The sequence below is a fragment of the Aspergillus foveolatus genome (assembly GCF_047715535.1).
Source record: "Aspergillus foveolatus strain CBS 279.81 unplaced genomic scaffold BDW70scaffold_27, whole genome shotgun sequence".
Taxonomy (NCBI): Eukaryota; Fungi; Ascomycota; class Eurotiomycetes; order Eurotiales; family Aspergillaceae; genus Aspergillus; species Aspergillus foveolatus.
Genome location: NW_027396091.1, coordinates 262,910 through 324,578, shown reverse-complemented (window position 1 = coordinate 324,578; position 61,669 = coordinate 262,910). Strand labels below are relative to the sequence as shown.

The window sequence follows — 61,669 nt, the reverse complement described above, 5'->3', positions numbered from 1 at the left end:
AAAAGAAGCGATGGATGGCTTGGTGGACAATGGAGGCGACGGTAGATTAGCTAAACGGTCCCTAAGTGCATTTGGATCCGGACTGGCATTCGAAACATCGGCAACAGAAGGCGACTGTAAGGGAGACTGGATCACGGAGACGGAGTTTTCGAGATCGTCACCCATAAGCGGCGGGAGCAGAGGTGTGGTGGCCTGCGGAGCGCACTCGTCCTGGTCTTGCTGGTTTGCCTTAGAGATGTCTATTGGCTGCGCTCCTGACTCGCTGAGGCGCTCCTCAAAAATTGTTCTCGCGGGAGAAGGAGGAATTTGGGCCGACTCAACCCAGCTCATAGGGGCTGCTGTAGTTGGGCTGGCAGCAAATACAGATGCGGAAGAGTTCGTTCGAGACCGCACCTGCGGTGAGAATGATTCTCCATCTGCGCCGTCGGATCCTCGTTTGGACTTCCAACGGTTGGAGATAGTGGATATTCGCGATCCAATGCGGGAAAGACCATTGGCAGAAGCATTGTCGGAGCGTCTCTTCTTGGGAGAATGCACCATATCCATACCGGTATCAGTGAAACTATAACCGTCGCAAGTACTGACTGTGGATAGGTATGAATCTTCAGCGCCGGATAGTCCTTGATCGAAATGCTCTGCGAGTCCAGCGTTAGTTGGAATATTCTTTTTCTTTCCAAGTTCAAAATACCATGACAATAAACCAAAACAGAACGAGGCCGGGGGCGAGGGTTGCATACGGAAATATTCTTCTTCGAGATCCCTCGCTTGCGGCCCGTAGGGCTCTTCTTCTTTCACACCTGTCAAGGGATTCCGACAACTGATATCCATTGAGTTGCCATGACCGGGAGATGAGACGAGCGATGACGCGGAGCTGGAGAAACGTGTGTGGCCCTTGGCGGAAAACAAAGAAACCGCGGGTGAGACTGGAGTAGACGCGGTTAAGGGAGACTGGGGAGGCTGGCGAGAAAGAGGCGAGGGATCGCCCATAGTGTCGTTGCTCTCACGCCGTTTGGCTTCGAGAAGCTGTGAAAGCTTCAGCATTGCAGGGTATGGATGTATAGTATCTGCGTCCCTTCCAGTCGATCAGGATCTGGATCTTGATGCAGGCGTATTTTTGGTTCAAATGGCCGATCAGCAGAGCGGTGCTCACGAGCGGCAGCTGTAGAGAAATCAAGACAAGATTCAAGGAAGCAAAGGCATGTCGAGGATGCGAAAACGAGGCAATGAGTTAGGTGAGTTAGGATGAAATAAGTTTTACGGAGGGGAATGGAGTTGTAACTCTTCACGCGCGAGTGGCAGTAGAAAGACGTGGCGGTCTAAAAGGCAACGAGCGGGTGGAAGAAGAAACTGCGGAAGCTGCGGGCAGGAAGCGGCAGGCGCAGAAATATGGGCAATTATTATTGCCTGGAGAAGAAACTGCCCGTGCTTAGGTCCTCAGGAAGCAATCAGATTCAGTTTATAGGGCAGCAGTGGGCAGTGGGCAGCAGACACCGGGAAAACGTGGAGCGCGTTGGTCGTTGGCAGACAGCGACAGCTGGCGGGCAGTGACAGCGCAGACAGTAGTCTCTTAATGCTTGCTCTTGCTGGGGTTTGATCCCTGAACGATCAAGGGTAGAATCCTTCCTGGCTCTGCGATGTGATACACAAATGAATAATATTCTTGTCAGAGAGAAATCTCAGCGAGAGCGATAATAATAGAATATTAATCGAATGGATCAGGGCAAGGCAGACAGAGCCCACCGTCCAGTCGCGACCGTCCCAGGGTTCCGTTGGAAGAAGTTCTTTTTGTTGCCACAACTGGTCGGCTCTTCAGGTTGGTTACGCAGGGTCACAGGAAGCTTAAGCTGATTGTATACGACAGCTACGGTACTTTGTCCCTGCCGTGAATGAACCTACTCCTCCTCTACCTTATTTGAAGCCCCAGAAAAAAATGACAATGACGCTGTACATCTCAAGAACTAACACTTCTAGAAACTTGACCGATCAGCGCCCAGGCTAAATCCACTCCCCCAGCAAGAGAATCTGACACTAAAATCGTCTAGACTCTGACCGACTCGACTGGTCCAACTCGTCGGGTTCCTTCTCGGCGCCGTGCGACCCATCAAGACGAGATGATCAACTTGGAAAAGAGCATGAGCTATCAGGTCGACCACAGGCAGGCGAGAGTCTGAGACAGCGGACGTCTTGCGCGGTGCATATATGTCCGAAGGGACTGGTCGAATCTTCAATTGACCTCACAGCGATGAGCGTAAGCAGAACCCTGGCCATGTTGGAGCTCGAACGGCTGGGAAAGTCAAGGGCTTGGGGGAGAACATGGATTGCTCCCGGCGCCAGGGACTGGCTTTTTTTCCTCGTCCTGGTAGGTCAACGCCGTTTTTCATTGTGAATTATTAATTCGGATCCAAGGTCCAATCCCGATGGGCGCAGCACGGCAATTCCAGAATGCTGGTGCCGACGTCAAACCCACATGGCGAGCGAAACGGCAACTGTGGTTCGCCTCATGCTTGCACTCAAACTCTTCGAACCAAGAATCTGATGGAACTCTGATGGCGAGGCCCTGACAGCCACAACAACGGCCGGAAGATCCTGCTTCCATAATCGTCGGTCCGGCTCCTGTGGGTGAATGAAGCCAAGCAAAGAGGCGTTAGGAGGCGTGCCCGCGTTGATGCTCTTTTCAGGGTCGGCCCAGTAGTGGCTCTTTGGCCTTTTTACCGTCCGACTCCGCATGTAGTCTCTTTCAATCCCGGCTAATAGTCTGCAGACTGACCATACCGGACCTCACGGTTGTGAGACTGCCGCTCTGCTCTCGACTGGCCGGGGAACTGAGCACAAAGATAGCTGTGCGTCAGAATCTCCAGCTCGGTTAGGGTAAGTTGTCCAATCGAAGATGATGTTATAGATACGCAACATAGGGACGATGACGACGCTGGAGCCTCGGGGAGAATCGTTCTGTCGGGAACCTCTTCCGACATCCGTGCGTCATTTTCGTGCTGCACTATAGGTTTCTCCAGGTCGCCGTAGCTCCCACAGGCGGTGTAATTCTGCTGGATTTTATGCTGGCGGTAGCCATGAATGACATAAAGTGCTCTTTGAAGAGCAGAGCGGATTACGATTCATGGTGGAAAGCAGGTTCATTATTCTTGTTGAAAAGATGGTCGCTTGTTAACTGAGATCTCCATACTTTATTCTATTTCCAGAGTGTTGAGCTTCGGACGGCCGTTGGCTACCTACCCTGGCCTTGTGGGATCCTCCCCGCATCACGACATCACGGTTGTACTACTCCCAACTTCACCTCCACCTCCAGACCGAGCTCTTGACCACCAATTGACCCAAAGAATGCCCATCCCGTAAAAGCAGCAATGAAGCTTTCCATCCTCGCCGCGCTGGCCCTCGTCAGCTTCAGCACTGCATCCACAGAGCAACAATCCCCGCTCTTCTCACATGCAGACAGGTCACCAAAATCCATCATTGACGCCTCACCCTTCCTCTCCCTCCACAGAGACCTCGTCTCAATCCCCTCCGTTTCCGGAAACGAGTCCGCTGTCGGCGAATTCCTAGCAACCTTCCTCGAATCTCACAATTTCAATGTAATAAAGCAGCCAGTCGAAGGGCGCACGTCTCGGTTCAATGTCTTCGCTTACCCGTCCTCTGCTCCATCCAAACCGTCCATCCTTCTGACAAGCCACATCGATACTGTTCCCCCCTTTATCCCATACTCCGTACAATACAGCGATAATGATAGCGATATCGTCATCAGTGGCCGGGGTTGTGACGACGCGAAAGGCAGCGTTGCTGCGCAGGTCGTCGCAGCTCTTGAAACGCTCGCTGAGAATCCCTCTGCGCCCTTAGCTCTCCTGTTCGTTGTTAGTGAGGAGGTCAGTGGCGCAGGAATGCGCGCCTTTTCCTCGAACACAACCCTCAACCCATCCCCGGACTCGCCCTCGTCCCTCGTTGATGGCTACAAGACGATCATTTTCGGCGAACCAACAGACCTTGCCCTTGTCTCCGGGCATAAAGGCATGCTATTATTCCACGTGCACGTCACTGGCAAGTCTTCGCACTCTGGATACCCGTGGCTAGGGGAAAGCGCTTTGAGCACTATCCTCCCTGCGCTTTCGGTCATAGATAAACTCGGCGATATCCCCGTCGAAAAGGGTGGGCTTCCTTCAAGCGATAAATACGGCCGCACAACGGTGAACATCGGCCGGGTCGAAGCCGGTGTAGCGGCCAACGTTGTCCCCGCGGCAGCGGACGCGGATGTCGCTGTTCGTCTTGCTGCCGGGACTCCAGAGGAGGCGATGGATATTGTGCTCGCGGCTGTTGCTAACGCAACGGGGGACAACCCTCATGTTGTTGTGAAATTTGCAGAGGGGCCGAATGGTGGTGTTGGTGGGTATGCGCCTCAGGATCTGGATACGGACGTGCCTGGGTTTGAGATTACCACTGTGAATTACGGCACTGATGTGCCTAATCTGAAGGTCTATGAGGAGAATGATGTGAAGAGGTACCTTTACGGACCAGGGAGTATTCATGTTGCCCATGGAGATCATGAATCGATTACGGTTGCGCAGTTGGAGGAGGCTGTTAAGGGATACAAAAAGTTGATCACTGCTGCATTGGAGCGGCTTTACTGAATTTTCCTTGATCCCTTATGACATATATATATATATATTGACGCGCCGAGTTATGTTTACCTCAGACCTGACTGTTGCACCGTTCAGGTATTCAATTTATTGTTTATACAGCCAGTCTAGAACATATCTGGAAGCAAGCGACGAATCCCAACCCCAAAATGCATTCCAGTCTACGAAAACGACGGCAGCAGCCACATCCGTACATAGAAAACAAGAAAAAAAAAAAAGAAAAAAAAAATGAACTCTAAACTTATACAGGTACAGACTTAGGCACCCTCTCACTCCTGACCCAGCCCGTTCTCAACTCCCCTGTAGGCTTGAACCTGGGCATTGGATGAGCCTCGGTATTAAATACGTTCTCTTCAAGCGAGATGAAGTCGCGGTCTGAAAAGAGCAGGTAGAAATACTTCAGCGTCTCAGCCATCCAAAAGCTTTCCATATTATCGCGCTGCATAGGCGGCTCGGAGTTCACATTGGAGAGGGAGGTGAAGCCGACAATGCGGTATGTCGTTGCGTCTCCGGACTCGGTCTCATAATGAGACGACTTCTCGATGACGGCGGTATGCTTGATGAAGGACTTGAACATTTCCCATCCCCAGTGGCGGTATGTTTCGTCTCCCGTGATGCGGTACATGTAGAAGAGGGATTCGATGGTTTCCGGCCGCTGGAGATTATGTCTATCCTGAGGCTGGATGATGATGTCGCGACGCCAGGAGTTAGGGTCTGATTTGGAGTCTGCGAGAGGGTACAGCGCTTGGGATTTCAGCGGTAGATCTTTGTCCGCGGGCTTCTTGTCCGCCTTGCCTGTGACGAGCGTGGAGTCGGGATACCGCTCTAGCTCGGAGACGTGCGGGGTGTCAATGTCGAAGTAGGTGATTTCGGGGGCGAGGCCGGTGCTGGTGGCCAGATAGGTTGCCCAGCATGTTTTCATAAGTTCTTTGGCGAGGAGGATTTCTTCGTCCTTACGGCGGGTCCATGCGGCGGACTTTTTGGCTTCAGAGAGAGGGATTCCTTCTGTAGCCCCGAGGGCAACTGTTCCAGGAAGGAAGCAGGCGAGGTGGTCCATTTTCGGAGTTAGAGGGCCGTCAAGACCGGCCTGCCGCTCGCCCAGGACAGTCAACTTGGCGTTCTTGGAAAATGTGATGAGGTGTTTGCGAATTCCGATGAGGGCCTCGTCCCACATGTCCTTGTATATTTCTTCTGACGTCTGAAGGTATTGCTTAACAAGATACTCTGAATGTTATTAGCACCGATCTGCTTCACTGGTTTGACATCACTGGTTTGACATCGCGTACCGTAATAAGAGTCGCCTCTGCTACCGAGGCGAATGTTCGCTCCCCTGAACGTTCCCGTATCTGGATAGATATAGATCGGGAGAAGGCCATCAGGGGCTTGATTGGCGTCAACCACTTGCATTACCTTCTCCACGACGCGCCAGTACTCAGCCTCGCCCGTCAGTTTGGCTAGGTACTTGAATTCCAGCTGTACGGAGGTGGCCTCGGCCGTAGACGAGGCGCCGCGGTCTGAATGCGACGGGATACCTGTCGACGTATTGAGGTTCACACTGGCATACGGAATACCTGTTTCCGATTCGAAAGCCCCGAGTAGTCTTTCCGCAAGGTCGGTTGCCTTTTCAATATAGAGATCCTCTCCCGGGGAACCAATGTCATCGTCGGGAATGGGGGCAAGATTGGAATACTCCGTGGAGAGATAATGAGCAGAGAGCAGACCACCGAGCATGCGTATTGTCGTTTCAAAAGTGCTCACATCGTGGTCCTGGTCATATTGTAACGAGTTATGAATCCATGTGCGCGCATGTTGTACACGAGATGTCAAGTTCATGATCATCAACGTGTCCAGTGCATCCACGATTTGCCAGCCCATTCCACCCTCGATCATCTGTTTGCCCTTCTTGGTGACCGGATGGTACTCGTCAAAGCCTTCCAGTGGTAAATGTCAGTAAACAATGCTCTCCAGGCAGGCACGTAGAGACATACCCCAGGCATACTGCTCGTAACCATCCCAGCTGACAATGAAAGCATCCCGGACCTTCTCTCGTCGCGCTGCCCAGTCAATGCCCTTCAGCGGAGTACCGTCATAGGGCTGCTCTGAGTCCAAGCGCTGCACCCACCTCCATAACTCCTCCCCCTTAACTGTATCAGGAGTCCAGGGAGACCGGTAGGTATCACTAGACCCAGTAACAATATACCACAAACTAAATAGACCAAACAGAAGGATTATGCCTTGGAGAACCCTCCTCCGCCTGAGCCTAGGGCCAGTACGCCGCGGCGCAAAGTATGGTTTGTCCTTGTACATGGGCAGAGTGCGGTCACCGGAGAAGAAATTGTTGAGGTTGTTCGTGACACCGGCTGATTGGGAGAAACCGTAACCCCCTAGACCGTTGGCCCCCGGGCTGCGACTGGCCTGCCAGTATTTTTCTGAAGGGGACCGTGAGGTAGGGTATGCGGGACTGCCGTGAGTATTTGGAAAAGACATGGCCGTCCCGTCCACTCAAGCGCTAAGAGGCCTCGCAAAGACCGCGGATATGATCGATGCTCCAGCTAGGCGGTCGTCATAGATGATAACGGTTCAGGCGCTCGGTCGGTGTGCTATCGTCGCTCTTCGTTTTTCACGTTCTGAGTATAATAATTGCAGCTAACGCCGGCATGGATAAATCCTAGGGATGTTAGCATCTGCTACGACGTTGTTGGAATGTCGCCTGTGAAGGACGCGAGGCCTGAGCTATAGCAGCACGAACCTGTACGACTGTAAAACAGACCGCGGCCTACTTGTTTGGCAGACTTACAAGCACGCTCAAATGGAGCAATTTGCCAGCAGTAAACATATATTTGTTCTGTGGTAATTTGTTTTGGGTTGATGGTATCGTGGAAGTGGCCAATTGTCGTGGCTTTAAGTCCGCACCCGCGCAGGATTAGCGCGAGCAACCGCATTGGTTGGAATTGTGTACCAGTTCAAGCCAGACCGTGTGAGAACAGATACAAAACTACAGTTAAGTCTATAACAAGCGCTCACTTTAACATGGCTCATTGCCCCCGGGGATCTGTAAATGACGTGCTATCTGCGCGGCTAATCTACAACTTCTGGTATTCGAGCTTGCCTTCCAGTTTCTTAGCTTCTGCTACCTTGCGGACGGCCCTGTTGAAGTCGTCCTGATTGATCGCATCTCGATAGTCCTTGATAGCAAATAGACCGCTTTTTCAACGTTAGCAATGACCAAGTACAGAACAAGGGTATGACATACGCTTCTGTCACAACATTACGGAGATCAGCACCGTTTAGTCCATCGCTCATTTTCACAACACTCTCAAAATCAATGTCGCCCTCCATTTGCACAGTACTGGAGTGAATCTTCAGGATCTCAAGACGGCCGACCTCGTTAGGCAAGGGAATTTCGATCTTCCGGTCTAGACGACCTGCACGCAGCAAAGCCGGGTCGAGTGTGTCCGGTCGATTTGTAGCCATTATAATCTTTGTCTTCCCCAGATAGTCAAAACCATCCAGCTGGTTGAGTAGCTCCATCAACGTTCGCTGGATTTCTCGGTCCGCCGAGGTACCTTCTGAAAATCGTCGGCCACCTATAGCATCGATTTCGTCCATGAAGATGATACAAGGTTCGTGTTCCTTGGCGTAGCCAAACATTTCTCTGATTAACCGTGCAGATTCACCGATATATTTGTCGACGATAGCGGACGAGACAACTAAACCGTGTTAGCGGAACGCTAGACCTAACGCTGGCAATCAGCTCACCCTTCAAGAAGTTGGTCTCCATAGAACTTGCGACGGCACGTGCCAGGAGCGTCTTTCCGGTACCTGGAGGTCCGTAAAGCAGTACGCCCTTGGGCGGTTTGATACCCACCCGCTGGAATAGCTCAGGGTTCTTCAGCGGCAACTCAATCACTTCACGTAGTTCACGAATCTGGTCATTCAGACCGCCGATACCGGCAAAGTTGATCTGCCCGGGGTCTTCCAACGACATGTTGTAGACTAATGGGTCAACTTCCCTAGGCAGCATTCGCATTATGGTAAGAGTCGTCATATCGAGGGCAACACGGGTACCCTGCTTCAACTTCGATCTGTCGACTTTCGAACGGCAGCCGACGACATATCTGGGTCCAGAGGAAGCCTTGACAATGACTACCTAAGATCAGCTGCTATCGCGTGAAACATAATAAAAGAATCTATTGTCGCAGAAGAACGTACATCGCTCCTCATCGAGCTGCTTCAGCACCTCTCCAATAATCTGACCAACACTTTGCAGAGCCTTGATGTTTTCTTCCGAAATATCGAACTCTCTTTGCAAGTCCTTGATACCCATACGAAGCGCTTTGAGCTTAGCCTCCCATTCCCGGAGATCCAGTAGGCTCCGCTTGTACTCCTCCAGTGCTTGCTCCCTTTCGGGATCAACAGCACCGTTCATCGTAAAAAGAAGGTTAACAGCAATGCTGGATCAAACGAGTTGGAGTGACCACAGTATAGTCGTTTTAAGAGACTGCTTGCCGGTGCGAGAGGAATGAAGCGATGACGGAGATGCTGATAAAAGGGTATCTGGACTTAGCTTGAGAGCTCGCCTGAGCTACCACCACGCACACGGTCACATGACTATACTTATGCCATTAAATTCAGGCCAAATTCAGGCCAAATTCAGGCCAAATTCAAGCCGGGCGTGACGTAGTAACTATTATCCGGTAGCTGTCAGGCATTAAGGTATCCACGTTTGATCCGACTCTATTTCGCCCTCATTACGCAACGAAGTTGCCGAATTGCGGGCTGCGTGATATTATGGCAAAGCTCTGAGAATAGTTGCTCTTGCATGGCTAGATAGCATTCGTTGTAGATTGACCTCAATTCGCATATGAACCACCAGGTTACAGCACGTCTTTTTGCCAGCTGCGTCACGAAATGAAGATCCTACGGCATCGTAGCGCTTTTAAGAGGCGTCGGCGAAGTATAGAACAAAGTCACGATCACGCCGGCGCCTACTCTGAGTGATTACCTCAAAAATGGTGGATTGGTTCTCGCGAGCATCCTGTCACCCGCCTTGCGCCGAGGGTGTACGGGAGATCTCGCTGTAGAGCGTCAGTAAGCCTCCTGAGCCAACAAACAGGCAGTGGCTGCCCCACCATCAACTTGGAAAGACTCGGAGCCAGACAATTTACGTAGAAATACAAGAACCAGCTGCTTTCCATCGAATTCTTGCTCCCCTATAGTCCAAATTGCTGTTGTTGTTTTACTACTCTCGCCGTCCGTCCAAAGTCTGGTAAGTGCCGTCTCTTTGCATCCGCCTCCTAGGTATACACTACTTCAACCCCACCATCCCACCAGCTTAAGCTTGACCTCTCCCCATCATCAGGCAACATAGCATCATCATCACAGCTACACCAGCATTGACCTGTCGGTATGCCTCCTCCACATTGTGGTCTTCCTAAGGATGAGTCCAGGCGGTCTCGATCCATCAGCGATTGACCGGAAGGCTCCATCGCTCACCTGCTGGCATCATTCTTTTTGGGCCATCGGTGAACGACATCCCCGCCTGCTAAACCACTCCCAGCAACTCTTCGCCTCCCCATTCTGTTATATTTGTTAACTTCTCCGTCTTCCAAAAATTTTCCCCTTTCCTCCTTTCTGACTCTATCCTTCTAGTTCATCAAAATGCCTATCTCCAAGATCCACGCCCGCTCAGTCTACGACTCTCGTGGTAACCCCACCGTTGAGGTGGACGTTGTCACCGAGACCGGTCTTCACCGTGCTATTGTTCCTTCTGGAGCTTCTACCGGTGTGTAACTTATTGAGCATGCGTCGATTGATAAAGAACCAACGTTGCTAACTTCAATTGCAGGTCAGCACGAGGCTCACGAGCTCCGTGATGGCGACAAGTCCAAGTGGCTCGGAAAGGGTACGTTTGCAACCACTCCCATAAAAATGATACGAGATGGGGTCCTCTAACAATGGTTTTCAAATAGGTGTTCTAACTGCCGTCAAGAACGTTAATGAGACCATTGGCCCCGCCGTCATTAAGGAGAACCTCGACGTCAAGGAGCAGTCCAAGGTTGACGAGTTCCTCAACAAGCTTGACGGAACTCCCAACAAGAGCAATCTTGGTGCCAACGCCATCCTCGGTGTCAGTCTGGCTATCGCTAAGGCTGGTGCCGCTGAGAAGGGTGTCCCCCTCTACGCTCACATCTCCGACTTGGCTGGAACCAAGAAGCCCTACGTCCTCCCCGTCCCCTTCCAGAACGTCCTCAACGGTGGTTCCCACGCCGGTGGTCGCCTGGCTTTCCAGGAGTTCATGATTGTACCTGAGTGAGTTTCTTGCGGGCCGTTCGCTATCGTTCAAGTATACTGACATGTGGAAAGCACTGCTTCCTCTTTCTCCGAGGGTCTCCGCCAGGGTGCTGAGGTTTACCACAAGCTCAAGGCTCTTGCTAAGAAGAAGTACGGCCAGTCTGCTGGCAACGTCGGTGACGAGGGCGGTGTTGCTCCCGATATCCAGACCGCTGAAGAAGCTCTCGACCTCATCACCGAAGCCATTGAGCAGGCCGGCTACACCGGCAAGATTCACATTGCCATGGACGTTGCCTCTAGCGAGTTCTACAAGCCCGAGGAGAAGAAATACGACCTCGACTTCAAGAACCCCGACAGCGACCCCTCCAAGTGGCTCACCTACGAGCAGCTTGCCGACCTCTACAAGTCCCTTGCTGCCAAGTACCCCATTGTCAGTATCGAGGATCCCTTCGCTGAGGATGACTGGGAGGCCTGGAGCTACTTCTACAAGACCTCTGACTTCCAGATTGTCGGGTATGTATTCCAGTCCGCTTTTTCCTGGTAACTGATCTAACTAGTCAATAGTGATGATCTGACTGTCACCAACCCTCTCCGTATCAAGAAGGCCATTGAGCTCAAGTCCTGCAACGCTCTTCTTCTCAAGGTCAACCAGATTGGTACCCTGACTGAGTCTATCCAGGCCGCCAAGGACTCCTACGCCGATGGCTGGGGTGTCATGGTCTCTCACCGTTCCGGTGAGACTGAGGATGTCACTATTGCCGACATCTCTGTCGGTCTCCGCTCCGGACAGATCAAGACTGGTGCTCCCGCCCGGTCGGAGCGTCTAGCCAAACTGAACCAGATCCTCCGTATTGAGGAGGAGCTCGGCGAGAACGCCGTCTACGCCGGCCAGAACTTCCGCAAGTCTGTTAACTTGTAAACGCCGCTATGAAAACAAAATTGCCCAATCAAACCTGCAACGTCAGGGATTTATTGGGGTTAAATTCCTGAACTGGCACGACTCAAGTTTAGGGTGCTGCTCACCCGATTGAGCAGCATAACCTAGCTGTATCAACGACGAGTGACCGGGAAGGACAGTTATGATGACGAATCTACCAGCCAGTTACATATACAGTGGCCTAATGAAAAATTTCTGAAATCAAATAAGTTCAAAATATAGTATCGTAGTTTGATTTTCAAGACGAATATTGTCTATAGCCAGCATCAATGTCTCATGCAACGAAGCCTGAGAATTTCCATCATCGGGCGCCCGGCACGTGACTTGTCACAAGCCCCACTAAGCTCATTCATTAGGGATGCGGGCAAAAGAAAGGACTTTTGCCCACTTCAGACGAGTGTCTTGTGTCCGCCACTGACCTTTCCTGCGCACTCCCACTTCGCTACGCAAACGAGTTTAAAGATTAAAGAAACACCCTGCGCATTTCTCGCCTTCACATCGCAGTCTAACCACCATGCCGCCATCCAAGTGGGGTTAGTTCAAAATTTCTTCCATTCTGTCCCGCGGAGGACTAACTCGTTTGCAGACGAAGAAGAGGAAGAGGGCGTTTCCCCTCCACCCGTTGCTGCTCGCCGTCGGTTTGATGATGAAGAGGAAGAAGATGTATGTACGCTTCCTCATTCAACCTGACTGATCTAACCGCACATGTCCCTCAAATTAGGTCCTTGACTCCTGGGACGCCGCCGAAGACAGCGAAGTAGAGCGTGAGAAGGCCGCGAAGGCCGCCGAAGCCAAAGCCAAAGCTGAAGCTGAAGCTGCCGCCAACAAGAAGAGCAAAGCAGAGCGGATAGCAGAGCACAAATCACGCCGCAAAGCCGCCGAGGATGAAGAGGACGACGAGAGTGACGAGGACGAGGCCGAGAAGCGCGCCCGCTTGCGCCGCACGGAGAAGGACTCCGACCTCAAGCACGCGGAGGATCTCTTTGGCGACATTGACCTTAACCGCAACCGGGGCAAGAACAAGACAATTGTTGTGCATGACGCCTCGGGCGATCCGACGCAGGCTGTAGATCTTTCCGCAATGCCCGTGTTCAAGCCGGCGACTAAGGAGCAATTTACCACGTTGACGAACACGCTTGTACCGCTTTTGACCGCGCAGAGCAAGAAGCCGCAGTATGCGCTCTGGCTGCCGGAGTTCGCCAAGCAGCTGGCTAAGGAGTTGCCTAGTGGAGATATTAAGAAGGTGGCTAGTGCGTTGACGACGCTGAGCAATGAGAAGATGAAGGAGGAGAGGGCGGCTGATAAGGGAAGCAAGAAGACTAAGGCGGCTAAGACAAAGGTGTCGCTAGTTGCGTCGAGGAGTGACAAAATTGAGACGACCGCTTATGATGATGATGGTTTGGATGACGATGACTTTATGTGATTATGTGATTTTCTTTTCTTGCCTTGCACTTCTTTGCCCTGCGCCTACCTACTTCGCTCAGTTGAAAGTCCAGGTTATAGATCGACAATCTTCGTGTCTATTTTTGTATATCCTCTTCCGTTTGGACATATTCCTTGTTTAGTACTTGCACTTAGCACTGCTCGGTTCGATGGAGTTGTATACCGGCTCCTGAAAAATTCTTGCTTTTGTGCTTTCGCCCTTTCGCTCATCAGTATATAGAATCATTTCCTAGTTCAATCCACGTTATTGGTGATCATGGCAATGGGAAACCATATATCCAACTTTTACGTTGCCTATGTGCGTAGCAAGCCCTAGCAGTTGTGAATACAGTATTACACTGTCCAAGACTTGCGCAAGCATTTACTACGAAGGAACAAGATATAGATTCTTCATTTGTGATGAGTGAAGATTGGCTACTTTTATTGAACCGCCATTAAAACATGTGCTTGGGCAGAGAGTCAGTCGGCTGACAGACTACACTTGCTCATGACTACAAACAATATCAACTACTTCGGTTCAGATATTGAAGCTATGGCCTCTGATTGTATGGGAAACGACAAGGAGGAAAAGGGCAAGGGGTCAACGGTGGAAGGCGATTAAGTGAGAAAACGTGGACTAACACATTGTATCTTGCTGGGGTGGGAATAAAAAAGAGAGAATAAAAGAGAGATAGATAACGTCCACTTCGCCCCTTTCCTCCGCTCTCCGAATGTCAAACTCCGCTGGCCGACCCAGATAATCCCGAACAAGTGGAAGATAAGTGCCGGTCCAAACCTGTCACGCAGCTTAAAAAAGACCTTTGCAAAACACTTCCAGGGGTGTATTCGCACGTCCAGCAAAGACGCCGAGCACTTAACGCGGTTTTTGATACAACAAAGCAGTAAAACGGAAACACCGCCCTTACGACTCAGGAGCCTTGGCTTCCTCGGGCTTCTCCTCGGGAGCAGCAGCTTCCTCCTCAGGCTTCTCCTCCTTGGGGGCAGACACGTTCTCGGGTTCGTTGCCGTCGGATGAAGTCCACAGAGTAAGGTTATCACGCAGCAACTGCATGATGAGAGTGCTATCACGGTAGCTTTCCTCGGAAAGGGAGTCCAGCTCCGCGATAGCGTCATCGAAAGCCTGCTTGGCAAGGTGGCAGGCACGGTCAGGCGAGTTCAGGATCTCGTAGTAAAACACGGAGAAGTTCAGGGCAAGTCCCAGGCGGATGGGGTGCGTGGGGGTAAGCTCAGTCTGAGCGACGTCGGTTGCGTTCTATTGTGTGTATTTAGCTCATGCTCTGATAACAGATACACGAGTTATAAAGTCTAATCATACCTTGTAGGCCTCGTGGGCAGCGGTAGCGGCAACCTTGCGCTTGTTGCCAGACGCGAATTCAGCAAGGTAGCGGTGGTAGTCACCCTTCCTATTTATCACATCAGACACTGCATTCAAATGCTGAACATGACTGAACACACATCTTGTAGTAGAACACCTTAGACTCGCCTGTCTCAGCCTTAGGGATGAGGGACTCGTCCAGTACATCGAGAACGTCTTGGCAGACCTTCTCAAGCTCGGTCTCGATCTTTTGACGGTATTCGCGGATAATGCTGACGTGCTGCTCAGAGCCCTTAGATTCCTCCTTCTGTTCGATGGAGGAGATAATACGCCACGAGGCACGTCGAGTACCGACGACGTTCTTGTAGGCGACAGAGAGAAGGTTACGTTCGTCAACTGTAAGTTCGCCGCCAATCTGGAACGGTGTTAGTCATTTCGAAGGCGGCTGGGCCGAAAAGGAGAAAGGGTATTTTGAGTCTCGAGACGCGGGAATTCATACGTTGGCGACTTCCTAAACATCAAGTCAGCGGTGACGCTCGAAATAAAACATTTCTTCGCGGGCGCTTAGCGACTCACCTTCATATACGTGACCATCTCTATGCGGGGCAGACCATACGTTAGCACTCAAGACAAAAATTCAGACTCCGGAAGTCTAAGCGTCTTACCATCGTAACGCTCGGCCTGCTCGCAAAGGCGGGCGAGGAATGTTTTGCTGAAGGAGGAGGGGTGTTAGTTTGGTTCTTATCTGGGGCTACCAGAAAGTCTAGACCCTTACTTCTCACGCTGTAAAGAACAGAAGATCATTAGTAAAGTATAGGCAGGGTGGACAAGAAGCCTTCATAATAAGAAAGACAGGGATGAGAGATACAAGACAAAGTCAAAAACGACAATCTCATGATGCTCGTGCTGAATTGATAACACCAGATGGAGGGGTTGGGCCAAGAACAACATACCTCAGAAGTCATGGTCGACGGTTAGGTTAGGTCGGGAAAGATAAGAGGTAAGGGGTGGGATCGAGAGGTTATAAGTTAGACTAAGGAAGCGAAGGACGTGGAAGGGGAGAGCCAGAAGCACAGACGCAACGAAGATCGGGGGGAGTTTGAATGCGATCACAGCAACCAGGAAGCGATGGAACAACGGTGAGGTGACGACCACTCTGGCTTAGCGAGAAAGCGGCAGCCAGTGTTTGTGTTTGTTTTGTTTGTCCAGGTGGTCACCGCTTCGGCGGAATGTCGAGCACATGACCTGCCGCTAGATGCCAAGCCAGTACATCACATGACACGCTGTTCTGAGTATATCTGATCTCAAGCCAACAGCCACTGTGAACCATCCAGGTATTCTCTTACCTCAGAGTATATGCAAGGGAGGAAGAGGCAGGACCTATAACAAAGTAGGTTAGCGAGCAGGTTGAATGGAATAGACATTGACATTGGAGAGGAAAGGTCGCTCCCATCAGAACTGCCTTGAAGCCTACTTCAAAAGCACGGTCTCCTACAGCCCTACGGTGTACAGCTACTGATTTATGACACACTTTTGTTGGCATAGCATCATATAGGGCCAGCAGAAGCCCACAAGCTCATCAAAATGACCCGTCAAAAAGCGCTAACTGGCTCATAACTTTACTGAGAACCACCTGGGTTTCATTGGTTGTGGATCTGGTACAGGCATCAGCATTTCTCGCAGCATTTGCAGGGAATATGTGTAATGGTATAGTAACCACTTGGTTACGGCGAGAAGTAATTGAGGCATGGAAATCAATCCGATATCTGATAGAGGCGATGTCTCTGAGTCTTACGGCAGCTTCAAGTAGACCGCTAGATAGTGCGATCAGAAATATCGCGGCGATTGAGAGCATTTGGCACTCTGTCGAGAGTCGCAGCGAATGAGATAGGTGACAAACTATGTATGGAAGCGTTCAGCCCTGTTGTTTGGTACCGGCAGTCATCCGCTGAAAGAACACGTTGAATGCCTGTCCCAGCCTCTCGAACTAGATAGAAACGATATCTATGCTTATTTTTGTCGAGAATTTCTGAATTTTGCGGGTTGTAAGCTTAGAATTAGAGGATCATTTTCCCTCAGAAAAATAAATAAAATAGCATATCACGTCGAAAGGTCGATAGTAAGAAAGTTATCGTGCCCTGGATCATTTACTATGCAATCATGCATCCAGTTTGCCTTCAGGATCCATTTTGTTTTCTAGATCTTTCCCGACTGGGCTTCTCCAACCGCCCTCCGCTCACTACTAATTACGGCTCCGTTCGGCCACCTGTCCTAGCTTTAATGCCTTGATTGCCTGGGCCAGCATTCTCTCTACTCGCAAACTCTCTCCGCTCTTTTTCTTCTTCTTGCTCCCCGGTCCTGGTCAACTATCCGATTATATAGTCGGCCATGGAGCAATCCTATATTCTCGCGCCGGCGGAAGTGCTGAAGCATTTCGACGTCACTGAACGGTCTGGTCTATCTAGCGCCCAGGTCTCTCAATCAAGACAGAAATATGGTCCAAATTGTGAGTTTTTTGCTCTCTGTGTAATGTAAGAGGCTCAGCTCCAAATGCTAACCTGTCTTTTCCGTCGCTAGCGCTCGCGGAAGAACCACCAACTCCTTTATGGGAACTTGTGCTCGAGCAGTTCAAGGACCAGCTCATTCTTATACTTCTAGGCTCAGCAGCTGTTTCATTCGTACTGGCTCTTTTCGAAGAGAGTGATGACTGGACTGTCTTCGTCGACCCTGCGGTGGTACGTACTAGGACGCAAAGAGATCATCTACTCCAGCATCCTTCTAACTTAGTTTGCGCTGTTGCAGATCTTGACTATCCTCATCCTCAATGCGATCGTCGGCGTGACCCAGGAAAGCAGTGCTGAGAAGGCAATTGCTGCTCTGCAGGAATACTCCGCGAACGAGGCCAAAGTGGTCCGGGATGGTGCGGTTCAGCGCATCAAGGCGGAGGATCTGGTACCTGGAGATATCGTTCACGTTGCGGTTGGGGACCGAGTCCCCGCTGATTGCAGACTCCTCGCCATTCACAGCAACAGCTTTCGGGTAGACCAAGCTATCCTTACGGGCGAAAGCGAGAGTGTAGCCAAAGACACTCGTGCGGTCAATGATAGGCAGGCTGTTAAGCAGGACCAAACCAACATCCTCTTCTCGGGTACCACCGTTGTTAATGGAAATGCCACAGCGGTCGTGGTTCTGACTGGTTCATCGACTGCAATTGGCGATATTCATGAGAGCATCACGTCTCAGATTTCAGAGCCGACGCCGCTGAAGCAAAAGTTGAACGACTTCGGTGACATGTTGGCTAAAGTCATTACGGTGATCTGCATTCTGGTCTGGGTCATTAATGTCGAACACTTCAACGATCCTTCTCATGGCGGTTGGGCTAAAGGCGCAATCTATTACCTCAAGATCGCAGTGTCCCTGGGAGTGGCCGCTATTCCGGAGGGTTTGGCCGTTGTCATCACCACCTGTCTGGCTCTTGGGACTCGTAAAATGGCCCAGAAGAATGCCGTGGTCCGCTCGTTGCCTTCTGTTGAAACTCTTGGAAGCTGCAGTGTGATTTGCTCTGACAAGACGGGAACTCTCACCACCAATCAGATGAGTGTCGGAAAGATCGTCTACTTGAGCCAGTTGGGAACCGGCGTTGAGGTCATCGATGTTGAAGGCACAACTTTTGCGCCTGAAGGCAGCCTTTCATACAACGGCCAGGTCGTTACGAACCTGGCGGCCTCTTCTTCGACCATACGACAGATGACTGAGGTTATGGCTCGTTGCAACGCTGCTGCGATCGCCTATGATGAGAAGACTGGTACATTTTCGTGCATTGGCGAACCCACCGAGGGAGCCTTACGTGTCCTCGTTGAGAAGATTGGCACCGATGATGCTGCTACGAATGATAAGCTTCTCAGCTTGCCCGCTTCGCAAAAGCTCCACGTTTCAAGCGCCTATTATGAATCTCGTCTGCCCCTGCAGGCTACTTATGAGTTCTCCCGCGACCGAAAAAGCATGTCCGTTTTGGTAGGTACTGGAAATAACCAGAGACTTCTTGTCAAAGGTGCTCCTGAATCTATCCTCGAGCGTTGCTCTTACGCCCTCCTTGGTGCGAACGGTGCGCGCGTGTCCCTGACTAAAGCCCACCTTGATCTTTTGTCGTCTGAGGTCGTGGAATACGCAAGCCGTGGTCTTCGTGTGATTGCCCTGGCAAGTGTCGATGACGTCGGCGCGAACCCCCTTATTCACAAGGCTAGCACGTCTGAAGAATACGCGCAGCTAGAACAGAACATGACACTCATTGGCCTTGTCGCCATGCTTGACCCGCCTCGCGTGGAGGTTGCCGATTCAATCAAGAAATGTGCAGAAGCTGGTATCCGTGTGATTGTCATTACTGGTGATAACCAGAACACTGCAGAGTCCATTTGTCGTGAGATTGGTGTTTTTGGTAAGGACGAAGATCTTAAAGGCAAGAGTTTCACAGGGAGGGAGTTCGACAGCCTCTCTCACAGTGAACAACTTGAGGCCGTCAAGAACGCATCGCTTTTTTCACGTACTGAGCCCTCTCACAAATCTAAGCTCGTTGATCTCTTGCAATCTCTTGGCCATGTGGTCGCGATGACTGGCGACGGTGTTAACGATGCCCCTGCTTTGAAGAAGTCCGATATTGGTGTCGCCATGGGTACTGGCACTGACGTGGCAAAGCTTGCGGCTGATATGGTTCTTGTGGATGACAACTTTGCGACTATCACCATTGCCGTTGAAGAGGGACGGTCGATCTACAGCAATACCCAGCAATTCATTCGATACCTTATCTCGTCCAACATCGGTGAGGTTGTGTCTATCTTCCTTACTGCCGCTCTTGGTATGCCTGAAGCTCTTGTCCCTGTGCAGCTTCTATGGGTCAACCTGGTAACCGATGGCTTGCCTGCAACTGCCCTGTCATTCAATCCCGCCGACCATGATGTGATGCGACGACCCCCGAGAAAGCGGGATGAGCCGCTTGTTGGCGGTTGGCTGCTCTTTAGATATCTGGTGATTGGTACCTATGTCGGTGCGGCTACGGTATTTGGCTACGTGTGGTGGTTCCTCTACAACCCAGAAGGCCCTCAAATTTCTTTCTGGCAATTGGTAAGCCCTAACTACGTTTTTGTTTGAGGCCTTCAGCTAACTCGGTAATAGTCTCACTTCCATAAATGTTCCACCGAGTTCCCAGAGATTGGCTGTGAGATGTTCACGAATGATATGTCGCGCTCTGCATCCACGGTCTCGCTATCGATTCTTGTTGTGATCGAGATGCTGAACGCGATGAACGCCCTCTCGTCCAGCGAATCGCTCCTCACGTTTGGTCTCTGGAACAATATGATGCTCGTTTATGCCATAATTCTCTCGATGACTCTCCACTTTGCGATTCTGTACATCCCCTTCTTGCAAGGACTCTTCGCGATCCTTCCTCTGGACTGGACAGAATGGAAAGCGGTCCTGGCAATCAGTGCCCCTGTCATGTAAGATCTCTCTCGCTCCTTGTGTCGTCCACCCTGCTAATATTATCGCGACAGCGTCATCGATGAGCTTCTGAAGGTAGTAGAGCGTCGCTTGTATAACACTACCGTCACGGCTCCTGTGAAGGAGAACGGAGCCGTATCAAAGCCGAAGAAGGCATAGAGTTGGGTTGAAGAAGTGTTGGCTTCAGTGCCAAATGCGTGTCTGATTAGATTTAGACGTTGGCCCCTGAGAAGTGGCCATTTTCACCTCTTTGGACAAGTTACGCATGTATGTATCATGGTAGATGAATATTTCGAGAAATTAATGTCTCGAATTTGGGCCAAGCACCGAGTTATAGTTTGGCCATTGGAATAGGAATCTGCTTTCGTTGCTTGTCACCTGATCTGGCGTAGTATTGGTCCTGTTTGTTTCAAGCGTCCTCTTCTACACTCTGACCTCGGCCAGCTCCGACATTTTATGCTCCAAATACGAATTATCCGACTTGGCGTAGCCACTTGCGATCCTCCGAATCTCATTCCATTGGCTTTATTTACCCGCGATGACGATCCATTGTTCGACAGCTCTAGTATTGCCGTTGTGGAAGGCAACAGGTCTGGGAGGGTGCAGAGCGAGCAACACTCCGGAAGTGTCAATCACTTGCTTTTCTGCCGCACTAATGAAATTCGATTGCCAACAGCCTCAGTGAATGGACCTGCAAGCATGAGGAACGCCCTGCGAAGCCTTTTAGGCTAGAAAACCGGCAACACACATGCTTGGAGTCGCCAGGGTGTGACCGTGCGTGAATGGTGGATTCTTACCGTGGATCTTCCCCAGACCAGAGAGTTGCCGTGCCCCAGGAGGTCTGGGGTAAAGGTTTAGAGCCAGTGATCGTCCGCTTCCACCAGTGACCGTTGCCCACCCTACCCCAGACTGTGAAGAGCGGCTCCCGAAGAAGGAAAATGAGGAGAAGATGGTGCCCGCAGAATGGCAGCACAGGGTTCTGGGCGACTTATTGGCTGCCCAAAAATGCGCTTCCTCAGTACGCTACCACGTTGAGCAGCTTCATGATGTTGCACAAGCCAAGTATATAGCCACTACATAAGGATAGTGAGCAGCTGCTTTTGGCCCGTACATCTTTCTCTGAGCGCCTGGGTTTTGCACGTTTTTATGTGTCGCTTTTTGGCACCATTACACCCTCAGTTCCCAGTGTGAATTACGAAGTCCAACTCGGCTTCGCTCCCTGCTCGACATGGGTTTCGTTCGGTTTTTGAAGACCCGGTCTGGGTTGCGGGTCGATAATACCAAGACTACATCGGCAGCAAATTTGACATTACGACAGAGTCTTTGGCCTCTGATGCTCGTCACTATACTCTTTTTTTTATGGGTAGGTATTCCGCGCCAGCAGGTCCAGGCTGGCTATGATATCTCTACCTTCGGCTCACACCACATAGGGTTTCGCATACGGGTTGCTTGATACTCTTAACAAGCATTTCCAGGTTACACTCAACATTACGCGAACACGAAGTTCGGGACTGCAGGCCGCATATTTTGGGTATGCACTTTTCAGTACTGCGCATAACATATCTTGAGTATCTTTACTGACTAGATAATCTAGTGCCTACCCTCTCGCTTCCCTAGGCTACGCAAACTGGCTCCTCCGACACTACGGATATAAGCTCGTTTTTATCTTCGGCCTGGTTCTTTATGGTATCGGAGCGCTGTGCATGTGGCCTGCTGGTCTGAACCGATCATTTGGAGGTTTCTGCGCAGCTACATTCGTCATCGGGTCAGGGCTTGGGTCGCTCGAGACAGCAGCCAACCCGTACCTTGCAGGTAATGATGCTTGGTGCACTATACTTGTTGTAACACCCGCTAACCCGCACAGTCTGTGGCCCGCCAAAGTATGCCGAAATCCGAATCAACCTAGCCCAAGCATTCAATGGAATCGGCACAGTCGTTGCGCCCGCCCTTGCCTCGTACGTGTTTTTCACCGACACGGAGGACTCCGTCGACGCTTTGAAACGCGTGCAGTGGGTGTACCTTGCTATTGGTATCTTCGTCTTCGTATTGGCAGCAGTTTTCTTCATGTCCACCATCCCCGAAGTGACGGATCAGGACATGGCATTTCAGGTCGCCACTACGCACGTCGATGAACAGGACAAGCCATTCTGGAAGCAGTATAAGCTGTTCCATGCCACTTTCGCGCAATTTACATACACTGGCGCCCAAGGTTCGCTTCCCAGCCCACCTACTGTACCAGATGGTTGAGCCCATTTACTAACTATGCCCTGTAGTCGCCATAGCCTCCTATTTTATCAACTACGCAACCGAAACCTGGCCCGCGGTCGACAACTCGACGGGCTCCAAATACCTTGCTGGCGCACAGGCAGCCTTCACAGTTGGGCGGTTCCTGGGTGCCTTCTTAATGAAATATATCCGGCCGCGATGGGTCTTCCTCGGCTACATTTCGGGCGTCGTCGCTTTCTGCGCAGCGTCTACAACACAGCGCAACGAGACCGGAGTCGCCATGCTCTTCCTAACCCTGTTCTTCGAATCAGTATGCTTCCCCACCATCGTCGCGCTGGGCATCCGCGGGCTGGGACGGCATTACAAGCGTGGGTCCGGCTTCATTGTGGGTGGTGTCAGTGGTGGTGCGGCAATCCCACCGCTGCTTGCACATGTTGCGGATTTGCGTAATGATACGGGTTTTGCGTTTATCGTGCCGACGATGTTTATGGTTCTTGCGTGGACTTATGCTGTTGCAGTGAATTTTGTTCCTGCATATAGGGATACCGTTGATAAGGTGGGGAGTAGCGACATTGGACTTACGGGGAGCGCACTTGATAATGGAGGAAAGAAGGAAGGGAAGGATGTTGAGGCTCTGGGGGTTGTTGAGAAGGGGGAGGTTGTTCATGTTTAGGAAAGGGGGTATTATCTGGGTGGTAGTTCTGCTTATTTTTGACGGCTATGAATTATGATTGCATCATACCTTCCTGGTCTATAACGTTATTCATCTAGGAGTAGTACAAAGTAGAGCCATATACGTGATTTCTGACCTTTTCCTTCTATGATATGCATTTGTGGCCGTTGTCCTAAGCAAAGGGTCTATAGCCGAGTCATACAAACACAAACAACAGGTGAGTACCATGATAGTCCTAATTTTATACATTCATATTTTATAATACAATAATCTAGAGATACACCCAGGGAAATCAAGCAGCTCGCAAACAAGACAGGAGGACAACAGGAAAGACGGCAAGAAACGAAAAGAAAGAGATCAGCTCAATCAAGCAGTCTGAGCCTCCTTAATCTTCTTAGTCTTCTTCGTCACCGAATTCTCCTTCATATACATCTCAATGAACGACAACGTCTGCTCATCCATCATTAAATTCCCATCAGCATCTCTCCTCCTTTCCAACTCCTCCTTCTTCTTCTGCTTAATCATAGCCATAAGCTCCCCCTTCGGCGTCATCAAAGACCTGCTCTGAAGATACTCCTTCTTAAGGTCCTCTAGCTTCTTCTGCTCCACAAACTCCGGGTCATGGCGCGTCCGGTACTTAGAGAACTTATTTCGCAGTTCATCAAGCACACTAGGAGGGAAGGGCGCGTAATGAAGAGATGGCACCCAGGTGGGTGTTTCAACCTCCATGCGAAGTGTGTCCCATTCCTCGTCTTTGAAGGTTGGCTTCTCGGGACGCGGCCAGGGTATCTCGATGTCCTCTCCAGCAATGTAGCGGGTGTGCCGAGGAGTGTCGACGCCCTGCTCACGTTCAAGGAGGGGGCCGCCACCGTAGACGTGTTCGACTAGGACATCGCGGGTGACGCCTGTGGCTGGGTCGTCGAGGGCGACGACGAGGCGGACGTCGTCAATAGAGATGGGGAGGGGCACGGTCTGGAAGGGGTTTTTGTTGCCAAATTGTTCGCTGAGCCATTCGGGAAAGTAGACGTCGGCCTGGGTGATATTAATACAACATCATACTCTCCAATCCACTTCATCTCTCGAGTAGGGGTTGGCGTGAGATACATACCACGTTACAATCCTTGACCGTCAGGGTCTCATTCTCCGGATCCACGCGAGTTACCACATTGATTTTTCCCTTATCTCTTCCCTTCATGATACATACCCGGTCACCCGGGGCAAAGTTGATATACTTTCTCCGCAGATGCTTCGGAATAGCCGGTGGCTGCATTGCTTGCGGACTCAGAGCACCAAACATTTTTCCGTCTAACCCCGCATCTCGCTGAGGTGCAAGTGGTCCTCGCATCCAGTCTTCACGACGTCGTAACCTCTCTGCGCGGATGTTGTCCAGCTGGAACCGGTTGTAGGCGAACCGCTGCCGCAGGCTGTCGTTTAGCTCTTCGTGTCGGGCATCTTTACTCGCTCGAATTGCTTTGCGCTGAGCCTGGTTTCGGGCCAAGGCTGTCCGACGTACGACCTTCTGCATTCTGAGGATGGCCCGGTCTGGCAATGGCGAGCGTGTGGTGCGGATTGCGGACCCTTCGAGTGTTTGCGTCGGAGAGGGAAAATTGCGGACCTAGGTCACGTGTACATTTTAGTGGGTGACTTGACTTCGAAGAAAGCAGTCGCTCCATGCCTATACTGCGGATTATCGCTACTTTAATTAGTATAAAAAATATCCTTCTCTCTTATAAATCAATTATCTTATTCTAAGCGATGTTGGAAACCCTATTGCTGAAGCTGCGTCACGGGTTTCTGGCAAAAGAACATAATCGATTTCGGATCGAACAACCCAGTAACAGAAAATAGTTCCATGCATTCTCTTTAACCAAGAATAATTAAAGCAAAGGAAAAAGGTGAATAGACTTTGGCGTGGAATCCGAAAGGCATAGGAATCTTCTATCAGATCACGAAATTCCAACTTGCTTGATCAAACCCTCCAGCTCGAACTGCTGAAGCGAAGACACCGTCGGTCTACACTATCCCTACTAGGTAGTGGTGCAGACCTGCTGTCAGTGAACAGAGCGTCTCTTTGCCGGAGGGAATCGAGCTGCCTCGGGGGCGCTATGGAGAACGGTTCAAGAGAAAACGAAAAGCCCACAAGGTTATGACAACGCCTCCCTAGAAAAAGAAGTCTGCAAAAGAAGAAAGTCGACCAACTGCACAGCCAGATAATTCCATGAAGCTCATGTGCCCAGTGCTTGAATATTAACCACACTCGCATCAGGCACCCTCCGGCACTTTCACCAAACCAAATCCATCTCCCCTTGTAAGATAAGAAAAACATAAACAGCCAAATATTCGAGACGCTTATCCGTTCGTATAATCTCCGCATGAAAAGACCTTTTGCGAAGGCGAGGGGAATAGACTAATTTACAGGATGCTGCACTTCTTCTTGCTCTTGTGGGTCTTGGTCAAGAGGGCAGCACGCGTGGCAGCCTCAAAGACCTCACGGACACCCTCGTTGGTTCGGGCAGAGCACTCGAGGTACTTGTAGGCGCCAATCTTCTTGCGGACTTCCTCACCCTACAAAAAAGGTCAGTTGTGTTCCAAACAATCACATTTTCCCTCGATATCCTACCTGTTCGGGGGTGACAGGCTTCTGAGAGGTCTTGTTCAGCTCCTCGATCGTCTTGGGGTCATGGCGAAGATCCTTCTTGCATCCGACGAGGATGATGGGGAGACCCTGGCAGAAGTGCAGGACTTCAGAGATCCACTTGTTCAAGGGTCAGCACAGTGTCCGCGAGTATTATTTTATCTCTAAGAAAACAAAGCTCACCTTCTCTTGAACGTTGTCAAGGGAGTCCGGTGAGTCGACAGCGAAGCAAATCAGGATGACATGCGAGTCGGGGTAGGAGAGAGGGCGGAGACGGTCGTAATCTTCTTGACCAGCCGTATCCCAGAGAGCGAGCTCGACGTGCTTGCCATCAACCTCAACATCGGCAACGTAGTTCTCAAAGACGGTGGGGACGTAGACCTGAGAGGATCGCCGTTAGTTTGCGTAAAAGAGCACACCCAGGTCATAGACAGAGTTCGACGGCGCTGGGCGGCAGCAACTGAATGTGGGAGCTAACCTCAGGGAAAGTGCCCTTAGAGAAGACGCTGCACGGGTAGAATAGAGTAAGTAAATGATGCTGAAAGGATACTTCAGATGACATTGGAGGAAGACTTACATCAACAGACAGGTCTTACCGCAGGCACCATCACCAACGATAACAAGCTTGCGGCGGATCTCAGCCATCTTGGAAGAAGAAAAATCAGCTAGCCGATCGATGATAAGTGCTTGAGACCCGAAGAGAATGAAGTCAAAAGCAAAAGGGAAGAAATAACAATGTCGTGGGCAGTGGAAGGACGGTTGTTGAATGTGGATGGTTGAGAAAGGGACAAGTCAGACGCCCGAGGGAAAAGGGTCACCACGTACGGTGTAGAAACTGGGCGCAGCAGCGCAGATTAAAATAGAAGAGTTGGCGAAAAAGACGGTTCAGAGAGTGAAATAAAAGTCTAGCGAGTAGACAGGGTCAAAAGCGAAGTTTAGCAGGTGGAAGACCCAGGGGAAGGAAGATGACGAGGACGGAGGGTGCTTGATAAATGGAAGAGCGAAGGTGAGGAGGTGGAAAGAGGCGGTTAGTGGTGAGTCTCCCTAAGCAGCGCTGTTGGTCTCCCAGCTACCACGCTTTATCGGCACTCAAGAATAATCTGGTTGGCCCCTTAAAGAGTTTAGCTACTTAGCTCTTTCATAACTTGTCCAGGAAAAAAGAAAATTATTAGTCTTAATATTGTCGCTCTGCCTCTGAAACGACACCGATACGAAGTTACCAAGGTACAAAGGTGGCTGTGCAGGTATGTGGCTATGACCGGTTGTTTGTTTTGCTCCTCGATGACGAAAATGACGATTCTGTTCCGACATTTTATCGCCCCTAAATCTTCGCTCAAGAGTCTACTTCCTGCGGGTTGGGATAGATCATTGTTGAATTATTGGCAATGCTTTTGTTCAATCGATTCAAGATAGGAGGTTCTCTCTTTCTCCTTTTTGTTGCCTGGTGCCTAGCCCATCGTCAAGCCACAGTAGCTGTAAGAATAGTAATCATATTTCAATACGGTCACGACAGCACTGGACTGGCTCCTGAGGCTGAGGCTGGTCCTTGATGAAATGAGCGGCTAGACACCTGGAGTCTCGGCTATGGGACCGCAATTTTAAACACTTTGTCGGTTTGAACTATATTCATGGCTGTAGGGCAGGGATATTCCCCAGACTCTATATCAATACTGGAAAACTCGAGAGCTTGAAAGGTGAAGCGAACCCCAAGCACCGCTACCCAAGAACGTTGCAGCTGAATCTACCCTGTCACTTGAACTTTACCAGACGGGGACCGAAAGGATCAAAGACGCACACTGCATAGCGTGACCCGGGTTCACAAAGTGTGTCGCATTGCTCTCAAAGTTCTTTCCCTATCGGACCCTTTTCAAACCAAGGTTCTTCTCTTCAGTGCCTTAGGATAAGCAATGGCAATCGTCCTGAACCGCGGCCGCCAATGCGAATAACCGCTCCTCGAAGCAGGGCCTGGAGACGGGTCGAGCTCCAGCAAGAGCAGGGCGGTGATCTGCTTCGTTCAACAATCGCATTTTCCTCATTCTTCGTCAATATCAACTCCAACCCCGCAGACTGTGCTGTCGGTTTCCCAGCCAATGATTCCAGTGCCGTTATTGTACGTATGACAGGCATCCCCAGGCCTGTCTCAATCAGCGGTCTCAGCGTCCATTTCATTGCAATACTCCGAAACGCCTATGACGAGAGAGCCAAGCTTGAGACACAGAAGCTCACTACAATACGGGCGAACCACAGCCACTAAACGATCAGGCATTCTGTCTGCCTTGCCTCCCCGTAACGCGTCCAAAATCTGTATGGGCTAGCCAACTGAAGAGCAAGCATTTTCATTTTTGTACGGACTATTTGTGGTTTTTTTGATACGAGCTATACACCTCGTGGAAATAGTATGCTGAAATACGTGGCGGTGCAATTATTCGCTGTTCCACAAAATACGGAGTATATGCACACCATGTCCTTTTTCGGTACTTGTAGTGGACGGGGCCAGCAAGAATAGTAACAAGCTAAAAGCTAATAAACCCGCATAAATTCGCGCTATCAGACAGAGGTACGTACGATATTGCGAACGCTAGCTGTCATTCACAACTTGGACTCGGGGTTATGAACTGGCGCGTATCTACTTTCCGCACGCCCGTGGATCGTCTCCAGCTGCAGCATCATCAGTTAAGTTGTCGCCTTAGGCATACTATACCAAGCATACCATCGGCCGACACGTGTACTCGACAACTAACTTTCCGTAGTAAATAATACGGCTGATGAGGCTGCAAGGCTACAACGGCAAAAATATCAGATTCAATCTAAACGGTCGGACAGGAATATTGGCCGCCGCTGTAGAAATACGTATCGAGGCTCTGCTTATGGCTGATCAACGCATATCACCAGATCTTATTTTCAGGACAAAAGCGTACTGATCTTCATGCTGATTTCACGGATCTCTGCTCCAACGAGGTTCTATCTATTCAAGCTCAGTAAATTTTCAATATATCGTCGTGCGTCAAGACCCAAGCCCTCAACAAGCTTACTCGGTGCTATATCCATCCTCACAGTTTGCGAAGATCCAGGTGACGATGCCCCACCCAGGTCCCTAAAAAACCGGGCACCGCTCCCACCACCTATACTACTAGCATTCCGAGTGTGGCCTGATAGGGCGGCATGATCGCTTGCTCGGCGGATTATAACGGCTTCCTGTTGTCTGTCCTTGCCTACACTAAGCTCCGGCGAGTCTTGTTGACTATCTGGGGAAGTGGGAACACGGACCCAAACAATCCACCACCCGCGGCTTGTCTTGCACGTCCGTTCGAGCTCAAGGGGGCGGGACCGAGTCTCTATGTATGTGGTAAGGACACGGTGATGGATGCTTATCGTTTCGACCCGGGACAGAGATGAGGTTTCAGCTATGCGTTGGTTGTGTGATGTAAGGTCTGGGATGTTGGGGATGGAGGAGCGAATAGAGAGATTGTGTGGGTCAAAGACAAGGTCATATACTGGGTTAGCTTGTTTCTGGGATTTGTTGAACTCCGGTAAGCTATTTATACGGGTTTCTGCTGTTGATGTCGAGGTAGAGGCGCTGAGTGGTTTCTGGAGAGGACCCAGCTGATGATGTATGCTGTGGTAGATGGAGGGGTCGGAGAGAGCTGATGTCGTGTTGTCGAAGAGAAAGGTGTAAATGAATGGTCGGTACTATCATAGTGAGCTCGTGTGATAATTCCACCAGGAAAGCAAAGACTTACTACGTATACGACGACCTGAAGTCGTACTGAGTCTGAACTATGAGACTTCTGTTCTTGTAGACGGGCTAGGCAATGGCTTACCTGTTTCTTTCTGCGAATCTGCCATCTGCACGTGTATTGTTCTCTTAGTGATCTTTTCAGTCGGGCTAGCAGAGGGTTCTGATAGGGCTCGCTCTTCCAGGCCTTCATCTGAGTTGGTAACCTCGTCCTGTAACCCAATAATGAACCTGCCATAATTGCCAGGTCGCGGAGGACCCTTTGAGCTCGAGAGATCCTTCGTGTCTTTTTGAGCATTTTTATTATCTGATTCACTGGCATCGTTTCTCTTAGAAACGTCAACTTGCGGCGGGCTAGATGTCCCACTGGATATCCCGGGAAGAGCCCATGACGAGCCATATCCAAGTGTGAGATACCTCACGAATGTTTCTGTTCCCGTTGTTATCCAATCACTTTCTTTATCTTCCGAGAGTTGAGAGCTCCCATTACTTGCTTGTGTCTTCGCACCCTTTTGAGGTTCTTGTGAAAACGGTCGAGGTGGCGGCGTCCCCCCAACAAGCGGCGGGGGAATACCTGGGGAAAATGAACGATCTGGGACAGCTCCCTGCGCAAAATTGGAGAGGGCTTGATTGCTTGTGACCTTCCCAGAAGATGCAGCTCGAACTCTTTTCCTCCGTCTTCGACGACGCGGGGATGTAGGATCCTCGCCGACTCCATAGGCATTTGCACCATATCTGTATATCCACTCCATCCATTGAGATATGGATACAAGTGAGCTTTTTGAGATAGCTCCAACACCTGAGAATATGACACCGTCCGACGGTCGTGGATAAACATCCAAGCCAAGCCATGCGCTCTCAGCATCGTTCTCTGACATGCTCGCTGCTTGAGAGCTCCCGGCAGGGTCGTATGGATCACCGTATCGCGATACCACAAGATCTACGAGACCTTCTGTCCTCGAAACAAAGTCCTCAAGTACTTCTCGTTCTCCGCTTCCCCACTCCTCTTCACCGACCCCAATACCAAGTTCACCGCCGACGGCGAGCTTTATACCATTGTATATCTCGACAGCTGGATTCCCACTAAGAAGAATATCCCAGTTCCATGCAAATCTCAACCAAAAATCCTCAAGGAGAAGGCAAAATGTGGTCCTGCCAACATTTTCGTATAGAACATCAAGACTCGGCCCATGGTGAAGGAGAAAGGTTGAATGCGCCCGACGAAGTTGCTGGATTAGGAGCTGCGGAGGAGCCGTTTCTCTGGACGAGTAGTGGAAAAGGGCTTCAGAGGCGTCTCTTTGCGAAGCGAACTTATTATTAGGATTCGGCAGTCGGGTCAGGTCGACAGACTATAAGCTCTTAGCGTTCGTTCTGATAACGCTTTCAATGCAATGGTGCGCACAGCTAGAATCCACCAATCCTTCTCTAATTCGTGTAACACAGTTTGTGTCTTCTCTGTCTCCACGTAATCGACAGCTTTGTTTTCTGAGAAATTCCTTCATGACTTCTTAGCACCTACTCCAATATGTTCGCAAGTAGCGGTTCCCACCTTGCGAAGGTTACCATGCCCTGCGCCAGGCCAACCTGGCGTAACCTCTCATTCAAGCCATTGCCAGGCTCTTTACTGTCAGCCGCAGTAGAGCTATCTTGTGGTCGCAAAATGCTGGACCTCGAAGTGTAGAAGACAATTTGCTCTTCGATCGTTTCATCAGTCGTTCCGAGTAAAGGATTGTAGATGGCAAGAAACGATAGCTGCGCCGGCACTACAGAAGAAGAATCGTCCTCCGACATGGCATCTCAGCAAAGGCCAGCTCAAAATGTCGTCGCCAGGACGTTGTTCTTGTTGTTCATGCTCATTCCCCGCAATCTGGCTTGCAGTGGGCAGTGACATCACGTGTCCCGGTAGATTGCCAGTCGGAGAGCTTTCGGAGCTTCACGACTACCCCAGACTAAACAAGTTGCGGCGACTGCGCAACAATGTTTCTTCCAAGAGGTTCGAGCCTGCTATGCTCCTTGCGGCGGACCCGCTTTCGTCCCTCTTTTGCACCACGATCATTATCTACGAGGGCCTACGATCCGCTCCGAATACTTTTCTGCGGTTCCGATCATTTTAGTATAGCTTCTTTGAAAGCTCTTCATGATGAACATAAGAAACGGCCCGATCGGATCGCTTCCATCGATGTCGTCTGCAGGCCCGGGAAAAGGGTGGGAAGAGGCATGAAGCAAATACGAGAAGGTGGTTCATCGTGAAGAACGCTGTGTGAGACGGCTTGTTGCTGATATAATGCTTCGACAGTCCCAATCAAATTCGTCGCATCAGACTTAGGTCTCCCTATCCACGAAGTCGACACCTTCACGGGATGGCAGGTATCTAGAACTTGGTATTCACCAATATAGTCACACACAAACTCATGATGCTAGCCCCCGGTGTACCCCGATGGACCGATCAATCTCATAGTGGCCGTGTCTTTTGGTCTTTTTGTGCCCCCGCGAATTCTCAACAGCGCTAGATACGGTGGATTGAATGTGCATCCGTCGTTACTTCCTGAGTAAGTACGGGCATGGTGGAGCTCAACCTTACCGGTCCATGCCAACTGAGGTAACTACAGCTTCCGTGGGCCTGCGCCGCTACACCATACTCTCCTAGCTGGGAGAACCACGACTGGCGTTAGCCTCCAGACATTGCACCTCCAGCATTTCGATCACGGAACAATCCTCGCCCAAACTCCCTCTCCCGGTTTCGAGATCCCCAACCCTGATTCTTGCACCGTTCCTGAGCTGTTGGACGTTGTTGCCCCTAAAGGTGCGGAGCTCTTAGTGAAGGGCATTCAACAGGGCTTGTTCGTCCCACCGCACAAAAACGCCGGCTGGTACACGGCTGAGCAGAAGGACCTGATACATGCTACCAAGATCAAACCGGAGGACAAACATATCGACTGGGCGACTTGGACCTGGACAACTATCAGTCGGCGGGAACGGGTGCTGGGACCGCTGTGGAACAAGTCTCTGGTTCTTGGTGAATCATCTGGGCCTACTCCGACTTTTGAACAACGAAGGGTTATTCTCAGTGAATTTGAAGAAGTACAGCTGTTGAAAGGGAGCGAGGCATTTGCCCTGGTTCCAGGACTTCCCTTCATAGATGGCGAGCACACCGTCAAGTCGGACTCAGGAAAGGGGGTATATGTCTTCACTCGAGACGGAAAGCTGGTCAGAATCCATATGATGAAGGTGGAAGGGCGGCCTAATACGGATGCGTTCCGTGCTGCCCTCAAAGCTCGGATGATTGGCAGCCGCACTTTCTCATCGCAGGGTGCTTCATTCACTCCATTCCACAATCCTTTCAACTGAAGGACGAAGAAGAAATACAATGTATACTATGTAAGACCAACACCGTGTATTATCTCAGCAATTTTCAATCCTAAAGGGCACCTCGCTTCTATCTTTGCGCCATACAGCTCAGCTAGTAGTTCACCACAAACCCAGAATCTGTGAAGTTAGATAATCTGCACACATAAAACTCAGATAGCCTCTTACCTATTTGAACTGCTTGTCCTGTCATTGATGAGTTCTTTGCTATGTTGATATATGCATCGGCGGTGTCCTCCACTTCAGGCTGGTAGTGAGCATGAAACGTTAGTTCACAACACTTTTCATGCTCGCTGAGACTCCATACCAGGGTGTTAAGGGGAGTTTTAGCTTTATAAGCCTCAATTTTCTCCTTGGGGAACCGCAGTCCCTGGTCTTGACTTAGCTTTTGATTCCACATTCCCTTGAACCATTACTCCATACCCATTCAGTCAAGAGCAGACCTGGAAGGACCGCATTGACGCGGACTTTGTTCCCTTGAGTCTGTGCGAGGCACTTGACCAAATGCAAGCCTGTGTTTATTTTAGTCACCTCCATACACTCATATTTCTGAGGTCATATCCCATACCTGCCGCTTTCGTGACTGAATATGGCAGGCTACTTCCTGATGCAGAAACGGCCTTGCGGTATGTCAGTGAGCATCACCGTTACTTGTACCTAGAGCAAGGATATTTACCGCCGCTGATGAGGTGAGTAGGAAGACACCACCGTCCGGATTGGCTCTGAACGTAGGAAGTGCCGCCTTGAAGAGCCATAGATGCCCTTTCACATTGGCGGACCAGCAATGTAATCTTTGTTAGCCGCATGTATATGACTTAGATCACCGACTGCTACCTACCTTATCCCAGTCTTCCTCATTCATGGCATCCAAGTCGTTGAACGTAGTAACCTTGGTCCAGCCCTTTCGATTCATTAGCACATTCCTCCATTATACATGGCTCTGACCAAGGACGAGAACCCACAGCATTCGAAACCAGAATATCCAGACCTCCAAGTTGCTCGATCGTAGTCTGCACCATGTTCTGACATTCACTCTGAATACTCGCATCCTATACCAACGCAGACCTTTAATTAGAACGCCAATACCACCGTAATCCGCGCGGGAAGACCAGACTGTGGCAATGCAAGCCAATGTGAACGTACACCCTGAATCAATATGACCTTGACATTATACTGCGCTCGAATATCTGATGCGACTTTCTCCGCAGCATCCCTGCTAGAGAGGTAATTGATTGCGACATTGCAGCCTTCGGCAGCGAACTTCTGGGCGACGACCGCTCCTAATCCCCTAAAAAATAAGAAAATAATGGATTAGCAATTATGGAGTGTCGTCTTTGGGTGCGCTGATAAGAGACATGTTGGGATCATTTGGGGTCAGTAGGGTACCTAGAGCCCGCAGAGACGAGGACATTACGGTCTTGTAGCGCGTATGGCATGATGATGGTATGTCCGAGGAATGAGATGGATGAATTGAGGGTGAAGTTTATGGTAATCGCTTCTGGTCAGATGCGGGGTATATGAGGGGCTTACGTTGGAGTAAGCAGCGGGCACATAGACGGGTTGCACAAGAGGTCTACCTATATACTGAATATATAGCTAAGTGGTCTACAGTGCAACTTCCGTATACGTCGGAGCAGCCGTGTGTTAAGCGGAAGATCCGTTCGATGGATCCCAAGTATGCAACCGACAGCCGCAATGAGGGGAAAGCCTCGGCGGCGGCGCTTTCCATTTGGACTATACTGTAATAGTCCGCAGGCTGCAACGATGTGCTACTGCAGGTATGTACCAAATTCGTGCTCAATGTCGCAATGACTCATGCACAGAGTGTTTTGCGGCGCATCAGTCCATAAGACCGGCAACGTATTCAGTCTTCCTCATCCCCCACCACGCCTGCTTCCCCTCCAGCGCAGGCCACTGGACCAAGAACCGGTCGGCAAATGGCAGAAGGATCTTTCCCGACAAGCTCAATGTCTTCACCCGAGCCCAAGATTCCACAAATACTGTACGAAGTCGGAATTCTCCCGGCAGCGGAGCCTCGCTCGCCCCTTTGCCGGTCATAGATTGCCGGTGGGACTTGGCTAAAGATAGGAAGTTCAGGCAATAAGCGAGAAGACGCAGGAATCTAGCAGCCAATATAACACAAACGGCTGTCGCGGGGCCATTGGTGAGGATGAGATCCGGATAAGGCGAGATAAGTTGCGCTGGTTGTTTGTATCGCTGCTGGTCCGAATGGCGCCCACATAGAACTAGAATACAGGACCAGAAAGACAAAATAGTGGTGAAGGGAGCCGTTAAGTAGGATTGATGGACGCGGCGGGCACGAGGCACGGTTATGATCGCGTAAGACTCTGGCCGTCCCCCGAGACTGGATTCGAACTCGAGCGCCTTGGTAGCGCTGAAGTTATCACCGGAGCTGACAACATAGGTCCGATAAATGCATTTGTTTGTAACAATGTCCACGCGCCGTAGCAAAGAAAGCATCTCTGCCGTGTGGCCGCCACTGCCGAGGACGACCAGAAGATGGACCGGGGAGCTCTTGGGACGCCATTTGGGCACCGGAGTGTTCTGGGAAATCGTATAAGCACTGAGGAGCTATACATTTGCTAGGTTAGCCTGGGTGTTTCTAGCACGAAACTCAGTGCAACGGCAAGTTCGAACGAACCAGGACCAGTGATATGACGCTTGCGATGAAGAGGGAGACCAGGACGGTTACCCTGGGGAGCGACAGCTGTAACAAGGCAATAAGACCGTAGCCCAAGGCAGTACAGCCGAGAGCCAAGATAGAGACGATGAGAGATAACAGACGAATAGACATAATTGCGCGAGACCGGAGAGTATGGTATGTCAGGAAACTTTTTAAGATCGGCGGTAGAATAGGGTGGGAGGCAGAAGGAGGTGAAGTTGCAGGATCGCAGGCATCATGAAGGAAAGACCTAGTAATTGTGTCAAAACTGTAGCAAATTATCAATCCACTCGCCTGCGACTGAATTGATGCAGAATGTGCTGGTGTAGTTACAATGAACTGCACGTGTTCCTGGCGGATCTGATCTATTGATGATTCACGTGTGGTCTGTGCACTGGTGTTGTCGGGGTTAAGACTTCCTTGCATTCTCAGAGCGTATTCTCTGCTACAACGCCCTTCATCACCCATCAAATGTTCCACACATCATGGCTCCTCTCTTCTGGAAGCGACTAAGCTGCTTCTATTGCGGCCGTCGCTCTGCGCAGCCTGAAAAGGGCCCTCTCCGAAAATGGCAATGTAAACACTGCGAGGCCGTCAACTATCTCGACGAAGTACGTCACTCTTTTGTGCTTCTCCCCCTGTACAACTACTAATAAACTGCCTCAATAGAATGGAGATATAACAGATCCTCCCGCCACCGAAACGAATCCAGATCCGCCTACACCCGGCCCAATAAAATCTTCTCTTGAATCCGTTGACATAGGTTTGACGGGCTCCGACTTGTTTTGTGCCCAGTGTGTGCGGAACCAACACCTTTTCACCAGTGCTCTGGCTTCCTACTTCCCGCCGTCAGACGATCCGAGTTATAGCGCATACGAAAGGGAATATCCCAAATTTCGAAGGAATCTAGAAGAGCGGTATCCTCAAGTGTGCGATCAATGTGAACCTCGTGTGAAGGCGCGCATCCGCCAGGCCGGATACGAAGCAAAGTCGGATCACCTGCGGCGAATGATGGACAGGAGTAAAGCAGGAAAAGCAGCGCGCAAAGCGCGACAATGGAACTGGAGGAGTCTTTTGGTGTTTGCCGGTGCTATCTGTTACTGGGCTAGCATTGCGGGTCAACTTGCCTGGGACTTGACCAATGCACTGCCTGTCGATAAATCATTACGAGACTCGGATGGTTTCTCGACGTCGCATGTGGTCGTTCCACGCATTAGACAAGTTCTCCAAACGCTTCATCTACCAACTGATGGTCCTGCGGACTTGGGACCCTATGCAGGCTTGTCTCTTGTGGCCGGCATTTTTTCGCTGTGGTATAACCCGAAGTTGCGGTTAAAGGTTGAAGGGAGAGGCGGCCGCTTCCTGGGACTAGGTGAATACTACAAAGTCCAGCTTATTGTCATGGTCGTGCGGTGCGCGTTTTGGGCCGTCCTTAGAGATCCCTCGTCTAGCGGCCTTGATGCTACGCTGCCGCCTGCTCTACATCTGTTCATGTTTTTTTTTACAGTCCTGGTAGGACCACCTTCTTGGTGTCATTCCACTAAAGAGTGTTGACGTACTTCTAGTCTGTCATCATATCCCGGCGCACCGTCCGCTATGACACTCGACCACTGGTCAATTGGGCTGAAACTACTCCAATGACAACCCCAGTTCGGAAAACGGAGGCATCTCCTCGATTGACCACTGGCACGAAACAGCCCTTCTACACCCCCCATGAAAGCTCTCAGCAGATAACACCCCGCTTTCCTATTGAAAGGCTGGCCACTCCCCAGAGCGCTCGGGAGGAGCGCGCCATTCCGACGCCACCGCCCGAGGTCGACGACATGGACTGGACTCCGTCTATACAGCATAATTTCCAACCAGCTTCAACTGTTCATCAACGCGACCAGCGACAGTCTCTCCTTTCCGGCCCTACTCCTTTTTACGGATCTCTTCCTCCTGCTCCAGTGCCGCCATCATGGAACTTGCGAAGCCAGTCCTCAAAGAGACCAAACCCACTCGAACAGGTCGTTGAGCGCAATCCCTTTCATCGCAGCCCTGCTCAATCTTCCGCTGATTGGAGGCGCAAAACGGCCTCTCCAGATGCTGTATTCGCGCCTCCTAAATTCTTTCCAGTGACCGATCATGCCTCCACAGGGCTGGAGAATCTTTTTGATCGAGCTTTCACCATCAAATCACCAGATAATGATGAGCATGATTGGCAGAGACCACATCAGGCACATTTGGTTACTCAGCCATCGCGCTCTGCAGACATGCGGGGGATCTTCATATCTCAGTGTGTTCGATTTGGTCTTCTACTTGTGTCGATTACTGCGTGGAGTCTCTCGCAGTATGAACTTGTGACCGTCCCCGGCGACTATATTGAAGTTGCCTCTCTAGGATGTGCTAGCCTACTCGCTGGCTTTGCTCTTCTGGAGGGGGTAAAGCAACCTATCGTACAATGGAATGGCATGGAACTTCTTGTCTATGTTGCAGAGCTTGCCGCAGCAGTGCATCTCGGTGGATATCTCCCAGGAGCATTCCTTGAACGACATTACTTCGACAGATACGGAAAGCTCCTTCTGATCTTCATGGCTGTCCAGGAGGCGCTAGGGCTATTGGCTATCTACCAAACCTCGCTTATTCCCGACGTGCTCTCACCGAAGAGAAACCAAGCAGGTCGACCGTCATCCTCGGGAGGAGATACCATTGCTGACGATTCGCCAAATTCACGAATCAGCAGACAATCAAACAACCAATCCTTCAACTCTCTTTCCTCCCACGCACCTCCGGCCCTTTCCTTCGGGTCCACCGCAGCTGGGTCAAGCTTCCTGGCACAGGCGTACAAGCCAGAACCCTCGCCACAATATCAACTTCCTCTCTCCCCACATGGCGGCTCATTCAACGGCAACGCCAACCGACACAGCTTCAGCCTGAATAGCCTCAAACACCAAGAAGCCGATGCCTCGGATCCTGACTTTGACCGCGACTCAGACACAGAAACTACGATGACGACAGCAACCGCAACAACAAACAACACCATTAGAAATATCCGCTACGGGCTAAACAGTACCGCTAACGAAGTTCTGTTCTCTCCGAGACGCTCGGAGCTCGGTCCTGGTCTAGGCAGTTTGAGTCTCGATGACGGGCCGTCGCGCCGTATGACGCGGAGCCAGTCTCAAAGACTTCAGAGCCAGACGGCAGCGGGCATTCGTAGAAGGGGCTTCTGATGTCGCTGTCCGCTCACTGTCATACACACCTCTTCCTTACCCATATCACTTCCCCTCCTATTATCCACACAACACAGTGCTTTGCGTCTCCTTCGCTCTTGCCTCTCAGCGTTCTCTCCCTTGCATGCATTCGGAGTCCTGGTCTGGGTGCTTTGTTTTGGCCTCTGGTATATCTCAGCATTTCACTTTTCGGTATTTACACGACATTGTTTCTTTATTCTGTTCTTTTTCCTAAGTGCAATTCTTCGTTTGTCACCATACGAGGCAGGCAGAGGCGTTTAGCATGATAGCGGTGATTTTGACTCCATGCCTACTCGACTGCGTTTTGCATCCTTTCCATTGTTGTTTTGCTTTCAGAGGGGGCTCGACTCCTTGTACTTATTATCTTTTGTGCATACAAGGGCATATGGAGTACGTTAAGGTGCGAAGCTTACAAATACCTAAGTGGGGAACAGGAAAGGAACCCGGAGTAGTGTATATATGATATGACTTGATGAAAATAATGAAAAGCGATGGCAATAGCAACAGCAAGGCAACGACCATTACCACATTACCCTACTATCTCGTAGCTGCTCAGGTGACTAAGTGCATCATTCATGATCTGAGAAAGACATTCTCTCCCACTCCCCCTAATTTGGAGCAACAATAAAGATCCCAGCACGAGACCCAAGGTATCTTAATACCTCTAGGCCGTCTTCTCAATGTGAATCTCCTCTTGCTTCTCGGCAGGGCTCTCATCAGCGCTCTCCTTTGTGCTGCCATGGCTGACGCCAAAGAGTTCGTCCATCTTCTCGAGAGAGAGACCTATTGATGCCCATGTTAGTTTGAAAGTCGAACCAATGCGGTACGATGGATAGAAGAAAGGAAATGGAGGAACCAACCCTTAGTCTCCGGGACGAAGAACCAAACGAAGACAAACATGGAGAAACAGAAGCAAGCAAATATGATATACGCCCTAAATAGATTATTAGTTCAGTGGCCATATGGTGTATAAAAATGAGGAAAATGTACCCATAACCATTGGCACCCACGGTAGCCAGCATGTTAGGCACAGCGCGCGCAACAACAAAGTTGAATAACCACTGTGTGGCAGCAGCAAAGGAGACATTCAAACTGCGGAGCCGCGTTGTCGGAATCTCAGAGACATAGATCCAGCAGACAGGGCCCCAGCCGAACTGGAAGAATGCGGCGAAGAGGAAGATGCAGACGAGTGCAAAGTAGCCAGCAGGAATAACGGGCTCGCCCTCCTTGGGGGGTGCAATGCGAACATACAACCCGATATAGAGCATTGCGAGGCCTTGGGCGATGGACGTCCAGAGGAGGGAACGGCGACGGCCAAGAGAGTCAGCGACGAAGACGAGGAAGCACGCGCAGCCGACGACCTTGACAATGCCGTACACGCCTGTGGCGAAGAGGCCGTTGGCGCTGCCGGTGATTCCGAGGTTCTCGAAGATCTGGGGAGCGTAGTAGTTGATTGCATTAGTTCCTGTCATCTGTTGGCAGATCATGAGCCAGATGCTGATGAGCGCTCGCTTGCGGTTTCCGGGGATGGTCCACATTTCCTTGAGGAGGTCGACGAAGCTAGAGCCGCTGATGAGCTGGCGCTCGAATTCGAGCTGGCGGACGATGTCTTGAAATTCGTTCTCGACATAGGGGTGAGTTGATGGGAGGTTGCGGACGCGGGATAGTGTTGCGCGTGCTTCTTCCCAGCGGTCTTGCTTGGCTAGCCACCGAGGGGATTCATTGCAGAGGAGCATGCCGACGAGGAGGAGGACTGCCGGAAGACCTTGCATGGCTAGCGGGACGAGGTACTGACCTGCGCCGGAGATGTGAAGCAGGGAGCCGTAGTTGATCCAAAAAGCAAGCATAATTCCCATGGTAATGAACAATTGGTATAGACCTGTGAGACCACCACGGATGGCTCGAGGGGCATTTTCCGAGACATAGAGTGGATTGACCATAGACGCGAAGCCGACACCTATACCACAGAGCAGGCTGTTGGAAGTTAGATGTCGGGTTCTTAATTTTTTTGAGGACAAGGGATCTTACCGTCCAATATACATAGCTTCCAGGTGACCGTTAGCCGCAACTTGCATGATGACTCCCACGAGCGCTACAAAAGAAGCGATGATCAGGCCAAGCCGTCTTCCAAATCTATCAGCCACCCAAGACGCTGCGAGAGCACCGAAGAAACATCCAGCTTGAAGGGTTGACACGATGTTGGCGGAAAGATTAGCTCTTCCCGTCTCACCCAACTCATTCAACCCGTATTTTCTGTTCATTGCGTCAGTCACAGGGAAAACGGAATGTAACGAACAGCTCACGCTTTGAACGTGTCCATTGTGAGGACACCGCCGATGATTCCAGTTTCCACGCCAAACAGCATGCCGCCGAAACATGCCTGAATGACAAATGAGCACAAGATAGTAGCCTGGAGCAATGAAACTCACCGAGCAAGCCAATGCATACACTCTCCACCCGTATATCTCACGAGGGTCTGTTCGCATCGCCTCATTGTGGACGAGCTTACTGAGAATGAAGGACATTTTGGCCGGTTATGCGCGTTCTTTGAATCGTCCAAGGCAAATATCGAGGTCAAGAAAAACGTGTGATGGGACCAAGGCAGCGTTATCTGTTTTGCCAACTGTCCCTAGAGCGCGTACCGTTGCAGACTCTCAAGAACAATGCTTCCGAAAGCTCAAGCGACCCCGGCTCAGATTTATATGAGATCCTGTTCCAAAAAGGTCCCGACAGGGGGTCGGCCCGCATAGTTATAGGCCTTCAAGCGAGCCATGCTAGATAGCCGACGGGCCAACAGTAGCAGCAGAATCAGCACGTCGGCCTCTGACTTAGTGAATATCATGATAGAAAGTCGGCGGAGAAACCTGAGAGAGGGCGCAAAAACTGGATTCCACGAATCCTATGGACAGCAACCTTGTCAACAGCTCATAGTCGGTTCAACTTGGCATCGAGCCAGGACTCAGCAATCCAGTGACCTCGCGAAGGAGGGGATGGCATATCAATTCCCGTCTGGGCATGGGTGAGCGTTGACCGTGTGGCAGGGGTCTGTGAGGAAAAGGAGGTCACGCCGAGATGGGAGCAAATTATCAGCCGGGGAAACTGGGACAGGACCCCACAGAAGCTAGCATGGAGAGCCTAATCATCACGAGGACCAGTGAAGGGTGGCAGAAGATGGGGTAGCACGGGTTGACTGCCGCTAGGGTCTGGAAATGTGAGGCCTGGATGAAACGCCGGGGAAAAAGGCAAAAGTCAGATATCGGTTTTGTTCGCGGGGAAGCGGCGCGACTCGCTGGAGATCTACCGGCGAGAGGTGATTGGTGTATATTTTCTGGATTTAGCCTGCCTTGAACTGAACTTGGCAGTATTGGCCTCGAATACAGACTTCAGTCGTACCCCAGAAAGACCCAACCCCGGATTGGAAGGAGAATCAAGATCCAGTACCTTTCATCACGATCTGTGGGGATTCTCGTCTGAGTGGCAAGAGCGCAAGCGCTAGAATACCAATGCGAAAACTCTCCATACGAACGACAAGAACCCAATGCCCAGGGCACTGCTGAATTTCATTCCACCACTGAGCGGCAATTCCAGTGACACGCACTCCGGAGTAGACTCATTCAATGAGGCGTAAAGAGGTCATGGTGGCCGCCAAGGACTGCCAGCCAAATGGCCAAGTACGCCACGAGAGGTAGCGCCGGCGGAGTAGCTAAAATCCGTACACAATTCCAAAGCCTTTAGATGTTTAATTGCCGCCCTCATAGCAATGTCAGAAGAGCAGGTATTTGCGGCGACTGAGGTGGCGGCCACGACTGGGCTCAGGCAAGGTAGGCGATTGGCGTTAAGCAGAGATGGGTGCCTCGATTGTCGCTAGCGCAGTTTTGAAGACCTGAGGATATGCAAACGGCTTATCTTAGACATTTATTCGCAGTAGTTCTTTGGCTAAACTCACCTAGATAGACACGGACTATCGTCAAGCCTACCTTTGGAAAGGGATTTTAGTAGGCGGTTCAACAAGTACATTGAGGGGCCATTAGCAGATATCGATACTTTGTTGATAGAGGATGATAGAGATGTTTGTGTTCTCAAGAGGGAGGTGAAATAAGGGAAACGAGGACGAGAGTAGGAAGAGAAGAGCGGTTGAACGAGGACAGGTCCCGACGTCTTCTATTGACTCTGTCGGCCTGTACTTTGTCTCCATCCACCCCATCATGGATTCTAATTTAGTTGATGAAGGATGAACAAGGTTACATGCCCAGTCATTTTCCCAGCTAATTTGTGTCTTCTAGACTTCCAAACAGATTCATGTCCAGCTTTCCAGTTCCAGCTTCGTCTTCCTACCGGACAGCGGCTAAGAGTATGCCATCTGCCGAGTAATAATGGGGGAAATCAGAGGTCATCCAAGCCTGGAAGATGCCACCCTAGGTGTCGATGTCGTAGCCCAAGAATATGAAGTGATGATGCTCTCTGCTGTCTACTCGGGAATACTGAGGCCAGAGTTGATGAACTACGGTCATAATAGGTGTATTGTCTTTCGTTGAGATTATCCTGGCTTCCTGAGCTGGGTGATGGTTGATGAGGATGGAAAGCCTGCTAGGCAGCAAGCAGTATGACAAGTCTAGGGAAACAGGACGCCTGTTAATCTTGACCTGGTAAATAACATCAGAGAAAAGAAACATGAAGATATGCCCAGAAATTCAGTTTTGCGTCTCATTCAAGAGAAAGAGGAGTAGAAGGAGAAGGCTTCGCACCGGCTCTCTCGTGGAGTCTCCCTTGTGGAGTTGAACACCTTGCATTACTCTCTTGAGTCCTTCAACACTACCAGTCTAAGCTTCGTCTTCCTTCACCTCAAATATAACTTCGTCTCAAATTCTACTGAGCTCATCCTCTCACCAGTTCCTTCAGCCACCCCGGAATATTTGGCCGTCCATTCCATCTATCGACCCAGATATCCTTCCAGTTTTCGCCATTTCCATGCGCCGGCAAAGCAAACACAGCCGTCACAAACCAGGCCTGCGTACCTGATTTCAGGTCAGCACCTAGAGATGGCAGCAGGGTACGGCCGTGAAGAAGGTTCGAGTTGGGGTCCGCTAAGACCACCCTCCCTGCACGATCTGTGCTTGGTTGTAATTCCACGATACCTACAGCTCCTGCTGAGGAAACTGTAAGTGCACTCTGGAATCCCGCCGAAGTCCCTTCAGATAGCGGGTTGAGGGGTTCCTTGAAAGGTTGGAGGATACGGCCATTGCTACTCTGGCACCCATAGATTGCAAATGCTCCTTCCGAACTCTGGAGGTCACGACCGGTCCGAACACGATGGGCGCGGATGTGCCAGTTCTCGCTTCCTTCAGCAGGAGGAATCAGGAACGTTTCGACGAGGACGTCGGTCCATGGCCGCCATTCCGAGACCAGAACAGGCAGATTCTCGCGGTACTCGATGCGTGCATTTTCCACGACCCTCCGTGTCTGCCAAATGTCGCCTCCGTCCTCAGAAAGGGCCAGCATGCTGTCAGGGGCATGCTGCTCCAGCTGATAGCCCCCGGTTGGCACGGAATAGCCGAAAGAGGCACTGTATGCGAATTTCCCATACTTGGCCTGAATCGCTCTGACCGGATAGTGGCAAGCTTGTCCTGATGAAAGAAGGAAGGTATGTCCGCCTTGGTGCACAATGATGTGCTTGGGATACTTGAGGGCTGCTACCGCTGAGACTGACGGATACGCTTCCTCCTCGGCCGCCCAGAAAGGATGCGTATCGGGCAGCACAAGCGGCACGAAGGATAGGCAGCACCAGTATGGGGAGCCCGGGGAGTTGTAGTTCTCGGTTAGGTACATGTTCGCGTACGAGTACCCGAGATTCAACGTTCCATCATTATTGAATATATCCTTCTGCGTAGCCCACCAGCGGAAATGCCGAAGCAAGATGCCTTTCACCACCCCCCATGTGAGCGGCGCGGGAGGAGTGACGTCCGCAAAAGCTAGGGCACCCCAAAAACCAACCATCGCGAACCGGTATGTCATGGACCGTCCAAAGGGTATTGACCTCCCATCAGGGTCGAAGTAGTACACGAAATCGAGCGCGAACTCTTTGGCGCGGGCTCTGTATCGTTCCGCACGAGGCTCGTCAAAGTCCGCGGCCAACTTGGAGTAAAGCAGCTGCAGAAACTGAATTGCGAACGAGCCCGAGTAATAATCCATCTGGTGGTGGCTCTTGGGACCGTCGTTGCTCCAACCCCCGCCTACATGGAAGGTATCCAAGTGATCCATATCGGCCTCAATACGAGCAAGTGAGTACGGTGCTCCGTTCTTTCGCAGGCCCAGATTAGCAAAGACTCGAAACCATAGCCTATATGCGGTGTTCTCTGTCAGCGCCGTCGGCCATCAAGTAATCTAGGGGAAATACTACCAATTTGTATTCGGCATCTCTCGTTCATTAATGCTTGCTAGCCACTTCGCAACGTTCTCCTTCTGTTTGTCGGTCAATGGATTCCAGAATACATGTGGCGCAACGGCCAGTGAAAACCCGATTGGGCACATCTCCACCATGCGTTGGTCCATATCTTCAATGTCCCCCCAGTACTCTGGGCTCTCAGGGTCTGTTCCTTGTATGAAGCCGTCGCGCCATCGAGAGGCTTCCGCATAGTCGCAACCGCCGCCAAGAAGGGCAGCAAGACCCCATAATGGACGAGCGAAGCCCTCTATTTGTGCGCCCCCTTCATCAAACCTGGTGGTCGACGATCCAATTTTTACGCGACTGCCCCCAGGGGTGAAGCGGGGTATGAGAGGATCGAGGAGCGCCTTGCAGGCATCTTGGAGGTCGGTGCGAGTACGAAAAGGGGACTGGCTAAAAGGCTGAGTAGGGGTCTTTCCGTTTGCATGTACTGACATGATGGGCTCTGGTTCTTAAAGCCTACAGATACTCGAGATGCCGGCCCTCAGCTAACATCCATTCATATATGTATACCTCATGCTCGGTGTTCGGGTGGAAAACCGACGAGAAACAACGTCGGCAATTTACCCGGGGGCTAAATACGGAGTGGAAGTACGGAAGCAGCGCTTTGAGCATTATGAGTTGACGGAATTCAACTGCTCTCTAGAAGTGAACAAGGGCTCAGACCTCCACCTGACCCTTCAGAAGACACATCCTGATTGGTGGAAGGTGATTATCCACATATCACGTATCGCATCGAGGCTTGGAGTATGGAGCTCCAAATAGAAGCCTTTCCCCGCAGTCCTATCCGGTTTGAAATCCTCATGCCTCAAATAATGTCGGACGAAGATCATGCGACTAATATGCTTTCAGCACCGAAAGGGGATAAGCGGCGCAGTCCAGTCGTCAGATTAGATGGCTTGTCTAGAATCAGCATCCGCTGCGGGATAACGCGGTTGCCATGCCTTTCTGGATCCGAGACGATCACTATCTTAGTAGTCATCAATGAGTTAATCAGTCAGCGTCGCCATTTACCGTCAGAGATCGCGCTTAATCGGGCGCGTATCATCACCGGGCGAGCTCCGTTCATCGTGTATCATGGAAGGTGCTCAATGTATATGTTAATCTAACCCCTTTAAGTCTCTCGAGTTGCGATTTGCTGCTGCGGTTGATGTACGGGGCAAGAGATACAGTGGCATTATTTGTGCGTCATTCGATTATGCCTTGATTCTCGACTGGGATTGGGGTATCTACCTATCTTACATTCGTGGTGTTCATGAGCCAAATTTACTGGCAATGAAGCCTGCGAGCTCCTGTACGGTAACTGGTTCTTCGTCTGCGGATAACCGACTGACTAGAATTTCAGTCCACTGTGATGGCTGCAGCTCATGCAAGTTTCGCCCCTTTAGGGCTTCGTGTACGCGACTCGCCTGCTCCGCGGCAAGTGATGGATCATTGGAGGTCGATATACAACTTTCAATGATAGCGCCGTGCTTCAGTCGTAAGAATACTCGCGTCTAGTGCTGGTCAGCCTATTATCTCGCGTAAGTGATATTGTTAATCTCACCGAAGGGGGTAGGGAAGGCGGAAGGGCTGGTCTTTCACGGGGATCTTCCTCAATAGGGTACGTAGAGAATGTGAACTGCGGTGTCTGAATATACTTCCACTCCAGAGACTGATTCATCATCAGCAATCTAATTCAGCCTTCCACTTGAAGATTCTTACCCTTAGCTCGTCCATACCCTTCTTGATCTCAGGCACGGCGTCCGCTTCCGGATCACCCACAATTCCGGCCACCCAGTTGTCCCCTGCGTATAGTCCAGGTTCAACAGCATGAGCCCGTTGAGCTCGGCGGACGGCGTCCGGACTAGCGTTATACAATTGCGCAAACTCATCCATCACACTAGCAATGACAGCCTGCATCGAAAAGCCAGCGGGAGCATCTTCCATCGATGAGGATACATTGGCCACCGGAGACCGAACGCTCTCAACACCCTTCGCTTTGATATATTCTCTAGCAGGGGATCGGAGAAAGGAACCGAATTCATTGATGTTCGGGGAATCGAGCAGGCATGTCCCGTGGTGCAACCCCCGGAACCTAGTCAGCTTGAAGGCTGACCCTGAGATCTTCCGTGGCTGATCGTCAGACTCCGACATGACTATATCATGGCGCTCATTAACGCTCGTGTTAACTGCTCCCACACGGTGCAATGCCCGCACCATCATCTCCGCATGTTTGTTCCGCGTAAAGGTAACCCGGGGAGAGATCACGCTGTAGTTCAGGTTGCCGGCGTCGTGAAAGACAGCGCCACCGCCTGATCGCCGTCGGACGAGTAACGCACCATCACTGTGTTTGGTACTCTCTTCGCGATCATTATGGAGCTTTCGAAGGTTGGTCTCAAGCCAAGGGTTCTGATTTCGTCCAATGACGACGCATGGTCGATTGACGTACAGAAAAAGTATACTCGAATCCGGCGGGGCTTTCTCCAGCAGAAAATGCTCGATTGAAAGGTTCACGTAAGGGTCGGTCGAGAGGGACTGGTAGATCTGGTGGATGGAAGCTGGTCGAGACGCGAGTTGCGCGAAGCGTTCAGAGGTAAAAGCGGAATTAAACCGGACAAAGAGGCCGCCCCGGCTCTTTTTAAAGCGGTAAGCTTTCCAGCATGTGGCTTGAGAGGACAGAACCATTGATGGAACTCTCAAAGGCAGAATCAGGTCAGGGCGCTGTCAATTATTATCTTGATTTTCTTATCACTTTGTCCGCCGTCAGCCTGAAAGCTCCGGTATCCATGCAGAACTCCGATCGCGGGCGCTAAGCCGAAACGGGCATCAGTAGTCACCGAAAATATTCCCGATCTCGAGTCACTCTTGAGCATCATAAGTTGTTCCACAATCGTCCAATAATCTCTCAATTGCCTCAAGCTTGCTTCGCTAAACAACCGGCGCTCCTATTTAATTACGGCTTGCAGCATAGAATACCAGACTGAACACTAGAAGCCGCGCACTCAAACTTCAATCCACTGCCCACCATGTCAACGTGGGGTGACTACTTTCGAGTCACCACGTAAGTTTTCTAGAGCACGCCCACCAATTTCCACCACTAACGCAGTCACTCTTTTAGTTATGGTGAATCTCACTGCCGCTCAGTCGGCTGTATTGTCGACGGCTGCCCCCCGGGCATGGAACTCACTGAGGATGACATCCAACCTCAAATGACCCGCCGCCGCCCCGGCCAGAGCGCCCTCACGACCCCGCGCAACGAGAAAGACCGAGTTGAGATTCAATCAGGAACCGAGTTCGGCGTCACCCTGGGCACTCCAATTGCCATGATCGTACGCAACGAGGATCAGCGCCCCAAAGACTACGGCAACAAGACTATGGACATGTACCCCCGCCCCAGCCATGCGGACTTCACCTATCTCGAGAAGTACGGCGTCAAGGCTAGCAGTGGTGGTGGCCGAAGCAGTGCCCGAGAGACAATTGGTGAGCAGGTTCTCTTTGCCGCGAGCTCGCGAGATTCTAATACGATTTGACGACAGGCCGCGTCGCCGCCGGCGCCATCGCCGAGAAGTACCTGCGCCTCTCGCACGGCGTCGAGATAGTTGCCTTTGTTAGCTCCGTCGGTAACGAACACCTCTTCCCACCAACTCCCGAGCACCCTAGTCCCGCGACGAACCCTGAATTTCTCTCGCTCATCGAAAAGATCGACCGCGCAACCGTCGACGCCCACGCACCTACCCGCTGCCCGAATGAAGCCGCGGCCGCGCGCATGACCAAAGTTATCGAACACTTCCGCGACAACAGCGACAGCATCGGCGGTACCGTCACCTGCGTGATCCGCAACGTCCCCGTGGGCCTGGGAGAGCCCTGCTTTGACAAGCTCGAGGCCCAGCTTGCCCACGCGATGCTCAGCATCCCTGCAACAAAGGGCTTTGAAATTGGCTCCGGCTTCGGCGGCTGCGAGGTACCCGGATCCATTCACAACGACCCCTTCGTGGCCTCCGAGGTGCAGACGCAGCTTGGTTCCCAGAGTACAACGAAGCAACGCCTGATCACCAAGACCAACAACTCCGGCGGTATCCAGGGTGGTATCTCCAACGGTGCGTCCATCTACTTCCGTGTTGCGTTCAAGCCCCCTGCTACAATCGGGCAGGCGCAGCAGACGGCTACCTATGACTTTGGGGAAGGCGTTCTAGAAGCCAAGGGGCGCCACGACCCCTGCGTTGTGCCCCGGGCCGTCCCCATCGTCGAGGCCATGTCTGCCCTCGTCGTCATGGACTCCCTGTTGGCTCAGTATGCGCGCGAGAGCGCAAAGACTTTGCTCCCGCCATTACCAAAGACGATCCCTACTCGCCCTACCACGGGGTCGAATTAGGGCTCTGGCTGCGTGAATATAAAATCAAGATAAATCAACGGTTATGCATCTATGACTACGTCTATTCTTTTTTCGAATCTGTTCAAAATTTCATCACATGCCGTACCCGGCCTTTCATCCCGGTATTTCTCGTTTTCTAGTGTAGCGTCGTAGAATGAATTCGGGTAAATTTTTACACATTAGGGCCAGAAGACAAGCATGATTTAACTACGTCAGCTAATAGCTGGATGGAAAAGGAAAGGGTATATTCTCATCTCATCAATCATTCCCATTCGTACAGTCATTCTCGAGTAGCATATCTTTTCGCTAGCCAACGTCAATGCGAAACACAAGTGTCACAGCACTGCTAAAAGAGAAAAAGAGAGAGAAAAGAAAAAGTCCGCCCTAATTTGACCAACGCGGGATCCCGAATTCCAAACCAGAAAGTAAACGCTGAAAACAGGACAAAGCGCTGTCGTGTATTTTCATCCAAGTATCAACAGCGAGCTAAATAAGAGAAGAACAGAGGGTAAGAAGTACAACGATTTCATGAGTCAGCCTATGACAAACTGTTATTTCGGCTGACTGAATTCACGGACAGGTCATCCATATCGCCAGCCGAGGCATTCACGACCCTTAGTTTCTCCTTTGGCACAGTAAAAGTTACTTGCACCCGTCGACCCTCGGCGGCACCCTCAACATCCCACTCACCGTCACTGTCAGGGTCCATGTGCCCATCCAGACAAAAGTCGTCACGCGTAGAACGGGCTGAGTGGAAGCCCGTGTCGTGTGAGTATCTGTTGCCCACGCCCCAGTCTTTGGCTCCTTGCTTCCGTCTGAACAATTCTGCGGATGCGCTCACTGACCTGCGAGGAAGTGTTGTGCCAGCCGTGCGGTTGCTTATTCCAGCGTGATCTCCATCAATTCCGGATGCCCGAGAAGTAGTACTAAAATCTTCATTAGCTGGAGGCCGTTTCCTCGACACAGACAGTACTCGTCGGATGCCGCCGATCCACTCCGATGTTCTTGGTCGACTCGGGCCGGATGACTTGTTGCTGAAGAGCCCTGACACTGGGGTAAGCTCTGCATTTCCTGAGTCTCGAAGGAGATACTCGCCCTCTGCTTGTTGTTGCGACATTGCTGAGTGAGCTGTGGAATAAGAATCGGATGAATAGCGCTTTTCGTATGATGCAGTTGCTGATGTCGTGCTGTCTTGGCTGCGTATAGCTTCTCTGCCGTGCCTAGGGGGGAAGGCATGTTTATCTCTGGTAGGCGAAACCCCAGAATTTGCTGACTTGGCTGATGTAGAGGAATCAGACAAATTGGATGAAGTCCGCTCATCTTTACCTGGCGAGACACGCCCACCTCCGTTCATGCCATCTTCGGCCGCTCCAGCACCATCAAGGCCTAGAGTGTCCACCTGAGTGTTTCGAGCTGTGACAAACACCTGGGAGTCAAGTGTTTCGCGCTGCTGTATGGTTTCTACGCCTTCAGTCTCGTCTTCTTCGCACTCGTCAATGGGATGGATGATTCCAGCAGTGTCGCCTCTCCTAAAATCGTAATAAGGGGGTCGGTAGGTGCCAGCATTTAGCACTGGTCGATTAAGTTTCCTAGGCACGTAGGCACCGCCTAGCAGGCCAGTCCTTTCTGCAATCGCATCGCCATTGTCGTTCCAGTCGACCTTCTTCCCAGTGCTTCGTGGTCTGTTGTTAACGTTCCAGGGGTAGTCGTTGTTCACTGCCGGCTCCCTCGTTGGTGAAGGATTCCGGATACTGCTGGCCATCTCCGAGTCATCCCTTCCCCAGTAATGAGCTCTCTGTGCCCCAAGTGCTAGCTTTCTGATCTCATTGTTGCGCGTTCGGCGTGCCCCGCGCCTGCGGCAAAGGTAGAAAATGAGCAGCCCAAGACCAGCCGCTGCTGGAATGCCGATGCCGATGCCAACACCCAGGCCAGCCTTCAATGACGTCCTGCTTTTACTTGACGTAGAGGAGCTATCAGAGGCTTCAGCAGTGGCGTCAAAATATGGGTTTTCATACGACGAAGTCCACCTGCCTGAGGTTACGTCGTATAGGTAGACCTGCGAGTTGAGCTCGGGTCCAGTATCGGATCGTTTTGACAACTGTGATAATTGGTAACCTCCTGCAATCATCATAACTCCACCAGGGAGCATGGTTGCACCGTGCCCATACAGGCCGTATACCCCGGATTCTTCAGGGCCTCCGCTCGTGGATGGTATACTCCAGGTCCATTCGTCAGACCCTGCAAAGCCCCCTCCAATCTCTAGAACAGCGAGCTGGGGCGTTGCGGCGACGCTGGTATTACCCACCCATCCGCCAAAGACAATCACTTTGGTCCCATCAGGTGAAAGAACTGCTGTGTGGCCGGATCGAGGCTCGATTAGGGCTGTGTTGCGGAGGGAGAGATCAGCCCTTGACGTGTCTGCAGCATATCCCACGCTTACAAAGCTCCAGCTATTCTGTGGCGCAGAGAAGATAGCCAGCTCGGACATGTTGATGAATGCTTGCTGTGTATGCCCGCCAATGAGAAGGAAGTCCTGTTGTTGCCGGAGTTCACCGTCCGCATAGCCATATGTGGCCTGGAGGGGAGTGAACGTGAACCCCGCTTCTGGAATCGGAGGCGCCCTGTCCCCAGTAGTCGACGCCTGGTAGCACTTCCCATTCTCGCATGGGACCAGTACTGTCATCGTTTGGGAGTAGTTCGCGGCAGAGACCCAAGAAGTGCTGTCGTCGCTTTGGTACGGGCACATTCCCGCAAACGCGAAGACCGAGCTTTGGGCAGTGTTTGAAGCAGAGTATGCGAAGCCTGCTGACAGATGGCCCGGTCGATTGGTAAGATCGACATGTCCTGGTCCCTCAATCGAGAATTCCTCCCATTTCCCGCTGCCTGATGAACTGCCAGAATCAGGACGAAAAGACCATAGTTTTGGTGCGTTCCCCGAGTCCCAACAGTCACCCGCGTAGACCTTCAGCACCCCATCCTGATCAATAACAGGTACGTATGCGGACCGGCCGTCGTTCTTGTTGAATGGGACGTCGTCGAGCAGTATGGTATACGCGGACTCGTTTGTATCCAGTTTCCGGGAAACGTCTAGCGAGATAAACTCCGTTCGGCCTTCGGTTGCCCGCAGCAGATAGGCACATGAAGCATTGTGCTGCGAATCATATAAGAGACTGGATGGTGTATACGGGATTTGCGCAGACCCATGGCCGACAAGGGTCAGCACGCAAAGGAGGGACAGCACCGAGCTGGCGCCGACTGCCCTGCGCATTCGGGATCTTCGATAGAAGCGACCATCCATGGAGAAATGCACGAGATTTCAGGCAACGTAGGCAGAGGTGCAATGAGCAGCCCGACTGTGAGACATTGGAGGCTGTCGATCGCTCGATCGCAGGATCTAGAGAAAGTACAACCGGGAAGCGGGGCTGCGACCATCAACAAGTGCTCGACACCAGCTACCGGTTAGCACCTTCAGAGTTCTTACAGTGGCAAGCCTGGTGATGTAGCGAAGCCGATGTTGGTCAAGGATCTGGTCAGCGTGGTGGTAAGGTAATGAGGCAGGGCGACGGTGAAGCCAGTCATGTAAACAAAGTGAGTCTGGAGTACGTATGCATCTCAATCGTCACGGGCCACAATTGGATCTAGATCATTCGCAACGCACAACTGGAGCCTAAATTGATTGCAAGTCCATACATAGGACAGGAGACTAGTGCCGAGATCAACATTCCCCACGATGTGCAGGGTGGATTTGCTGTGAGTGGATGTCATGCGTGAGGGGCTGGTCCATTGTGGCAGCAAAACACGGCCGCCGGGGCGTTGCCAGTGCAACGAGCAGCTCATCCTCTGACTCGAAGCAGCGTCCAAGAACACTCTGCCGAGCGAGGCGGCCTGAATGCTAGACAATGAATCATCGAATTCTCGAAGAGCGAGTTCGTTTTTTTTTTCTGAGGAAGTCCAGATGATGATGCACAAAGTAGAACAGTGCTGGAGCCCGCAGTCAGTGAAACATTCCATGGCCGTTGAGAGTGGAGCCAACTAAACATCTGACACTTGACACTGACACTACACTGACACTACACTGACAGTTTGACAGCTCGACACTATTATTTTTGAAGCACCTAGGACCTTTTGTCAATCCCAGCAGCTTTATACAAATCCCAATTCTTCCATCATCGCTTATGCGGTGGCTCGGCTGTTTACATATTTTCCCGCAGTCTTCATGGATATTGGTGCTTACGTCCACGTATTGGACCCCGCCTGCCGTGCTGAGGTCGTCTCTCTCCATCAATACTTTCACAACAGGCAGATACCTTTGAGTATTTCATGCTCCAGGGAGATTCAAAGAGACTCAGGTTCTCGACGAGACACTCCGCTGCCCGCCTAGAGATCATCTTATTGACTTGGGATCTCAGTAATCCAGCCGATATTATACCTCGCATTGTCTCTGCATCCGCCTCTCGCAGCCGAACGCTCTCTTGCCTATACGACAACGATACCATTCCTAGAAACGGCAGGGCCCATTGCTATGGTCAAAGACTTGGGTCCGGAGATTGTCGTCTGATGGCTCGTGAGCACATTCTTCTACTAATGCCAAAGCAATCGGCCGAAGTAGCGTTACCATTTCGGTCGATCGGACTCCGGAGCGGCCGCGGCATCAGCAGATATATCTCCACTCTCTCAATCAGGAACCCCTGCCACAGAGCGGCGGTCTCGAAGCCCACGGGTTGCGCTCGGGGCACGAGCACGAGCACCAGCACCAGCCAGACACGCCGAGGAGACTAGACAGGATTACACTAACGGTGGACAATCCCAGCCTGGAGACCACTGCGTCGCTGGTCCAGATTGCTGTGGCTAACAATACGCGGTTTCGAGTCGAACGTGACCAGTGCTATGAGTTATCCACGAGATTCCGGAGTTTCCTTTTCATCAGACTTGACGACACGGGACAGGGCAGCACGGGACAGGTCAGCTATAATCTGCTGCCGCATCTCTGGTCTGCGTTGCTGTCCACCTCGGGAGGAATACGTCCGTAGATTGTGGTCATTATCGATAGCAAACATTCAAACTAGTCTCTGCTGCTCTGTCTTTACAGCAGGACAGATACCAGGGTCCGATGGTAGGTAAAGAAATTCATTCATGGAGCGTTATCGGGAGCCTGCAGGTATGCCCAACGTCTCCGCAGGTCATTGGAGAGTGTGCGGAATTAGCCTGGAAACCAGGATTGGTATGTGAGTTAGCTACTCTAAAACGGCTTACCTAAGGTAGCCTTCGATGCGCTTGAATTGTCACAAAACCAGAAGCAAGGATTGAATGACTTGAACCAATCAACGAGCATCGACGTACGGAGGAAGGCCCAGGTCTGGTCAGCGACTCGCCTTTAAATGGTTTAGCCTCTTAGTATAGTAGTGCAGTAGTGGCTGGGCACTCTGTGGATGGCTGCATGAGCCGGTCGATCATTCTGCTGTAGGCAAGTAGTCTACGAGAGTAGTGCAACTGTGCAACCAACCTATACGGACCAGCTTTATTCCCTCCAAATTGGAAACCCCGGATGGAGTATGCCGTGCATTGAACCTCGGCAATCTGTACGCGGGTTCAGTGTTTCAGCCAACTTCCAGGTCCAGGGGCCAGGGTCTGGGCCTATTGAATTGGGTCCTTTTTCAACAGAATAGCCAGTAATAACCCTCGGCCTAGAGGTGGGTTATCATCGGATTCCGTCTGCATAGTACTGCTCTACTCTGCAAACCAGTCAATATCAGACGCAAAATAGAGGAATCCTATTTGCAGTAAGGTCTCATTAGAACACAGTGGCGGATACTACACGAAAGAACTACTAACCTCCTCTACGTCCTAATTACCTTCAATGTACTATAGTCTGTGTGGTGGACAGGTAGAATTGATTTTGATCCCGCCACCACCCTCCAGATAGACCCTTTTCCACTAGATATGATCACAATCTGACGCCTGTGCTAAGGACCACGTCAGCAAGGCGGTTTTGTCGCGAAGAGGGTGCTGGAGGCTGGGTGGTGGACGGGACAGGTAGTTGTAGGCGGGGAGGACGAAAATGGCAAAGAACAGGTTGATGTAGAGTGCTCAGCGCCGGGAGTCGAGGTCAAGGGCGCTTTATGACGGGTCTCAGCACGGTTCCTCTAAGACCATTCTTTTGAGTGGTGCGATGTTGGCCCGTATCGAAGTCTGTGCCGGAGGCAGAGCCTACAGAAGACCGAGATAGGTCGGCCGCTGTCTCATCAGCGTACTTGACGGAACCAGATTGAGCAGGCCGAAGTACATCCCTTTTTTTCCGGCGCCTGCCCAGGTGCGGCTAACAATCTCTGCGGCATGTTGAGCACAACGCACAGCGCCGAGACGGCCATAAATTTGATTGAGAGGAGATGAAGGGCTTCTTTGCAAAGTAGAGGTAGTATAGTTTTCCCAGGGCCATCACAAACGATAAACTGTGAATCATGAATCCGTGAGTCTCGAACTCATCGCGTTGCGCCTTCTTCTGGGCTTGGCGGGCAAACTGGCCCAAAAAACAGCCATGTTAGTCGATCCACTGCGTCGAATCGGGTCACGACGAACTGCTATTCTTGTGGTAAAGCGAAAATCCTCAAGGTAGACTGGTGCGCTGGCTGTTGCTTGCGACGACTGTGTTGTTCAACGCATAAAGAGGACAGTCAAGCGTGCTCATATTGGAGAGGAAACACCGAGACGTCAGTCATTGCTTCGAGAGATCGATGAAGGATTACCTTGACCCACTGAGCTTTCACTTTGACGTCTACTCCAGAGCGGCGTGAGGCAAGAGACCAGCAGCATCGCTGCCTTTTCCAAAGGTGCCGGGATCCATAGTGGTAGAGTCGGCGACGAGATACGTGTAAAGGACAAACAGCCAAGGCCAACACTTGGTACATCATCGATAAGACGGAACAAACCCACTATGCCGCTCTTAAGGCCGACAGTCTAGAGGGGTTTCTCTGCTGGCTGACTGGGCGGGTCTTGGCTTCGCTCATTGCAGACATCCATGTCTGATCCCATGTCAATCGCCGCGCTCTGTACGCAGGTCCGCTCACTCCTTTACTTATCAAGAGATCAGGACAGTCTGACAGCACGTTCAGCTTCAGATGCATTCCAAACCTGACAGGATCCCCGAATGGTTAGCCTGGAGGAGCGCTGGGGCTCGCGGTCTGTGCTTATTAGCACTCTGGAGGGGCTCGTCGTGACTACGAGCAGCTCAGCGTGATGCTCCGAACCCAGGCTCAGGGCGTGGAAGTTGACTTCCTCGACCGGCTGTCCGTCAACAGATCCCTGGTTCTACTCCGCGCTGAATCACGAGCCGGCCTTGGACTGGATGTCCAATCCAAGTGATGAACTCATCTACCTGTGCCTGCGAGTGCGCTGTCTACCCTCCGAAAACAGTAGTGATGCAGAACAAACAGGTTCCTATCGGTGTTAAGTTGGTATACCCCGTCCCGGTGATAGTGTGCTCTAACGGACTGTACCCAAGTGAGACTCCGCCATACCTCCTCTGCCCACTCAAAGCTCATCTCGGCCGCGCGGAATCCCAGCCAGATTGCGTTGCGGACAACCACCCTTGCGTAACGAATGTACCCTTGCAGCGAGCCACACAACACCACGACAGCGGTGACCACACCAGAACAGAAGGCCGCAACAGACTTGTGTCAGTGGAGCAGATCGCCCATTGGTTTGGCAGGTTGAGGTTTGCCAGATGAATGGAGGACCTTGGCTGAGCGCGCAGTTTGGGCTCCTCTCAGAAATGCTGCGTGGCAAGCCTCGGATAGAAGCGTCAGGGCTGGAGCTACGAATCCTTCCCACGCCGCATTGGCATTTTACGACGAGGAGGCGGCCTCCCGCCTTGCTCTCCGAAGGAGTTAATCCGATATTTGCTCATGGCTGCGTATTACAGGCGGTTTAGGGTATGGATGACTCGTCTGATGACATCGAGAGATGGATACCTACAATTAATGTCTTTTTGGCGAATATAACGACCCCATCATCCGAAGGCCCGCGTGAGAGATGGCTGCAGAAAGAAAATATCATTTATGCATTATCAGTATCCGCATGAAACCCACATCAAAGATTACTGGCAGCACTCGGTACACGGGACCGTCAGGTTCTCGCTTGATATTCATTAATCAAGTAGTAGATGGCGATGAAGACATGGGCCTCAGTCACGCACACTCGTACTTTGCTTGTGTACGTTCATTTCACACGGTCTTCATAGAGGATGGTCCCAGCCGCTTCGTAAACGATTCCCGTTCCTAGCTCGAGCGAGACGTTCCAGAGACTAATGTTCAGGTGTCCCGAGGTTAACTAGCAGACTCTCCGCTGTCAAGACGCCTCGAACTTAGTCAATTTAATCGCGAGATAACTGGAGGGCAAAACCGCCTTTTTGCCCTCCAAGAGACCCGCACTGCGAGCAAACACGCCGATCTCACCAAGACCACATTTCGAGACCTGAAGGATGCAATACAGGCTGTGACGCGGATTCTCCCAGCAATCTCTTTCTTCCATTCAGATAGCCGAGGGGGGTGCACAGTGGTTTTGTTTGTGGAAAGCGATGTAAGCTGTTCATGTATTTAGCTGCCCTTCTTGTATCTGGGCATCCTAGTGCGTACCGTATCAAAACGTTGTTATATGACTGACAAAACCGCATAACCCATTCAACCCAGATGGTGTTCTTGTCTATTAGCCTCAGCCCCGGCCTTGCTCAATGCTTACTGCAACTTCGGCAGGAGCCATCGTCCATTGCAGACACGTCACAGAAACATCAGCGAGGCGTTACAGCAGCAAGCCAGCAACGGGAAGCAGCCGCTGCAGCAGATCACATCAGTATCTTACAACGCGCTGCTACAAGGCGGGAGAAAGGAACAGGCCAGTGTCGAGCGAGTGCCCGACTCTGGTGACAAGGCCAGGGCTTTGATCCTGCAGTTGTCAAGCACGACATGTCTGCCCAATATCCGACTAGCGGATTTTTGCTATGCGCAGCCAATGGTTCAGCGAGCGGTTGCTCCTCTATAGCCAACGCATTTCCTGTCACAAGGAGATTCGCATCGTTCGGCTCCGGCAGAGATCTGTAGATAGATGAACAGCAAAATGTAAGCGCCGAAATACCCTCTTCCGACTCTCCTCAGACTCTCACAGGTCGTACGTGCACATTCTGCCCTAGTCGAAGTACAGTCGCCCTTCTCTCTGGCCTTTCAGATCTCACTGCTGATTGGCAAACCTGTACAGACATACTCCTGGATTTCACCGGATACAGCCGCCTGCGCCGTTCTCAACACCCTTCTTACCCCCTACAAGAGGGTTGAAGAGACATACCATGTGGAGAACACCATACGCCAACCATTGAGACCGCTCTTGTCCGTTCTAGCGGCTGGATTTGGACTACAGAGCATTGAGACGTTATCACTTTCTGGAGCGCCCAAGAAGGCAGCTCGCTCTGTGCAGAGGATCAAGACAGAGAGCTTCTCAGCCAGCTGAGGTCGTGGCTTGAACTTTGTGGTCTGGCGAGCGGCGGCATCGTTTGAAAAGTAATGAGAATTAAAGGATATCTCGTGCTTTACGAACCTGTAAATGGGTCGGGATGGACTTGATGACCTGGTAGGCAGCAGTGTTCTAGAGTGATCTGCTACCAGCTCTTGTTCCTGCATTGGATATGTGCTTCGTAGGATGCGTTGCTCCTACTGCTTCTACAGTATATTCAATCATTAGCGATGGAGTAGGAGCATTGACTAAACTAGGAACCTTGGAGAACAGACATGGACATAGTATATAGCTCCGCCACTTATACTCTGGTATGACATGTGAATTAAGACATGCGATTTCTCATGGTCATCAAGTAAGCTAACTGTCCCAGTCTCATAAGCTAAGGTAATACAAGCGCAGCGCCACAATTCAAGCCACTACCCCCGTTCGCAGAATAGAGCCAGGGTGTTCCCCAGCCAGCCAAATAACAACACGAGCTCGAAAAGGTCAAAGCTTTCTCGGCCGTCCAATCACCTCCTGTAGCCTGTTGTTGCCACTCTTGCCAATATCTCGGCAAACTGAAGTGGTGGGTAGGTCCTACTCTCGCCCTTGGCCCGCGCTCAACTCGATTCCTAGGCTCCTATTCTTCGCAAGGCTATGCTTACAAGGGAAGAAAGGCCGCACACATTATCAGTCCAATCAACCACTGCATAACTGACGCCAGATATGTAAAAACTCACGTATCACTGCTGCCTCTGCCACCCTGAGTGCTTCGTATAGAGGAGGTTGCATCCATGTCGATGCAATGGCATGGTGGCCCCTTCAATATCATGATGATACGGGGGTTACCTCGTAGATATTGCCAAGGCGCCATGATTGGGTAGAGCTGGGGCAACATACTGGACTATCACAGTCCACAGCCTGCCGCAGGAGCAAGCCGTGAAAACGCAACTTCGGCCGAGACTTGCGCATCTCACGCCGCAGCTGAGAACACAGTTACCACTAATTACCTGCAGTCCCAGGTCCGATCTTCCTCCTGGAGCTTACCTACGATGATATATACATCCGTGCACTTATAATCAACTCTTTGGTTCCGAACTCAACTCGCACACACACTATGACTCGATTCGCATCCTTCATCGGCGCCTAACCCTATTAGCCCTTGTTTCTCGAGCAGAACAATCCCTCAACTGCACTTCAATTTCAAATCACTCTGAGCAGCAGACTCACAGCGAACTAACGAATGATTTATTACTTATCAAGGCTTTCTAGCATCGCGTATTACATATGCATTGGGCCCGGACAGAGGAGCAAGACTGGATGCACTAAAAAGCTTGGTTGCAAGATATAGCACCAATCATTCCAAGTACTCACTTGAAACATTATGTCAGAGACTGTGGATATGGTGGGTCTTTTGTCAGACGGAGCGAGAGTATATGCACCGTGCTGAATACGGTATGGCAGCACGGAATATTAGCGGGAATTCAAGTGGCAGCCTCGGGTGGCTATCAGAGGGAGGGTAGCTAGCTTGTCGCATGAAGATGCGTTGCAGGTGGATATGTTTCCTTAACAGCTCGTCCAAGGTCAAGACTAGGGAAGATAGCTTCGACGCACAGCTTACTGTAGCTCAGAAGGCTATCATGCAACTACAGCTCCAATTTGTTTAATGACATGAGGTTTATTTAACTAACATGCGCGTGTTTGCTTAAATATTTTTCTATATAAGCCATCCAGAAAAGAAATTCTGGTACATACGACCACAGGGTGTGGAAAACAGGGCTTCCCGTCCGCTCAGCCGTACTTAAGCCACACGCCGGCTGGTTAGTAGTATGGTGGGTGACCACATGCGAATCCCAGCTGTTGTATGTTTTTGACTTTTTTTGTTTATCGCTCTATACAATTGTCCGGTGAATAGTTTGCTAGAAGACATTATCATATTGCTCGGAGCTTTATAGTATATCTTGTGGAATATATAGAATCCGTGGTGATGTCTATAAACAGCATGGGTGCAGCCCATTCTTTCGTGTAGCGTACGTTCCATCGTGCCGCATCAAAATAAATATTACACCACAAGCGAGCCCGTCCATATACTGTACCTAGATACTAGCACCAAAACCGACCAAAGATTACTAGCATCATTACATGTTGTACGGCATGAATGGCGAAACCCCTCTTACAGTTAGACTCGTCGGGGTTATACCTGGCAACGCGTACTTATTGTCCAGATCCCTGAAGTCTACGTAGTGGACCTAGGTATACCTAATCAATAGCCTGCCGAGTAGATAGGGTAAAGTAGGAAGATCAAGAGGAGGATGCGCATCCCCCTCTCAGGTCCTGAGCCAATATCGACCTAGTCTACGAGTTTCTCCGCGGTTGAAGGTAATAACCGCCGACACGGACGATGATACACAATAGTGCTGATAGGTAAATGAGAGTTTAGCCTATTGCCTAACTCAGTAGTTAGGCACAATGGGGAAACCCAAACGACACGAGGCTCTTTCAAGCAATCAGGCCACCAGCAGCAAACGGAACACCACATGTGGATATGATGTCGAGTCTGGAAATCCGAGTCTGGCGCTTAGCTGTCATCCCGTAGGTCCTGGTAATAAATTCCATAAACCCGAAAGTTGTCGCTGTCCGGATCTGGAGTGCTGGTTGGGCTTCGATGACGTCAGTTCGGTGGCAGAATCAATCGATGATTGAGCAGCCAATCTGATAG

The 61,669-nt window shown here is 51.1% G+C and overlaps 23 protein-coding genes across 23 annotated transcripts in view; 9 read left to right on the top strand and 14 right to left on the bottom strand.

Annotated features, from left to right (window-relative positions):
- BDW70DRAFT_58056 (uncharacterized protein) overlaps positions 1–1,446 on the bottom strand; it is a 2,165-nt gene extending 719 nt beyond the window's left edge. The window contains exons 1-2 of the mRNA XM_073744331.1: positions 738–1,446; positions 1–635 (exon numbers count right to left, since the gene is read on the bottom strand). The exon at positions 1–635 is cut by the window's left edge and continues 719 nt beyond it. Of these exons, the coding sequence (XP_073595612.1) occupies positions 1–635; positions 738–1,041 (939 nt within the window). The 5' untranslated portion in view covers positions 1,042–1,446. The remainder of the gene's footprint in view (positions 636–737) is intronic.
- Positions 1,447–3,160: 1,714 nt separating this feature from the next.
- On the top strand, positions 3,161–4,819 carry BDW70DRAFT_137255 (M20 family metallopeptidase). The gene has a single exon (XM_073737013.1). The coding sequence runs from the start codon at positions 3,360–3,362 to the stop codon at positions 4,632–4,634; it is 1,275 nt and encodes a 424-aa protein (XP_073595611.1). The 5' UTR covers positions 3,161–3,359; the 3' UTR covers positions 4,635–4,819.
- Positions 4,820–4,884: 65 nt separating this feature from the next.
- Positions 4,885–7,175, bottom strand: BDW70DRAFT_168488 (glycoside hydrolase family 47 protein; the record flags this gene model as incomplete). The annotated part of the gene is made up of 3 exons (XM_073742479.1): positions 6,632–7,175; positions 5,930–6,574; positions 4,885–5,867 (listed from the first exon to the last, which is right to left on the bottom strand). Exons 1-3 carry the CDS (start codon positions 7,128–7,130, stop codon positions 4,885–4,887), a joined length of 2,127 nt encoding a protein of 708 aa, XP_073595610.1. The 5' UTR covers positions 7,131–7,175.
- A 488-nt stretch (positions 7,176–7,663) lies between these two features.
- Positions 7,664–9,172, bottom strand: rpt4 (proteasome regulatory particle base subunit RPT4). Its single transcript, XM_073737012.1, has 4 exons — positions 8,856–9,172; positions 8,403–8,789; positions 7,897–8,353; positions 7,664–7,847 (listed from the first exon to the last, which is right to left on the bottom strand). Exons 1-4 carry the CDS (start codon positions 9,070–9,072, stop codon positions 7,727–7,729), a joined length of 1,182 nt encoding a protein of 393 aa, XP_073595609.1. The 5' UTR covers positions 9,073–9,172; the 3' UTR covers positions 7,664–7,726.
- A 653-nt stretch (positions 9,173–9,825) lies between these two features.
- On the top strand, positions 9,826–12,083 carry aspf22 (enolase acuN). Its single transcript, XM_073744330.1, has 5 exons — positions 9,826–10,428; positions 10,492–10,548; positions 10,616–10,955; positions 11,010–11,450; positions 11,502–12,083. Exons 1-5 carry the CDS (start codon positions 10,305–10,307, stop codon positions 11,854–11,856), a joined length of 1,317 nt encoding a protein of 438 aa, XP_073595608.1. The 5' UTR covers positions 9,826–10,304; the 3' UTR covers positions 11,857–12,083.
- Positions 12,084–12,187: 104 nt separating this feature from the next.
- On the top strand, positions 12,188–13,580 carry BDW70DRAFT_137248 (eukaryotic translation initiation factor 3 subunit J). Its single transcript, XM_073737011.1, has 3 exons — positions 12,188–12,407; positions 12,461–12,537; positions 12,596–13,580. Exons 1-3 carry the CDS (start codon positions 12,389–12,391, stop codon positions 13,295–13,297), a joined length of 798 nt encoding a protein of 265 aa, XP_073595607.1. The 5' UTR covers positions 12,188–12,388; the 3' UTR covers positions 13,298–13,580.
- A 125-nt stretch (positions 13,581–13,705) lies between these two features.
- Positions 13,706–15,289, bottom strand: BDW70DRAFT_57971 (14-3-3 adaptor artA-like protein). Its single transcript, XM_073744329.1, has 5 exons — positions 15,209–15,289; positions 15,132–15,143; positions 14,773–15,047; positions 14,633–14,720; positions 13,706–14,569 (listed from the first exon to the last, which is right to left on the bottom strand). The coding sequence occupies exons 1-5, from the start codon at positions 15,224–15,226 to the stop codon at positions 14,219–14,221; spliced, it is 744 nt and encodes a 247-aa protein (XP_073595606.1). The 5' UTR covers positions 15,227–15,289; the 3' UTR covers positions 13,706–14,218.
- Positions 15,290–16,915: 1,626 nt separating this feature from the next.
- BDW70DRAFT_137239 (calcium-transporting ATPase) lies at positions 16,916–20,503 on the top strand. The gene is made up of 5 exons (XM_073737010.1): positions 16,916–17,138; positions 17,210–17,367; positions 17,435–19,750; positions 19,802–20,124; positions 20,179–20,503. Exons 1-5 carry the CDS (start codon positions 17,021–17,023, stop codon positions 20,282–20,284), a joined length of 3,021 nt encoding a protein of 1,006 aa, XP_073595605.1. The 5' UTR covers positions 16,916–17,020; the 3' UTR covers positions 20,285–20,503.
- An 850-nt stretch (positions 20,504–21,353) lies between these two features.
- BDW70DRAFT_150683 (putative l-fucose permease) lies at positions 21,354–23,024 on the top strand (the record flags this gene model as incomplete). Its single annotated transcript, XM_073739191.1, has 5 exons — positions 21,354–21,488; positions 21,556–21,656; positions 21,720–21,937; positions 21,990–22,334; positions 22,408–23,024. The coding sequence occupies 5 exons, from the start codon at positions 21,354–21,356 to the stop codon at positions 23,022–23,024; spliced, it is 1,416 nt and encodes a 471-aa protein (XP_073595604.1).
- Positions 23,025–23,251: 227 nt separating this feature from the next.
- Positions 23,252–24,599, bottom strand: BDW70DRAFT_137237 (mitochondrial 54S ribosomal protein uL24m). Its single transcript, XM_073737009.1, has 2 exons — positions 24,133–24,599; positions 23,252–24,056 (listed from the first exon to the last, which is right to left on the bottom strand). The coding sequence occupies exons 1-2, from the start codon at positions 24,547–24,549 to the stop codon at positions 23,391–23,393; spliced, it is 1,083 nt and encodes a 360-aa protein (XP_073595603.1). The 5' UTR covers positions 24,550–24,599; the 3' UTR covers positions 23,252–23,390.
- An 837-nt stretch (positions 24,600–25,436) lies between these two features.
- rho1 (Rho family GTPase RHO1) lies at positions 25,437–26,304 on the bottom strand (the record flags this gene model as incomplete). The annotated part of the gene is made up of 5 exons (XM_073740850.1): positions 25,437–25,589; positions 25,645–25,779; positions 25,843–26,040; positions 26,138–26,165; positions 26,237–26,304. The coding sequence occupies 5 exons, from the start codon at positions 26,302–26,304 to the stop codon at positions 25,437–25,439; spliced, it is 582 nt and encodes a 193-aa protein (XP_073595602.1).
- A 1,926-nt stretch (positions 26,305–28,230) lies between these two features.
- On the bottom strand, positions 28,231–31,256 carry BDW70DRAFT_168486 (uncharacterized protein). Its single transcript, XM_073742478.1, has 5 exons — positions 30,945–31,256; positions 30,798–30,891; positions 29,481–30,744; positions 29,400–29,431; positions 28,231–29,349 (listed from the first exon to the last, which is right to left on the bottom strand). The coding sequence occupies exons 1-5, from the start codon at positions 31,184–31,186 to the stop codon at positions 28,621–28,623; spliced, it is 2,361 nt and encodes a 786-aa protein (XP_073595601.1). The 5' UTR covers positions 31,187–31,256; the 3' UTR covers positions 28,231–28,620.
- Positions 31,257–31,372: 116 nt separating this feature from the next.
- BDW70DRAFT_150679 (methionyl-tRNA formyltransferase) lies at positions 31,373–32,743 on the top strand (the record flags this gene model as incomplete). The annotated part of the gene is made up of 4 exons (XM_073739190.1): positions 31,373–31,631; positions 31,692–31,762; positions 31,817–31,944; positions 32,005–32,743. 4 exons carry the CDS (start codon positions 31,373–31,375, stop codon positions 32,741–32,743), a joined length of 1,197 nt encoding a protein of 398 aa, XP_073595600.1.
- Positions 32,744–32,855: 112 nt separating this feature from the next.
- BDW70DRAFT_150678 (SDR family NAD(P)-dependent oxidoreductase) lies at positions 32,856–34,197 on the bottom strand (the record flags this gene model as incomplete). Its single annotated transcript, XM_073739189.1, has 10 exons — positions 32,856–32,881; positions 32,930–33,008; positions 33,069–33,131; positions 33,185–33,273; positions 33,330–33,381; positions 33,438–33,552; positions 33,586–33,662; positions 33,724–33,810; positions 33,905–34,049; positions 34,148–34,197. 10 exons carry the CDS (start codon positions 34,195–34,197, stop codon positions 32,856–32,858), a joined length of 783 nt encoding a protein of 260 aa, XP_073595599.1.
- A 44-nt stretch (positions 34,198–34,241) lies between these two features.
- Positions 34,242–35,766, bottom strand: BDW70DRAFT_137222 (glycosyltransferase family protein). The gene is made up of 2 exons (XM_073737008.1): positions 35,424–35,766; positions 34,242–35,353 (listed from the first exon to the last, which is right to left on the bottom strand). The coding sequence occupies exons 1-2, from the start codon at positions 35,574–35,576 to the stop codon at positions 34,601–34,603; spliced, it is 906 nt and encodes a 301-aa protein (XP_073595598.1). The 5' UTR covers positions 35,577–35,766; the 3' UTR covers positions 34,242–34,600.
- A 163-nt stretch (positions 35,767–35,929) lies between these two features.
- BDW70DRAFT_160465 (uncharacterized protein) lies at positions 35,930–38,653 on the top strand (the record flags this gene model as incomplete). Its single annotated transcript, XM_073740849.1, has 3 exons — positions 35,930–36,055; positions 36,114–36,956; positions 37,010–38,653. The coding sequence occupies 3 exons, from the start codon at positions 35,930–35,932 to the stop codon at positions 38,651–38,653; spliced, it is 2,613 nt and encodes an 870-aa protein (XP_073595597.1).
- A 685-nt stretch (positions 38,654–39,338) lies between these two features.
- BDW70DRAFT_160464 (sugar porter family MFS transporter) lies at positions 39,339–41,199 on the bottom strand (the record flags this gene model as incomplete). The annotated part of the gene is made up of 6 exons (XM_073740848.1): positions 39,339–39,457; positions 39,535–39,608; positions 39,665–40,648; positions 40,703–40,927; positions 40,978–41,054; positions 41,104–41,199. 6 exons carry the CDS (start codon positions 41,197–41,199, stop codon positions 39,339–39,341), a joined length of 1,575 nt encoding a protein of 524 aa, XP_073595596.1.
- A 2,350-nt stretch (positions 41,200–43,549) lies between these two features.
- On the bottom strand, positions 43,550–45,553 carry BDW70DRAFT_160463 (glycoside hydrolase family 154 protein; the record flags this gene model as incomplete). The annotated part of the gene is made up of 2 exons (XM_073740847.1): positions 43,550–45,011; positions 45,072–45,553. The coding sequence occupies 2 exons, from the start codon at positions 45,551–45,553 to the stop codon at positions 43,550–43,552; spliced, it is 1,944 nt and encodes a 647-aa protein (XP_073595595.1).
- An 814-nt stretch (positions 45,554–46,367) lies between these two features.
- On the bottom strand, positions 46,368–47,818 carry BDW70DRAFT_168469 (putative lipoate--protein ligase; the record flags this gene model as incomplete). The annotated part of the gene is made up of 3 exons (XM_073742477.1): positions 46,821–47,818; positions 46,663–46,770; positions 46,368–46,612 (listed from the first exon to the last, which is right to left on the bottom strand). The coding sequence occupies exons 1-3, from the start codon at positions 47,781–47,783 to the stop codon at positions 46,370–46,372; spliced, it is 1,314 nt and encodes a 437-aa protein (XP_073595594.1). The 5' UTR covers positions 47,784–47,818.
- Positions 47,819–47,918: 100 nt separating this feature from the next.
- On the top strand, positions 47,919–49,686 carry BDW70DRAFT_57811 (bifunctional chorismate synthase/riboflavin reductase [NAD(P)H] ARO2). The gene is made up of 3 exons (XM_073744328.1): positions 47,919–48,159; positions 48,217–48,578; positions 48,635–49,686. Exons 1-3 carry the CDS (start codon positions 48,125–48,127, stop codon positions 49,468–49,470), a joined length of 1,233 nt encoding a protein of 410 aa, XP_073595593.1. The 5' UTR covers positions 47,919–48,124; the 3' UTR covers positions 49,471–49,686.
- A 57-nt stretch (positions 49,687–49,743) lies between these two features.
- On the bottom strand, positions 49,744–52,768 carry BDW70DRAFT_168465 (uncharacterized protein; the record flags this gene model as incomplete). Its single annotated transcript, XM_073742476.1, has 1 exon — positions 49,744–52,768. The coding sequence occupies one exon, from the start codon at positions 52,766–52,768 to the stop codon at positions 50,009–50,011; it is 2,760 nt and encodes a 919-aa protein (XP_073595592.1). The 3' UTR covers positions 49,744–50,008.
- Positions 52,769–53,411: 643 nt separating this feature from the next.
- Positions 53,412–54,833, top strand: BDW70DRAFT_137210 (uncharacterized protein). The gene is made up of 2 exons (XM_073737007.1): positions 53,412–53,463; positions 53,561–54,833. The coding sequence occupies exon 2, from the start codon at positions 53,791–53,793 to the stop codon at positions 54,247–54,249; it is 459 nt and encodes a 152-aa protein (XP_073595591.1). The 5' UTR covers positions 53,412–53,463; positions 53,561–53,790; the 3' UTR covers positions 54,250–54,833.
- Positions 54,834–58,500: 3,667 nt separating this feature from the next.
- Positions 58,501–59,185, bottom strand: BDW70DRAFT_57778 (uncharacterized protein). Its single transcript, XM_073744327.1, has 2 exons — positions 58,804–59,185; positions 58,501–58,748 (listed from the first exon to the last, which is right to left on the bottom strand). Exons 1-2 carry the CDS (start codon positions 59,133–59,135, stop codon positions 58,613–58,615), a joined length of 468 nt encoding a protein of 155 aa, XP_073595590.1. The 5' UTR covers positions 59,136–59,185; the 3' UTR covers positions 58,501–58,612.
- Positions 59,186–61,669: the final 2,484 nt, after the last annotated feature.

Excerpts from the sequence above, each read along its gene's own strand:
- rpt4 (XM_073737012.1), bottom strand. The coding sequence starts at position 9,072 with ATGAACGGTGCTGTTGATCCCGAAAGGGAGCAAGCACTGGAGGAGTAC. Across the intron at positions 8,354-8,402 it reads GGAGACCAACTTCTTGAAGG|TTGTCTCGTCCGCTATCGTC; the intron begins GTGAGCTGATTG and ends AACACGGTTTAG. Across the intron at positions 7,848-7,896 it reads CGTAATGTTGTGACAGAAGC|CGGTCTATTTGCTATCAAGG; the intron begins GTATGTCATACC and ends ACGTTGAAAAAG.
- BDW70DRAFT_168486 (XM_073742478.1), bottom strand. The coding sequence starts at position 31,186 with ATGTCGGAGGACGATTCTTCTTCTGTAGTGCCGGCGCAGCTATCGTTT. Across the intron at positions 30,892-30,944 it reads GGCATGGTAACCTTCGCAAG|GAATTTCTCAGAAAACAAAG; the intron begins GTGGGAACCGCT and ends GAAGTCATGAAG. Across the intron at positions 29,350-29,399 it reads TTCAGGTCGTCGTATACGTA|TACCGACCATTCATTTACAC; the intron begins GTAAGTCTTTGC and ends TCACTATGATAG.
- BDW70DRAFT_137222 (XM_073737008.1), bottom strand. The coding sequence starts at position 35,576 with ATGTCTATTCGTCTGTTATCTCTCATCGTCTCTATCTTGGCTCTCGGC. Across the intron at positions 35,354-35,423 it reads GCGTCATATCACTGGTCCTG|CTCCTCAGTGCTTATACGAT; the intron begins GTTCGTTCGAAC and ends GCAAATGTATAG.
- BDW70DRAFT_57811 (XM_073744328.1), top strand. The coding sequence starts at position 48,125 with ATGTCAACGTGGGGTGACTACTTTCGAGTCACCAC. Across the intron at positions 48,160-48,216 it reads GACTACTTTCGAGTCACCAC|TTATGGTGAATCTCACTGCC; the intron begins GTAAGTTTTCTA and ends TCACTCTTTTAG. Across the intron at positions 48,579-48,634 it reads CAGTGCCCGAGAGACAATTG|GCCGCGTCGCCGCCGGCGCC; the intron begins GTGAGCAGGTTC and ends ATTTGACGACAG.
- BDW70DRAFT_137237 (XM_073737009.1), bottom strand. The coding sequence starts at position 24,549 with ATGCAGAAGGTCGTACGTCGGACAGCCTTGGCCCGAAACCAGGCTCAG. Across the intron at positions 24,057-24,132 it reads CGGTCAAGGATTGTAACGTG|GCCGACGTCTACTTTCCCGA; the intron begins GTATGTATCTCA and ends AATATCACCCAG.
- BDW70DRAFT_137239 (XM_073737010.1), top strand. The coding sequence starts at position 17,021 with ATGGAGCAATCCTATATTCTCGCGCCGGCGGAAGTGCTGAAGCATTTC. Across the intron at positions 17,139-17,209 it reads ACAGAAATATGGTCCAAATT|CGCTCGCGGAAGAACCACCA; the intron begins GTGAGTTTTTTG and ends TTCCGTCGCTAG. Across the intron at positions 17,368-17,434 it reads TCTTCGTCGACCCTGCGGTG|ATCTTGACTATCCTCATCCT; the intron begins GTACGTACTAGG and ends GCGCTGTTGCAG.
- BDW70DRAFT_57971 (XM_073744329.1), bottom strand. Across the intron at positions 14,721-14,772 it reads AAGGTGTTCTACTACAAGAT|GAAGGGTGACTACCACCGCT; the intron begins GTGTGTTCAGTC and ends TGTGATAAATAG. Across the intron at positions 14,570-14,632 it reads CTGCCCACGAGGCCTACAAG|AACGCAACCGACGTCGCTCA; the intron begins GTATGATTAGAC and ends TACACACAATAG.
- BDW70DRAFT_137210 (XM_073737007.1), top strand. The coding sequence starts at position 53,791 with ATGCTCCAGGGAGATTCAAAGAGACTCAGGTTCTCGACGAGACACTCC.
- BDW70DRAFT_57778 (XM_073744327.1), bottom strand. The coding sequence starts at position 59,135 with ATGCAGGAACAAGAGCTGGTAGCAGATCACTCTAGAACACTGCTGCCT. Across the intron at positions 58,749-58,803 it reads CGTATGGTGTTCTCCACATG|GCGGCTGTATCCGGTGAAAT; the intron begins GTATGTCTCTTC and ends AGAACGGCGCAG.
- aspf22 (XM_073744330.1), top strand. The coding sequence starts at position 10,305 with ATGCCTATCTCCAAGATCCACGCCCGCTCAGTCTACGACTCTCGTGGT. Across the intron at positions 10,429-10,491 it reads TCCTTCTGGAGCTTCTACCG|GTCAGCACGAGGCTCACGAG; the intron begins GTGTGTAACTTA and ends CTTCAATTGCAG. Across the intron at positions 10,956-11,009 it reads GAGTTCATGATTGTACCTGA|CACTGCTTCCTCTTTCTCCG; the intron begins GTGAGTTTCTTG and ends ACATGTGGAAAG.
- BDW70DRAFT_137255 (XM_073737013.1), top strand. The coding sequence starts at position 3,360 with ATGAAGCTTTCCATCCTCGCCGCGCTGGCCCTCGTCAGCTTCAGCACT.
- BDW70DRAFT_137248 (XM_073737011.1), top strand. Across the intron at positions 12,538-12,595 it reads ATGATGAAGAGGAAGAAGAT|GTCCTTGACTCCTGGGACGC; the intron begins GTATGTACGCTT and ends CCCTCAAATTAG.